This window comes from Thamnophis elegans, chromosome 4 (genome assembly GCF_009769535.1).
Source record: "Thamnophis elegans isolate rThaEle1 chromosome 4, rThaEle1.pri, whole genome shotgun sequence".
Taxonomy (NCBI): Eukaryota; Metazoa; Chordata; class Lepidosauria; order Squamata; family Colubridae; genus Thamnophis; species Thamnophis elegans.
Window position 1 is genome coordinate 66,625,246 of NC_045544.1, and position 72,089 is coordinate 66,697,334.

The following is a 72,089-nucleotide window of genomic DNA, read 5'->3' on the forward strand; positions in this document are numbered from 1 at the left end:
TCTCAGGTGCCCTATGGTGAGATGGGTAAGGGCTAATACTATCATGTCTTAATTCCATCACCCTGGAGCTGAAGGGGGAGAACTTTGTTATGTAGAATAGACTGGCTCAAGCATTTTAATGCCCCATTGACAAAGGTGGGGGCTATTAAGAGTGAGTCTGTTTCCGACCTAAAAACATGATTCTCCATTTCTTATCCAGGGAAATATAATATTCCGCCTTTTCAATATTTCCCAGGATATTTCATTTTTCTAGAAGAGGGGTGGGTTTTAACTTCCTACAGTTTCCTTCACTCTACCTGTAGAGGAATTAATTATTCCTGCTTTAGGAAGGAACAAATGGCCTATCCAGGCACACCTTCAATAACCAGATAAATGGTCACCATGGCATCCTTATCCAGCATAGCCTCAGATACGGGGTATTCTCTGTACACATTTCCATTCATCTATAGTTGTAAAAACAGCCAAATTTCATAATACAGTTTCATAGATTTAGTGTGCAATATACAATTCCCCTATTATTAGTAAATGTCATTGAACCCAAGGGGAGTTTTCTTTTCCAAGTGGACATAAGTAGGATTGCAATATTCATCTTCCTTTGGAACCAACTGAGTGTTTAATTAATTAAGTACACAGAGGAGGTATACATATATTTGTGTGGTTTTTTTAAACACATAATTTAAAATTAAATCATTTATTCATTACCCTGTCTCAGTATAGAGATACAATTTTTTGATATTGCAGAAAGTGTTTAGTTTACTTAAAATGTTTGCTGTTAAAGGAAAATTTGTTCTTAATAAATTCAGTTTTAGTAATATACAAGAAAAAACCTCGCCTCAAAATAATAATAATAAAAATAATCAAGTTTTGCTCTGGTACTGCTTTGAGATTCAGTTCTTAGCCCCCAGAGATCAGTGCACTACAGCTGATTCATCTCCCAATTACAGCAACTAAAGCCTGCAGCTCCAACACTAACGAAAGAAATGCATTTTTAAAAAGCTGCTTGCAAACTCTGTAACACAGCAACCTTCTGCCTACTACGCAACACCTTCAACAGGAAACATTTATTGAGCTCAGCCATTTTACATTTTAGGGGGAGAGGAGGGGAGGGGGACACGCCACACTTCATCTAATGCGCTGCTCTGGGAAACTTGTAGGAGTGAGAAGCTTGTAATCAGAAAAAAAAAAATCTACATCAGTAGGCTGACGACCAGTTTTTATTGCAATCAAAATTCATGAGCCATGTCTTCTATTGCAACTCAGCCAATGAGACTTCCTCCTGAGACTACAACACCGCGGTCATAGATGTATTGTTATTAAAAAAAAATATTGCCTTTAAATTCAGTGGTAGCTAGGTGAACATTCAAGGGCAACGTGCTGAGACTTGGAGTCAGCTACATCCAATGCTTAGCTAGCATCTTTTCTTTGATTATCTACCTTGCTCATACCAATCTATTGACAACTTAGGAAAGAAGCTGTTTCCTACCAGCCATTCTAATTCTATTTTTGAAACTACTCTCTAACCTAACAGAGCTCAGTGTTCTGACCTAGCCTTCCCCAAACCACAAAGCAGACTCCTTGTTCTGACAAAAAACCCTTTTTATTAACTTACTGTGAATTCCTCTCATTCATATCCAGCAACGTCTTTCAAGGGAGGATTTACAGTCACAGACCTTATCTGGCTTGGAGAGCTGCCAGGCTGATATCTGCAAAACTGGGCAAGGAGTCTTGGAGAGTCACGAGCCAATTAAGTGAACTAATTGTCTTCTGTAAACTCCACTTCCCTTTCGCTCCTCTTTTATTTCCTATGGGAGGGGCCATTCACTATCCACCTGTGGTCTTACTCCCAAGTCGACCCTTGTTTCTTAGCTGTTCCCTTTGTCTGTGCACACTGGGAACAGGCTCCAGCTGTTCATCTGCCTCACTGATGTCTGACTCTGAAGGCAGCCAATAACTGTCAGATGGCCTGTCCCCTCTCTGCCTCTGACACAGAGCCCTCATCGGAGCTTTCCCCAGACTCCAGGACTGGCCCATGTTCCTCCCCAACCTCCTCACTATCCGAATCTGCTGCCAGCTCCGCTGGTGGGCCACAACATTCAGAGAGCTTTAATAATGACAAGGCATGCTCGCTTCGGCAGCAATACTAAAATTGGAACGATACAATAATGACAAGGCCTGCTATTCTTTCCTCAGCATTGCTTTTTTTTGGATGTTTGTTGAAAATATGGCCTATCTAATTGTCAACATTAAGTTACCACTCAATTTTAAAGGAATGATTGGAAACCCCAAAACCCCAGGTTTTAATGTTATATAGCTGCACAATGTTATGGATTGGGTAGGAAGACTTTTAAACCTCATTTAAATATAGTTCGCAAAGCAGTTGTTTTTCTATTTTTAGAGCTTTGCATTTTCAGATACAGTGTACTTCTGCTCAAACGACACATCAAAAACGCATATAAAACTCATTCAATGTTAATGAATGATAATGTTCAAAACATGATCAGAAACAGTATTTTCAGATCAAATGTGCACCATGTTGTAAAAGTAAGGTGCAAAAATACATATTATAAATGCAAAAATGGTTATGGTTTTAGGTTTTTCAGATGTTGCATTTAGTTGTAAACATGGAATGTAATGATAGAGGTTTCTTTTTTTTCAAAAAAGGAAAAGGCTGGTAATAACCAAGCATCTTTCATTCCTTTAAGGTAGTTGAGACTGTATTTCAAAAAGAAAAAGGAACATTAAATGCACTACCTCACTGTCACTATCTCACATAGAGTCACTGTTAAGCAGTTTTTAACAGTTCATGCTAAAGAAACTCTTGGTGATATTTATTAATGCTGGAAAAGAAGTGCTGGAGTATTATTTATAGTTTCACAATATCTGATGGAAATTCTCAGATGCTGCAGTGCACAGGGACACATTATGTACACAAACACAGGGTAGATATTAATCTATTGAGATGAAACATGCATTATACGTATATCTCAGCCTAGGCCTCCTCCATCTGCATCCTCCATATTCATTAGTCTGCAACCCTCAGTTGTCACAGATGCCTTTTGTCTTTGCTGACAGGCAATTGTGAGACTGTACTTCAGCAAATAGGGAGACTGCCCTAGAGAAACATTTTCTCTAGGAGTGTATCTTCTCTTGCATTTGACCTTTTGGTTCATTGTACCAAATTATAAATCTCCAAATTAGTCTCAAATATTAGTGTATATTACCACTGACTGAAGGATCAGCCCTTTTAGAAAGGTTGCAGACCCTTCCACAAGAAATTGAAGGGGGCTCACCTGGGCAGATGATAATTGTATGTCTTGTCTGGATGTATGGATCTTCAGTTAATTAGACTTCAAACAGTCCATTACTACAGCCAGCTATTGATAGTTTCCATCAACTCACTTACATCTGATGAAAAGACTTCATACCACAGATAACCTTTATTGACATATGAAGAATGGTTTCAGGAACTGGGTATGTCTAGTTTAATAGAAAGAAGGATGAGGGGAGACATGATAGCAGTGTTCCAATATCTCAGGGGTTGCCACAAAGAAGAGGGAGTCAAACTATTCTCCAAAGCACCTGAGGGTAGAACAAGAAGTAATGAGTGGAAACTAATCAAGGAAAGAAGCAACTTAGAACTGAGGAGAAATTTCCTGACAGTTAGAACAATTAATCAGTGGAACAGCTTTCCTCCAGAAGTTGTGAATGCCCCAACACTGGAAGTCTTTAAGAAGATGTTAGATAGCCATTTGTCTGAAACGGTATAGGGTTTCCTGCCTAGGCAGGGGTTGGACTAGAAGATCTCCAAGGTCCCTTCCAACTTTGCTATTTATTGTATTGTATTGTATTGTATTGTATTGTATTGTATTGCATTGCATTGCATTGCATTGCATTGCATTGCATTGCATTGCATTGCATTGCATTGCATTGCATTGCATTGCATTGCATTGCATTGCATTGCATTGCATTGCATTCAGAGGTGGGTACCTACCAGTTCGCACCTATTTGGTAAAACCAGTTTGTCAAATCTACCAAACCAGTTAGAAGAGGTTCCACCAGTGGACCCGGAGAGCAGGCCACACCTACAGAAGAGGTTCCAAAAATTTTTGAAACCCACCACTGATTGTTTTGTATTGTATTGTATTGTATTGTCATTTTTCTACCGTGGGCACACTGGCACACATTAAAAATGAAATTTTGTTTCCTGCTCTCAAAGGTTTACACATATATAACACACATATACACATGTCACACACACACACATACCACTGTCCATCTTGAATACATATTGGAAAGAGGAAGCTTGAGAATTTACAAGATTGATACTATACGGAACAAACTGTGGCTGAATCTGGATATTTTGCTTCAGATACTATGAAGCCTCCTCCCAGAAGGTAACAAGGAAAACGGGATGTGAAGAGGTTGTGTAGTGTCCCAGACAATACTGCAGACCCTGGTCAAACATTGCTTATATCCCATCCTAGATAGACGGAAGTGAACTGCCAATAATATTCTTTGCCATTCTCACCACTCTCTGCACCGCCTTCCTATCTGAAATCTTTACTCTTTATTTCCAAATCTTTACTCTAAATCTTTGAATGAATTTACCCAGTTGATAATTGTAGTGGATAGCAGAGATATGCAATGACATTTGATAAAGACTTTGGGAGTCTGGGCAAAGGGATATTGCCAAAGGAATGGTAAAATAAGAGATAGCATAGCCCACAACTGGATAATGGGTGGAGAGGAAGCTCAGAAGAGATTCCTCAAATTTTGGGTTGTACTGGAGATAGAGTGGGAGGGAGAATTATATTTTCAGACTTGTAAAATTCTATTAATGTAGCTTTACTTTTCTTTACTATCCACAACAATGCAAAACTTCTTTCCCTTTCCCTTTATTTTTACATTTAAAAATCCTTTAATTGTAAGAGTGGAATCTAAATTGTTATTTTTTCCTTGCTATAAATTTTCTGGAGGTATAAATGAGAACTAGACTTAAAGAACAATCATTACCTTGTTGTTTTGTTTATGGTAACACCATGAGAGCAAGAATAAAATCATATGGTGGGGGTGGGGGGAGACAAGAAACTGCTTTAGTGTCAAATGAATAATTGTGGGGAAGGGGCGTGAAGGCATCCATGTGTGCAATCATCTGGGAAAGGAAAGGAAAGATACAGAGATTAGTAAGAACAAACAATGGCAGACCAGTTCACACATGAGCCAGTCAGCAAGGCTTGCCTTCCATATGCCAATGAGAAGACAAGAAGTAGATGAATGACCAGTAAGGCCGTAAAGGGACCGTAGTTCAGAATGAGCTCTAGCCCAGATCTTTTGCCAACCCATTACACTTAAGACTTCAAATGGTTTAAGAATAATCAGGAGCAGGATAGGAAATATTTAGCTAGCTTAGACTGCAGTGTGCAATTTGCCTCAGTGCCCAAACCAGCCTAAATCCTGACTGAAAATGAATCTAGAAAAACAATTATTTTCCAGAATAGTTCCATTTGATTTCTCCCTGCTCACTTGAGCACCATGCCTAGGAATGGGAAGTTTGTCGTGTACTATCATATTCAATTATTCAGCATCCAATGATTTTCCCTCTCCCATCTTTATGGGAAGAGTAGTGTCATCATGTGTAGGAGAAGGAGTGACAGCGTTAAAAGAGGGAATCAACCTAGAATCTCTGTGTAGCCATAAATGAATAAGTCCAACCTCTCCTGAATCCCTTTGACCCTTATTTAATTCCCAAAAGATGCTCACCAAACATTTGAGAAGATGGCTGTGCATAGACATGATTAGCCATAAATCAGTTCAATTGGACCTTTACATGTGGACCTGATCTTTTATGCCTGACATTAAGATATCTTTTAATGTGGGTTCTCATAAAAATGAATTTAATGTACAAATCCTGGACCCAATGACTTGGTAAAAAGCAGAGAAGGCCAACAAATGGAATTAGACTGGATTCTATTAAATTCCATATTCATCTCATCAAACCTTAAAATGGGAAGACAGCCAAACAGATCTGATCAGAAAGTGCCCTGGACATTGCATTGTATGTGACAGTGAACAATTAGGAATTCTGCATGTATGTATTCCTTCTGAAAAGTAATAACAATAATATGGTATTGATTTCACGTTAAGATGAATTCAATAAATATCATTTTTATTAGTTTTCACATTACTGGACACCCCAGAGAATATTTTTTTTAAAAAAAAAAAACAAAGATTGACTGGTAACATTATTATACTGGAGGCATAAAATGAGTGGGTCATCAAGTGATTAGAAAGGTGCAGATCAGCAAATCTCAAACCAATTTTATAGAATATGCAATGGCATTTTTTGTACCTCTGGTGGATTTATATGATCCTTTAGGCATAATTACTTAGCTAGCAGTCTTGGAGCTATTATGACTGATAAAATTACTGTTTCAGAACCTCATCAGAAGCAACCTTATCCATCCATCCTAGAGATTATTGGAGCATGGATCCATAAACCCCGATAATGATCAAACCGATAAAGCAGCTTAATATGTCTAAAGGTTCTTTGTAGTTACAGCAGAGTATATGCCATGTAAAGACGGATGTACTCATCCAGATTAATAAATCACACATTATTAAAAAGTCCATCCTTGACTGACTCTCAGTTTATTAGTCCTCCTCTAGTGTGTTACTTTGCATAGATGCCAATTTAATATTTCCTCTGTCTTGGTTGAATTAGATAGAAGGAAAAATACAGCCGAATGTCATCTTTATACTGATGGTCCTTCAGTTCTCCAAACTGAATGATGTTACTCAGTGTTTTTGTGTCATTGAGCGGAAAGCATAGAGGACGAAACAGAATCCTATGAAAACCAAGAATATAAATACTCAAGAGATGAGCAATGGCCCTCTGTCCCAGTTGCTGGAACTCATCCTTCAGTAGAGGTGCCTCTGTCCCAAGGCCAAACCGCATGGAACTGGAGAAACAAAGGGTCATACCTCCCCTTTAGTTTCGTCCTGGCAACTTAAAGATGTCAAAAGCATGATTGTGAAATAAGAATCTTCTCTGATCTTGATCTCAGTGTATTTACTCAAGACATAATAACTCCAAGGGTGCTGTTTTCTCAGTTTCTGACATGTTATTATCACAGACAAATTAGTGTCTGGAATGAAAGGCATGCCAGATTCATAACTCTCTCCCAACCCACCTAAGCCCTCCAATTACCAACCTTCTATTTTTGGATCTCTGATGAAGAGACTGCCCTCCTTTGGCCTACTTAAAGAATTCCTGCTGGCAAGAGGGAAAAAAGGAACGGATCCCTTCCCCCACTTCTCTCTCTAAACTGCATTTTTACAGAGGCCTCCATTTCTAATCGCAAAACCTATCTTGAGCGCTGCCAGCCAGGACTGTGGCTAACAGGAGGAGCAAGTGGATGGGGTTACAAGATTTGTGAAAGCATTCACTTGCTTATTCTGAAGATTTATGCCCTGCCTGCTATCTGCAGATCTCGGTTGCTTATCCATTAAATACAGAAAATGAAAGAAGGAAATCATTTCTAAGAAAGCTAGCCCTTGGCTCAATCTCACAGTCCAATAAAAATTGCTCTGGGGGCAGGTAGAGTTGTAAAACAGACTGTGAAAGAGAAGTGATGGTGGTTCAGGCTAAGACACTGAGTTTGTCTATCAGAAAGGTCAGCAGTCTGACAGTTTGACTCCCTAGTACAGGACTCCTGTGTGAACAGGGGATTGGACTAGATGACTTCCAAGGACCCTTCCATCTCTGTTACTGTTATATGTTAAAATGCTCAGTTTGGAATAAATGAATGAAAGAATGACCAGCATTCAGAAGCAGGACAACTATTTTGATAATGGGGAATAGACAAAAAGTGCCATTTGTATTGCTACTACCAAGCCATTCTTTAGATCAGTGTTTCTCAATCCTGACAACCTGTAGATATGTGGACTTCAATTCCCAGAATTCTCCAACCAGCATGCTGAGAGAATTCTGGGAATTGACTTCTGGTGGTATGTGTGTATGGTTGTATCATGATTGATAGATTGGTGCTGATTGGTGCTGGCTGTGTGTCCGTTGTTGTTTCGTGTTGTAATGGCCTAAGTGGTGGGTGGGGCTCGTTTGTTGACTAGGGCTGGTTTCTAGATGTCTGTTAGGGGGGAGGAATCGTCACATTTATTCATGTTGTGGGGGTGTTTCTCTATTTCGATGTATATGTATTGTGTCACAACCCCTGGTATGCCCAAATATGGGAGGGAGCACACTGCTTCCCTTTTCTGTCTTTCGGATCACCCTAGGAGCCATCTAGGCAGAAAGCCATTTTCTGCATACACATACACACACACACACACACACAAAATCTCAAGTTTGAAGTTCCTTCTTTGTAATTTTAACCTATTGGTTCTGGCCCTGCTCTCTGAGGCTACAGAAAATAAGTCGAACCCCTTTCTGCAAGACAACATTTCAAATATTTGAAGATTACTATCCTAGCTCCCATCACTTCCCTTTCCTGCAGGCTTAGCAGTGGTGCCACCATTTCTGGAATTGGTGCTGGCAGCAGCCACAGGCTTTTGATGTCCTCTAACAAAGCTATTTGGGCTTGTGTGTGTTTTGTATTTTTCATTTGTTAAAATGTGTTGCTATATTTTATTTCCATATTTTGTATGGTCTTCATTAACATTCTAAATATTTTAAAAGAATACATTAATCAAATACTTTGATTAAATCTACATGAAACCGCTGGGCGAGATCATTCGGCGGCACGGGATAAAATACCACCAGTATGCGGACGATACCCAGCTGTATCTGTCCACCCCGTGCCAACTCAATGAAGCGGTGGACGTGATGAACCAGGGACTTGAAGCTGTTAGGGACTGGATGAGGGCTAACAAACTTGTGCTCAACCCGGATAAGACCGAATGGCTGTTGTGTTTCCCTCCCACCAATTTGGCAAATATTCCATCTCTCAGGCTGGGGGGTCAAACATTATACCCCTCAGACAGGGTCCGCAACTTGGGAGTCCTCCTGGAACCACAGCTGACCTTCGAACACCATTTGTCAGCTGTGACCAGGGGGGCATTTGCCCAGGTTCGCCTGGTGCACCAGTTGCGCCCCTACCTGAACCGGGAGGCTCTCACAACAGTCACTCGTGCCCTTGTGACCTCTAGGCTGGAGTACTGCAATGTGCTCTACATGGGGCTGCCCTTGAGGAGTATTCGGCGACTTCAGCTAGTCCAGAATGCAGCCGCGCGAGCGATTGTGGGTGCACCTCGCTTCACCCACGTAACACCTATCCTCCGCAAGCTGCGCTGGCTACCTGTCGATCTCCAGATACGCTTCAAGGTGCTACTTGCCACCTATAAAGCCCTTCATGGTAGTGGATCTGGGTACTTGAGAGACCGCCTACTGCCGATCACCTCCACACGACCCATTAGATCTCATCGTTTAGGCCCCCTCCGAGTTCCATCTGCTGGCCAATGCCGACTGGCCACCACGCGGAGGAGAGCCTTCTCGGTGGTAGCCCCAACCCAATGGAACGATCTCCCCGTGGAGCTTCGTACCCTCACCACCCTCCAGACCTTCCGCACAGCCCTTAGAACCTGGCTATCCCGTCAGGCCTGGGGCTAAATATTGTAACCCGCCCGAATGGTATGAATGTTGCGTTTTAATCATGTACTGTCTTATATGTAAAAGTCTGTCCCCCCCTTCCTTTTGATTGTGAGCCGCCCTGAGTCCCCCCAGGGAAAAGGGCGGCATACAAATAAATAAACTATAAACTATAAATCAAATAAATATCCATATTTATCTGTGAATCTTTTTTGAAATAGTCACTCTTAATTAGATATATCAGAATGGAAATAAAGATTTGTATGCTTTTTTTCCCAAAACATTTTCTCCTTTTCCCAGAGGAACTGAGGAAGTAAAATGACTTCTGCAAAGTCACTCTTCATTGGCTTTTGGTACAATAATGACATACAAAAGTTACTGTTGAAAATGAATATTTTACCTAATTTTTTATTTCTTTTCCAAATGATACCTATACTTTAAAAAGATGTGAACCTGTTAGAATGGCAGGAGGGTATTAATAAATTTGTATGGGCAGGGAAGAAGCCGAGAGTAAAACTAAAAATAATGCAAGATGTGCGTGAGAGGGGAGGTTTGAAATTACCCAATTTAAAACTATACTATGATGCAGTAGCTTTATCTGTAATTAGTGATTGGATTAATTTAACAGATTATAGAATATTTAATATCGAGGGGCATGATCTGGTATATGGTTGGCATACTTACCTGCTATATAACAAAAAGTGGACAAGAATTTTAAAAGTCATATTTTAAGGAATGCTTTATTAAATGATAAGATACCCATGTGGGCAATTCCTAGACATGCAATAGAAAATATGAACATAGTACAAAAACAGGATATAATTACTTACAGACAGCTTCTTACCCTAGAAAGGGGTGTATTACAACTAAAATCCTTGGATGAATTAAAAGAGGAAAAGGTAATTCAAACATGGTTCCAGTATGGACAGCTACAGGCCAGATGGAAAACAGATTTAAAAAAATGGTTTTATGCAAGTCGAGGGAGGGAGGGATGCATATTAGGCTTGACGAGGAGTGTTAGATTTTAAAGTAATATGATTGCACATGTATACTGTCTTCTCTTATTTTTTCTTTAAAACAAAGATATGTTAAGTATATTGATATGGAAGCATAAATACCATCAACATAGAATGGAGTTTGCTCAGAAGCTGTAATACACCAAGTGAATGACAGGAAGAGTGGGAAGCAGAGGAGAGAAGAATGATAGGAAGAGAGGGACAGGAGAGAGGATAAGTGGGGAAGATGAGAATAAGGAGGAGTGGAATGAGGAGAGAGGAGAAGGAGAAAGGAGGGGGAAGAGAGTAGAAAAGGATGATGGAGGGAAGAAAGGAGGTAGGAGAGAGGTAGAAGAAAGAGGTGTATGGAGAGCAGAAGAGCTAATAATGGGTTTTTATCTTTCTGGGAGTTGATGGCAAGAGGAACTGATGTAATTACTACTTAATGCAATATGATATTGGCTATGTAATAGTATACATATGATTATATTGAGCCGAGGTGGCGCAGTGGTTAGGGTGCAGTACTGCAGGCCACTTCAGCTGACTGTGATCTGCAGTTCAGCAGTTCAAATCTCACCAGCTCAAGGTCGACTCAGCCTTCCATCCTTCCGAGGTGGGTGAAATGAGGATCCAGACTGTGGGGGCAAGTTGCTGACTCAATTTGCTAAAAAATCTGTAAACTGCTTAGAGAGGGCTGAAAGCCCTATGAAGCGCTATATAAATCTAATAAATAAATAAATAAGTAAATAAATAAATAAATAAATATGTTATGAAAATGGAAAATAAAAAAAGTATTTTGAAAAAAAAAAAGAATTCTGGGAATTGAAACCCACCTATCTTCAAATCGCCAAAGTTGAAAAGCACAGCTTTAAATGGTCTTGGAATGTTAGATGATAAACATGACTGCTTCCCTCTTTATACATTTGAAGATAATCAGGGGAAAGACCCAAATGACTTATGCAACTCAGAATCTCTTCCAGGTATATTCTGCAGTCCATAGGATCTATTCTGTGTCATGTAAGAGATCTATTTAAAGGAAGAGCTTTTAAAAAGGAGGAGCTGAACTGCTTCCTTTTACTGCAGATGTGAACTGAGCTGATCCTCTGGAAGAATTTCCATCAAGAAACCTTCAGCCAGAAAATAATGTGTGGTGCAGCTCTAGCACAATGTTATAGGGCAGTGTTTCTCAACCTTGGCGACTTTAAGTCCTGTGAACTTCAACTCCCAGAATCCCCCAGCTAGCATAGCTGGCTGGGGAATTCTGGGAGTTGAAGTCCACAGGACTTAAAGTCGCCAAGGTTGAGAAACACTGTTATAGGGTGAGAAGCTGTTCAGCCCAGACTGTAATCCAAGCAAGCATAAGTGCCAGTGATCTGAGAGAATGGTTCATCTCACCCTCCAAACGCTTGCTTAGAGCAAGTCCTTAGTGCCTCTTCTAACCCAAGATCAGAAAGAGTTGGGGTGGTGGACAGAGAGGAAGGGAGTGACATCTTTGACATCTTTCAAAAACCTACCGTGTTTCCCCGAAAATAAGACAGGGTCTTATTTTCTTTTGACCCCCAAAATAAGCACTTGGCTTTATTTTTGGGGAGGTCTTATTATTTTTGAGGTGCAGGAGGCAGCAAGCATGGTTACCTCATGGCTGCTGCTGTGTTGGAATATTTTTTGGGGAGGGTTTATTTTAGCGCATGTGCTCAAAACACTAATTAGGCTTATTATTCGGGGAGGTCTTATTTTGGAGGAAACAGGGAAACAGAAAAAAACAATCTTCACACTGGTCTAATGAGTGTTGGCAACTCACTGGAGTAGAGAGTCTTCTATTATTTGACCACACCTCCATATATAGATAGTTTGTCATACTTGGAAAAACAAAAGACATGACTTTTAAATCCTGTCAATATGTGCTTAAAGCGGAAGGGTTGCATCCAAAATGTGACCCAGAGAACGTTTTCTCAGTGTGATGACAGTGTTGCTGTCTGTTTTATAGGAAGTGCAAGAAGAGGCTTTCTCACTTTGTTTGTACACTCAAATCAACACATTGATTTGAAGCTTTGGAGCAAATTCTCTCCCCCCCCCCCCACCTATGCAAGGCAATAGAAGAATAGAAGAGTGATGATCTGACTTTGCGAAGCACAGAAAAAAGCTCACCAAAAATAACAGTAGAAAAAGGAATAAAAGTCACCCTGGAGGCTCTAACTAAAAGCCTGCTTGGGTTATAGTCTGTGAATAAAAAATAAACCAACACAGCCAAACAAAATCTCAGAAGTCTGCTGAGCTGCTTCTAGCACACTCCTGAACTGAATTCTGGGAGGAAAGATATACGTTCAGGCTCTTTTTATTTCCTGCTCAGTTCTGAAAACAAGCCGGCTAATCCTCGGGAGGCTGTCTTGGCAATCTTTCTTGATACAATAGCTCATCATTCACAGGTGCAAGAGCAAAAATGCTCAGAAAAATAAGTGTCATGCAGTGTCCCAGATCTGTCTAATTAGAAGATTGAATCTAGATAGCATCAGCAGAGTAATCCTCCCAGTGTCTTCAACAAACAAACACACAAATAAACGAATAACAACCTTGGAGGCCTGAGCAAAACCCATTGCTTCCCAAGTTAGTCCAGGCAAACAATTTCAAAAGTTGAAATACTTCATTCTGGATAGCAGCAGCAACACTGCAATCGAAGAAGAAGAAGAAAGAGGAGGAGGAGGAGGAGGAGGAGGAGGAGGAGGAGGAGGAGGAGGAGAAGAAGAAGAAGAAGAAGAAGAAGAAGAAGAAGAAGAAGAAGAAGAAGAAGAAGAAGAAGAAGAAGAAGAAGAAGAAGAAGAAGAAGAAGAAGAAAGTCTCCTTCAGATGAACTGACCTCCTGGTGTCACCTTGTTCACGGCAGTCACAGGGAAGCGGTTTGCAGATACTTACTTCTAGAACTTTTTGTCAGTTTTCCAGGCTAGCCTAAATTTCTAATATTCCCTGGTGGCTTCTCATCAAATATTAACCCAGCATATCCCTGCTTAGTTGACCAAGAGCCACCAAAATCAGGTAGGCAAAAATTGTGAACATTGAAGTCTGAAAGTTAGTTCCTCAAGCCCCCATATATTTAACCTTAAACTGTCCACTGTGGACCTCACACGTTTCCGAAGAGGTCCTTAAGTGGGCATCCATAAGCGCACCAGTGTGCCTACCATCCCTGTCCTACTGTCCCCATTGATATGTACTCATTTAATGTGTTCATGGCCATGTTACACTTATGGAATTTGTTTGTACCAATCCCATGCAAAAATGTCCATGTCTGTGCTAATACCTGTTACCTTGTACATGTTGACAAAATAAATAAACAAAATAAAAAAAAATTAATTCTGAATATGATCAACATTGTTGTTTCTTCTTCTCCTTCTTCTGCTTCTCTTCTTCTATTTCTCCTGCTTCTCCTGCTTCTGCTTCTTCTACTTCTTCTGCTTCTCCTCTTTCTGCTTCTGCTTCTTCTACTTCTTCTGCTCCTCTTGCTCTTCCTTCTCCTCCTGCTCCTGCTTCTCCTATTTCCTCCCCAGGTCCCCCCTACTTTTGATGTTCAAATTCAGAGCAACAGAATGCTTTCCAACTGTGTTCTCTATAAAGCATGAGAATTGGCCACTTACAAGTTTGCAACCTGCACTCCAAGCTCATTATTCCTGTGGCTTTTGTCCAGGAAAGTGATCAACCCTATTTCATTTATTTTCGTTGGGCAACTCTATTGCATCCTCTTCCTCTTAGAGAAAATAATTCTCAAAACTGGGCATTCATATACATAGGGAGCACCCACATTACAGATTACATGAGTTTATGAACTGCACATAAATCTTTTGACGCCTCATGGTTTGGCTGAAAAGTCCTACGAAGTTGTGCAAAAATATTATATTAATGTTTGACCTTTGAGGTTTCACTTAATATTGTAGCCATCAACAACTGAAAGTGCATCTCTGATTCAGCCCTTGTGTCAAGATTAATGAAAGGCCCCATTGAGCTTTGATAGGCATTTTTCATCAAGATACTTCAAAGATTCCAGTTCTGACATGAGAATGGAAAGCAAAGCAATAAAGCAAGTTTCCAAACCCCATTTTTGAAAGAAAAAACTAAATATCCAAATGATTAAATCAATCTTCTGAATCAGAATAACTTTACATCTTTTTTAAAAAAAAATATTTTGTCATAGGACTGTTGCAGATCATTTCAAAAAAATCATCTCCAGTCTTGCACAGGAATCTCAATTTTAATGGAGTATATGTACTTCAGGTTCTTTCTCATGCATTTGTCTGAAATAAAGTATTGGAAAGGATAGATGTGACCCAAAAAAATTATTGATTTTCTCTTTCAAATGGTAGGTACACAGCAATAGGAGCTCATATTTGCTCTCAGTTACAATACATGCAATCTTTGAATTGAAACCATTTGCTTAATGACCATTAAATGACCAATTGAGAAAAGTGACTTATGACCGTTTTTCACACATGACCATTGCAGCATCCCCATGGTCGCCTAATTAAAATCCAGACCCTTGGCAACTGGCATGTATTTATAATGGTTGCAGTGTCCCGTGTCACCTTTTGTAACCTTCTCACAAGCAAAGTTAATGGGAAAGCCAGATTCACTTAACAGCTGCAGTGATTCACTTAGCAACAGTCAAGAAGGACATAAAATGGAGCAAGTCAAGTCAATGTTTATAACAAAGACCAGAGCTAGTTTAAAAAAAATCTCAAGGAATATCCAGTTAAAAATTCTAGAATACAATAATAAATAACAAATAAAATCTTGATTTGACTTGAGCAAAACTCACTTAACAATTGTCCAGCTTAAAAACAGAAATGTTGGGTTCAATTATGGTCGTAAGTGAAGGACTACCTGCAATCATGGAAGAAACTCAGATTGGGAGATGTACCAGTTTTCACAGTTTTCATTAGGTATGCATTTGCATTTTAATACGGATATATTTCCTTTATCTCATCATTACAAAAGTTTCTAACAATGATATAATCAAACACATAAAAATAACATATAAAATGCATGATGCATAATTAAGGACTGATTTAAGACAATGCATTTAGATAAACAGCTAACGTATTCATCCAATCGCAAAATAAAATTAAACCTATGTTTAATCATGATGATTGTGGAAATTAGAGTAATTAGCCATCTTCTTCGCAATGGTGGGGATGATGCAATCATGTGGAGGTTTTTTTTTAATGTGAACATCTTTGAGCTACTGACTGTATAAAGCAACCTGTACTCATTACAACGATTCAAGAGCACCGCTGCACTTAGTGAAGTATTCTTTGGATCTGATCAAAATTGCTTTTACAGGATTACAAGAGATTTTGGCATAAAGGATTTTATTTTAAAAGGATGGTAAAATAAAGCAAATCAGCCATTTCTTTCCTTGGAAATTTCCCTGGTTAAAATATTGGCATAAATACATAGGTAATAGGTGAAAGGGAATCCTCTTTCTAAATGTTTACATTAGCAGGAGAATATCTAAAAGATATCCAGATGGTAAGCAGTTTTATGATCATTTAGTGCTGATTAATGAGGAAGCTAGTGGGTAGTTCCCTAGAATGGCTGACGAGGTGAATTATAAATGGGAAAGAAAGGGAGACAGGTACTAAGTCTTTGTTTAATGGCAACAAAGTAGTAACATCCAGTTTCGAAAGATCTCATTTCAGATAGCGCATTACAAATTTCCTAGCCCCTTTGGAAATTGGTGTGTTGGCTAATTAAGGAGAGAAGCAACCTGGAATTAAGGAGAAATTTCCTAACAGTGAGGGCAATTAACCAGTCGAACACCTTACCTTCAAAAGTTGTGGGTGCTTTATCACTGGAGGTTCTTAAGAGGAGACTGGACAGTTACTTGTCTGAAATAGGACCGTGATGGCGAACCTATGGCAAGCATGCCTAAAGTGGAGCCATGTCGCCAGACACAAGCGACATCACCTGTTCCTTTTCCGTGTTTCTGGCATGCATGCGCGCACAACAATTAGCTAGTCTTTGTTCGTGTGGCAGTGCTGGAAACCAGAAGAGCTGCTCTTCCATTTTCCGGCATGAGCATATGTGCTGGCCAGCTGATTGCCATGTTCGCATCCACAACAGTAACAGAGGTGGGTTCCTACCAGTTCGCACCTATTCGGTAGAACCAGTTCGTCAAATCTACCAAACCAGTTAGAAGAGGTTCCACCAGTGAACTTAGAGAAGAGGTTCCAAAAATTTTTGAAACCCACCACTGAACCAAAAGACTTGCTGGTTGGTGTGCATCTACACACCAGAAACCAGAAGTTCATTTTCCAGTGCTTGCATGCCCACTGGGCAGCTCCTCTTCTTGGTCCCGGATGAGCACACCCATGCACGAAGCAGCCATGCATGTGTGAAGTGCTCCCTTTTTGGCACTCAGTGTTCTGAGTGCACGCATCTGCACTCCCTTTTCGGCACTCAATGCCAAAAAGGTTCTCCATCACTGGTATAGGATCTTCTGCTTGAGCAGGGGACTGGACTACAACACCTGCAAGGTCCCTTCTAGCTCTATTCTGACACTGAAGTTTAAAAATTGGTTCGTATTCTCATTCCAAAATGCCATTATTATACTGAATCTGAGAGGCTACTCTCTAAAGCATTTTAGATATCTCCTATTTTTTTTGAGCTGGAGACCAAGATGCATTTGTGGAGGTTTTTAAGAAGAAATTGGATAATCATTTGTCTGAAATGGTATAGAGTTTCCTGGTTGAGCAAGGGGCTGGACTAGAAGACCTCCATAATCCCTTCCAACTCTGTTATTCTGTTATATAGCAGCTAATCGTCTGCAGCTATTAAGCCAATTTTCTTTCTAGTCTTTAAACCATATGATTATAAGATCCAACTTCATTTTTATTGGTAGGCATATAAATATATTTAGGACCAATACATTTAAGATGCCTCTTGATTCCCTTTCATGATCACAGCAGTTATAATATTTAGGGAATCCAAATAGTTTTCAGGCATTATAGCAAGCTTTCCTCCAATGTAATTTCACTTGAGTCTGAAGATATCATCATGCTGTCTCTGTTCTGTCCATTGTGACCTGCCATTAGCACAAATTTAACAAAGCTGCTTCAGAAGCGCCCATAGGGTAGGATCCAGTGGTATTGCCTGATATTTTGCTGCAGTTCTTTGGGCCATAAGTGGCCCATTAGAGCTGAGGTGTCGCAGTAGTTAGAGTGCAGTACTGCAAGCTACTTCAGCTGACTGCTAGCTGCAGTTTGGCAGTTCAAATCTCACCAGCTTAAGGTAGACTCAGCCTTCCATCCTTCTGAGGTGGGTAAAATGAGGACTCAGATTGTTGGGGCAATAGGCTGACTCTGTAAACCACTTAGAGAGAGCTGTAAAAACACTATGAAGTGGTATATGTCTAAGTGCTATTGAGATTAAGTTTGATTTGTTTAAATGCATTTCCTATTATTAGAGAATAGAACAAAAGCCATTGGCTGCTTTTGTCTCAGGCAATGCCAGTTTGGTGTGCATGTAACTATTTGTTGAAAATTAATAATTAGCTTTCATGTGCATGCTCAGTGTTTCAGAGTCTATTATTTTCAAACTTGCAAAGTTCTATTAATATAACATTTTAATAAAGATAAAGTTAGTATTCATTGTTGAGCTCCTTGCCTGGATTACCTTGAAGGGCTAAGAAAAATCATGCAATCTGAAAATACTTACTTTTACTCTTCTGAAAATTAGGATGGGCCCCTTCTGAGATGCTTTCTCCACTCCCCCTCTTTTGGACTCAAATTTTGTTTATCAGACTTGTCTTGGCTAGAATAGGAGAATCCTCTGGTCGCCACAGCCAACTCACCACAGTCAACTCATCATAGCCATCTAGTCATGGCCACTCACTGGGACAATTTCACGTGAGATAACTCAGCATGGTGCATGTTATCTGCCACTATTTCTTCAACATTGTTTCCATTGACAAAAATGGCAATAATATCGAAGAAACAGTAGAGGATAATGTTCATTGCATTGAGTTATCCTGTGTGGAATTGTCCATGGCAACTTGTTCCATAGTGAGTTGTCTTGTGGCATGTTAGCCGGGTGAAATGTCTATGGTAGTTTCGCTGTGGTGAAATGGTTATGGCAAATTGGCCATGGCAAGATGACCCTGGTGAATTGGCCACAGCAAGATTGCTGCAGTGAACTGGTCATGGTGTGGTGAGTTGTCTTACACTGCATCTAGGCTGTGGCTCTTCCTCCTGGTTCCCAAGATCATTCCGATACATGTATACCATTACACTCTACTTGAGATACCTTTGTTCAGCCTTGGATTCTGAGGGTTGCCAAACTTTTCCTCCAATAATAAATTGAGAATAAATTCCAGGAAATGTCTTGTTCAATTCTAAAGTCAAGTGCCAGGATAAACAATCACTTGCTATTACTTGAGATGAGTGACTGATGAAGGAAATTGTACTCAGTTTCTTTTCTGTGCATTATAGCTATCTAAAGGTAATGCAGAAAGAAACCTACTGTTTTCTTAAATCCTGAAGATCCTACTAAAGTTGATGACATTTTTGAAATTGTGCTGGAATTTCCCAAGACATGAGCTTGAGCAGAAGAAATTGGTTGAAGTACATATCTTGAGTTATGATGAATAGCAAGCCTGTTATAGGATTTCATATGTCAGTCTGAACATTTTCTCTAGTGGACATGCATCCTTCTTTCTTTAATGCCATTCTTCTTTTTACATCTTTTAATGTTACATGTCTCCCAGAGACATGTCACAGAGTTGGGCAGCCTTCCAAATCTGACATCTAAATAAACAAATAATGATGCTGGACTCAGAAGCAAGGTTGTTGACAACGTATTCAAATATCTCATTTGAGTCTCATGAGAGTCATTCACTATCGAGCCCTAGCTTCCAAAAGCTCTGCCAAGCAATTCATGAGAAGACTCCAGTCTTGCCATCAAGGTACTTAATTACATAAAAATAGTAGAATAAACTTCAGTATGTTTGTCTAGCATTGTAAAATCTTGAGAACCAATCACAAAGTTCTTTTGTTCAACATTGAATTTTGAAAGTGTACTTGATTGGAGCTAGGAGTTAAAGGAAGATGTCTCCATATTTTTAGAATGTCACATTAAAGACCAATGACCTGAAGCTTTAAAAAATGACAGTTTTCAGCTAATATTGACATATCTGACATTTATGTCTAAACTCATGAACATGCTGAATCTGAAGCTTCAAAGGAAACATCATTGTTCGTTATGTTATAATTCAAGAGTACTTATGGGCAAACTCCTGCTCTCGATACAATGAATGAATGCTAAAAAAAATTCTTAACGTTTTCTCAGTTTGATAGCAAGAATAGTTTCTTGAAAATGATTTCAAGTGGGAAACATCACATTTTATCTAATCTGCCTACAAAATAAACTAAGGCCATATTTTCCAATCCTTGTAGATAAAAATCAATTTGGAATCTTGTGAGGATCCCTTTTACCATCAATGTTGAGGATTTTCAAGAAAAAAAATTCTGGAATTCAGTTTTTTATTCACAAGCTGAAATTAACTTTTATTAATTTGTTGCAACAAAGTATATCACTTTGGAGATATCTGTTTACTTCTGAACAAGTTAGCAGGTTACATGTCATTATCTCATTTTTACCAATGTAGCTTTTTGAAATTGATCTTTTAACTATAAAACCAAGGAACATGTCAAGCTTGGCATTGAGTGTAATACTCTATATCTTCCAAGACCCAGAGTTAAGCAAGCAGCCTGGATGCCCTTATTTATAACAATTGAAAGAAATAATAAAAAAATACAGATACTTTGTCTAAATTTACATTTGTTTTTAGTGGCAGTATTACATTCATTTCTAAATTTCAAACAAGCAGGCTTAACTAGAAGGATCTGAGATTTTTATATTTTCAAAAGAAGTGATAAATTCTGAAAAAGCTGCAAAACATTCAATAGCATTGGCAAGATGATGCCTAAATCATTATATTCTTTGAGGTAACAAAATGTGGCTTTTCTTGCCCATTCCACACTCAAATGACAATAGCAAGGATAGATAGGTAGGTAGGTAGGTAGGTAGGTAGGTAGGTAGGTAGGTAGGTAGGTAGGTAGATAGATAGATAGATAGATAGATAGATAGATAGATAGATAGATATAGACAGGCACACAGACAAGATAGAAAGGTAGATAGATAGAGATAAATAGAAATGATAGACAGAAAAAAGATAAAATAGATATATAAGAGAGAGAGAGAGAGAATGATAGATGATAGACAGATAGGTGATAGGTGATAGAGACCGATAGATAGGTGGAAAGACAGACACAGAAAGACACAGAATATTCAGAAAAGATAAAACTAATGCAAACTAATATCAAGTAAGAAGAAAATAAAAATAAAAAACCCTAAAAGTACAATAAAGGAAAGTAAAAGAAAAATTCAATAGAAAAAAAAGCACAAAGAAGTGACTTCCAAGCTTCTTTACAGGAGTTGTAAGTCCAACTATATACTTTGATCCACAGAGAATTTAGGTTTTAGCCCTGTGTGGTGAACTACCTGACTAAGATTTCTAGTAGGGTTGATGTTGATAGAACTGGATTAATATGAAAAACTCAGAGAAATTTACAAAGTCTAGATAGTCTGTTATCTGGGCAACCCTGCTCCCCAACTGAAAAAAAGCTAAAGGGACATGTCCAAACAACATTTCAGCAGCTAACAGAAAATTGTATTTAGGAAGATCTATTATTATCTTAGCTGGGAGAAGGAAACTGGGGAAATAGTATTAAAAAGGATCATCTGGAGGGAATATATGTGGTTTTAACTTGGATGAAATGTTTTTACAACATTTTCAGTCCTCAAAACTCCTAAAGTTTAAATATTCTGAAATCTTTTCAAAGGTTTGGAGTTTATTTATTAGCTTAGATAAAGCAGAATTGCAGTTTTTTGCACCTTGTTTCAGGATTCCCCCCCCCCCCCCCCCCGAAACAGCTCCTCTGGAAGTCTGCCATGGTTATTGCATAAAGGGTTATGGCTTTCTATAAACTATTTCCACTTCAATACTAACTCTTTAACAATACATCTGTGATTTATTCCTCATTTATATTGCAACAATTACCTAGTCCTTTAGCTAACAGAGAAGGCTCTACTGAACCATTAATTACATTTAATGTAGGAATCAAACCCCTGGCTTTGTTAATTTACTTATAGGAGGTAACATTTTTTCTTTTCTTTACATACCTAAAACTGTGAGGCACCATTATCAGTTGAATTGAATATCATTGTAATAATGTGGATTGGCTTGCATTAATGATACCATCCTAACTGTATTTATTGGATATGGATAAATACAATTTTAAACCCCAATGACAGGGAGCCCTAGAAAAATACTAGAAAATTATTTTTCCCAGGCAGTGTTGTGGCCCAACAGTGGCCAGCTGAGCTGTTGGTGGAATCTGACAGAGATGAACACTATGGAACTGCCCTGGAGGCTGAGGAAGACTGGGTGGTATTCAGAGTCAGAGCAGGGACTAGAGAGGCCTGTTGGCCCCCAGGTGGTGTCTGAGTCAGGGAGCAGTGAGGAAGAACAGAGGGAGGCTGTCCCTGACGTACGTATGCGTAGGGCTGCGAGGAGGAGGGAGCAGCTTTGGAAAAAGAGTCACAGAAGAAAATAGGAACAGGTGGCTACTGATTGGCCCCTCCCAGAGAGCTTATAGGTTGGGCGACAGGAGGGGAATTTTGCAGGAAACAACAATTTACTGATCCAGCCGTAGAGATAGCTTTCTGGGCTCCCAGACAAGGGGTTGCTTATCTCCCTCCTTAGTTGTGGCAGACAGCCAAGTCTGCGTTCGTATATATTGTAGAGGCTTGGGACAGAACAGGCAGTCAGATGGGATTGCTGTGGAAGACAGAACCAATAGGGTTGTGAAGGTGTGTAGGCATGCATGCATACATATAGATAAATGGAAATGGGGTTATATACCGCTTTACAGTGCTTTACAGCCTCTCTAAGTGGTTTCAGAGTCAGCCTATTGCCCCCAACTATCTGGATCCTCGTTTTAACCACCTTGGAAGAATGAAAGGCTGAGTCAACCTTGAACCTGGTGAGATTTGAACAGTGAAATTGCAGGCAGCCGGCAGGCAGCAGAAGTATTCTGTAGTACTGCACTCTAACCACTGCATGGCTCATGATAGAGTTTAAAACTTAAAATAGCTCCGTCTTCAGTGTGTTTTAGGATATTGTTTGAGCCTAGTCATTTGTGATTCATTCTGCAGATCCTGGTTTATTTATTGATGCCTTTTTTAAAAGCTTCTTTTATTTAAACCAGTATCTCTCAACCTCAGCAATTTTAAGCTGGATGGATTTCAACTCCCAGAAACCATACTTGCTGGGGAATTCTGAACTTGAAGTCCTCATAGCTTAAAATTGCTGAGATTGAGAAACACTGATTTAAACAAACCACAAACCATGGTTCAAGCTCTTTTATTAGAACTTAAAGGATTTTTATGGTACCTTAGTCTTTCTGAAGCAGGATTACCTTCCTTGTATTAAACAAAGTTGAGCTAAGAATTCTGGAATATACCTTGGTCCTTATAGCAAAATACAAGTTGTTTATTTATTGAGTAGTTATTTCCTCCTGAAAAATCCCAGAGCTGTTTATTACGCTCTCATGTTTTTCAGCATACCACATCTGCACTGCAAGAATCTGTACGTATACTAGGTGTCAGCAAACACCTAGTTAGCATTTTTCATGATCTTATGTGGCCCAGGCCTGGTATGCCTATCCATTTTGAAATATGTTTAAAGAGGAATCTTTGCTCTTCTGATAAGTGCTGTTATCTAGCACCAGAGCTGGCCCCAAGATATGTTGACTTGAAGAAGTAGTAAAAGATTGTGTGGAGTCTGAGAAAGAAAGAGCAGAATCTGTAAACACAAAAAATACAAGTATATGAAATAAATGGACAGATAATGTGTTAGAGCAGACATTCCAGAAAAGAAGTGATTTAAATAGAATTCTTCCTAATGAACTCAACTAATCAAGGAGTGCTGGAGGTCTCCTATCTTAGTTGAACTCCTAAAGTTATTCAAAAAACTTTGGATGGATCTTGGTTCCTTGTTCATGCTGTGAAGTTAAAGGGCTTGATAGAAGTACTTTTCAGTTCTTTATTATGCTTTGGCAATTAAGCAGACTAGTTGTGTCCATTCTGGCAGCCCTGGGTGAGGAAGGGTATAGGATGCCTTCTTGGATGCCATGGGTGTGTGTGTATTTGACCATACACACTGGCACCAGTGGAACCATTCTCTGCCACTTCTCTCTTTCCTGCCACATCTCTTCCCTGCTGTTCCTTCCATCCAAGGCAAGGAAAGTGGAAAATGGATTCCCCCCATCTTTCTCCCTGCTTTTATTGGCTTGGAAGATAGAAGAATTTGGGAAGAGAATGAGGTGAAGCAATGGTCTCATGCACCACAATCCATGCATACTCTCCCATGCACATATACAAGGAGCCTCAGATAGTCTACTAGGAAGTCAAACTCTTCCTTAAGTTTCTCTCAGAATGGTCAGACTGACCACTCAGCATGATTTTGGCTGGCAGAAATAGAAAGCACTGTTGCAGCAGAAAAAGAAATGTCAGTGGAGGCTTTGGTCCAAGGGCATATGAAAATAATCAGAGATCTCTGCCATAAGTGTACTATATTTCAGAAATAAAAATGACACGTTGGAAGAACAATTATTGGACCACATTGTTAGAGATTAGACATCCTTACTCTAAAAAGAGGAAGTGACAAAATGTAGTACATAGCAAATAGAAAAGTTCCACTAGCCAGTTTTATTCAGCTGGGGACTTTCTTCAGTGGCATTTCAACTGCTAATAGGAGATGTACAATCAGAAAGAAAGATAAAGCAATCCAGACTTTACAAAGGTCATACCAATTATGGACAACTTGCTTTAGGGATAATGAAGTAGGTTCTAGCCCACAATATCTTGCAACCTGTATGTTTTAAAGAGTCTGTAAGACTCTCACTTGATCTTGTTAACTGAGAATTTAAAGGCTAATTAACAATATGCTGGAAAACCTCTTTCCTGCTTTATGTTTTTCTCCCTTCATAGCAATTTAACTGAATGTCTCTAGAAGGTAAAAATCAGGAGGAGGGAAAAAAGTTGGTAAATAAAAAAAAATATGAAAAGTTAACTGAATATGAGTTTTTCTGCAGCATATCTAGCTCTCTCCAGGATATTCTGAAAGCAATTTGTGAAAGTCGTGCCCAGCTGTTCAAAGCCAGAGGGTCTGTCTAGAACAAGTATTACTGGTAAAATATTTGAAAGCTAAAATGAAGGAATGGAGCTGAGGTTATCCTGAAATATAATTCGAATATTGCTTGGGCCCTAAACATTTCGAATGTGTGGGAAGAAAGAATCCAGACTTTGAAAAAGAATCATAAAATATTTTTTGATTCCTCTTGTACTTAAGTTATTTCATCCATAGGAAACTGAATCTATGCTGCACTGAGCTTCTGGCAGTAAACCTTGGCAATGTTGGGAATAGCTGGTGTGCTCGTTCAGAGAGTTCAGCTCTTCAAGAAACAAACCAGTTTTTTTTTATTGGATTCTTATGGGGAAAGACCCATTCATTACTCGGTGTTCAAACTTCACTGATGCACAGAGTTAGAGATAGATTAAGACTAAGCAGGGTTTTCTCATACTGTTCTTTTACTCTAGTCCACCTAGCTCTGTGTCTTGTTCGCACTGCATCTCTTGTTATGCTATTCTTTTCCCCGAAGACCAATCTTCATGTCAAATGGCAGATGGTGAAGGATGTGGTCAAAGATGGAAAAGACATACCCAACTCTTTGTAAATGAGGTCTGAGTTGGTTATCCATGCAAGATCTTCAATGGACCAGGAGTTGGGGCATCAAAAGAGAGAGAGAGAGAAAGAAAAGAGATGCTATGATTTCAAATTGTATGTTTTAAGCTGGACGCAAAAAATAAAATAAAATAAAGAAAGCCTTTCAAAGGGACATAAAAAGCAATTAAAGCCACGCTGATTCATCAGGAGATTATCATGGATCAAAAAAAAAAGGCAAGCTATCTTTATCCAGATTAATTATACTGGTGTCAATGGTGTTCAGAGACAGATAACAATCCTGACCTCTAATGATAAAAATAGATCTAGAAGTACTTGAAGCTGCAAAATTGGTTCCTTAGGGGAAAAACGATTTATTTAGAACAGATGGAACGGCTCATCCAGATACACAAACCATCCATTAGCAGCACCTTTATCTTGTCTGGAATGAGAATATGCTGATGGTGCACAGTATTCTCTCTGTTTCATCAGATTCACTTAGCATCTGGTTGTAGTATCAAGATTTGAAGGCGTATTAGGGAAAGTATCACTTGAGCCATTTGGGCTTGCTGTCTGAAGTGAAGATAGTGTTGATTTCATGAACAGATGCCACAACCAGTCCATAATCCTCCTGATTTTGCAACAAGATATAAACACTAAAGCCCACAATGAACATAGACTGAACTCCTTATCCTATGATTGCAATGCAACTTAGACTCCTTGCCCATCGGCTTGCATTTGCTACTTGCTGCAAGATGAAAACTTTAGTACGCTTTGACAACCCACAGACTGAGTAAAGTGTAAGCCTGGCATTTCAGCAGAATTCTCAACGGAGACCCACATCCTCTTCTCATTTATAATCCGCTGCCCACTGAGTGTAAGCCGAAGAGTTACCAAGCAGAAGTGGGAGGCAGAAAGTCACCGTGAAATGCCTCCCCTCCATGACTGGGTAATCAAAACCACTGTCATCACAGCAGAAAGGTTTAGTCAGGTTCGGCTGGCTCAGTCCCAGGCCTGAGATCATTGATCTCTAGCTATGCAGAGATTGCAACCTACAACTGAGCAGCTCACCAGATGGGGCAGCTGCATTGCAAACATAACACATCCAATTTCAAGCCTCAATAGCTGCTGGCGGTTTGAGGCATCTGAGGTCCATGGTTTTCATAGAAACTTGCTCAATTAATTACTATAGCAAGAAGACAGAATCAAGAGAAAATGAAGTTTGCTTGCACTGATACGTTTCCAAGTATTGGGGAATCAGATGACGTGCTCCATCAGTGTGTGGAGACTTGATGGAGTAGATTAAAAGGAAGAAGAAAAAGAAGGAGAAGAAGGAGAAGAAGGAGAAGGAGAAGGAGGAGGAGAGGAGAAGGAGAAGAAGAAGAAGACGAAGAAGAAGAAGAAGACGAAGAAGAAGAAGAAGACGAAGAAGAAGAAGAAGAAGAAGAAGAAGAAGCTGTCTTTAGCAGTTTCCTTCCTCTTCAAAGTAATTTCTGATTTTTTTATCCTATATAGCTATCCTATGGAAATGGGAAATGGGGAAAATACTTTTTTTTTCTTGGAACATTAGTATACCATTTTGATGGATCCTGCTGTCAGATCAAATTTTGCCTGATATTTAGCCTAAATCTTCTATCTTATCTTTTAATATGTTAATTGGCTGTTACCACTTTAATTAGCCTAAAGCCTCCTTAACAGCTTAAGAAAAAGATATGTTGCTTTTTATTACTATGTTTAGCCTGTTCTTAAAGATTTAGCTCACTGTCCATGACTGGTCTTCCTTAGTTCTGCATATTATTTTTCAGTTCTGCAGAGACTCATTACTGTGAGAGCCAATAGCAGAAACCTGTGTGTGGTGTTTCCTGTAATTAGTGATTGTTTGCTTCATTCTATCTTTGATGAGTCTTCCTTAGCCTTTTGCCCTCTGACAGCAAATCCCTGGGATATGGGCTTCCTGTAAACAAAATCACACCTACTATGTCCCAGCGCAGGAGGATATCAGAATGCTGTGGGAAGATCTGATCACACAGATCCTTTAATCAGAATTATCTTCAGCAGACTGAACTTTTAACGGCTAGCCTCCACCTGGTCATAACTAGACCAATCCAGCCTTTGCATATGAGAGAAACAAAAAAGAAATGTGTGTGTGAACACATAGTTATAAAAACAGAATTGTACATAAAGAAATTACTCATGGCATGACTGAGATGGAAGGCCCATCTTTGAACATGGGCTTTGGATTTTAAGAAGAACTCAAACTCCTTTTTTTTAATGCTCTACTGTGTGCAGATCAGGAGTGGGTTCCTGCCACAAATTCCACAAATCTACAGTGCTGTTTAGAACCGGTTCCAGCTCCCTCCCCCAGCCTGTCCGCACATCATCAAGATGAAGAGCGAGAGGAGGAATTCTGGGAGTTGAAGTCCACAAGTCTTAAAGCTGTCAAGTTTGAACAACCCTGGTTTTTTTTCCCCTAAAGGGTAGGGGTTGCAAGGGTCTTGTATCTTGACAGTTTTAAGACTTGCGTACTTCAAATGCCAGAGTTCTGAGCCAACATTTTGGTTGCTAAGCAAGAGCGTTGTTAAGTGAGTTTCACCACATTTTACAAGTTGGCCACGCCCACCCAGTCACATGGCCGGCAAGCCACTCCCCCCAGTTACATGGCCAGCAAGCCACTCCCACAAAGCAGGCCCACCTACCAGAAGAGGTTCTAAAAAATTTTGAAACCCACCACTGGTTGCAGATTCTTGTTTATACATACATCCAAATTGCTGCATCTGCACAGAGACTAGGTATCTTTTCCTCTTCTCAGTGACTGTAGTGAATCTGTTGGCTTAACACTTGCAGCAGAAAGAGAAGTTGGAAGCCTAATTGGTTTTCAGGCTATTTTTGTTTTGTTCTCTTTGGTGGTGAAGAGAAAGTAGTTAGCATGGTCAATTAATCAGACAATTCATTAACAATGGTCAGCCCTGCTTTAAAAATAAGACTGTAAGATCATGTTCATATGCAAAAACACCAACTATTATCTGAGATATCAGGAAAGAAAAAATTACACTGCTGCAAAATTTGTCACTGATAAATCATTGAATACACACAGACACACACCTTACTGTTTTTGCATACTTTTTAATCCAGTCATTAGTTTAGGGATGCAAAGGTCTTCAGGGAATGTTCAAACCCACACAGAATTACCACATGTTCTGTCTTGCGTAAGGAACTCTGACTTAGATGACAGATGGATACCATCATAGGTAACAGCCAGAGAAGTCCCTGCTGAGTTCACATTTGAGAAGTCTCTGAAGGGCAAACGATTCCAGCTAAGGATGGCATTAAGCTCAAAATAGTCCACATCCACCTGTTTCTGACAAAAGCACTTGTCAGAAGAAAAAAAAACGTGGAAGAAGAGTTTGCGCCTTGATTAAATTCCTCCTCCTCCTCCCTTGGCTTCTCCCTTCTGGGTTTCCAGCCATCGCAGCTGTAAATTTCAGTTCAACTCTTTGCCGCTATTGAAAAAACTGTAGTAACACAGGGAGGAAGACATTATAAGTACAACATTGAAATGCCACTGTCAACCTCCTGCCAGAGCGCAGTTATGAAGTCAATAAGTGGACCATTAAAAACAAGTAGAATTTATCTGTGGAGATTCTCAGTCTATCCGGTCATAGTTGTCTCAAAGGTGCTTTCTCCCCCCCCCCCCCAAAAAAAAAAAGGCAACTGGACTGTATTTTCCCTTGAGGAAGAAGAACAAAACATTTCACTTCTTATCCAAAAAACTTCATCAGTTGTGATGGTGGAGAAGGGTGGGGGGGGGGAGAGAAATGGAAGGATAAGTACTGACAGTTGAAGGGAGATGATGGGGAGATGGAAGGATAGGTTCTCACCAGATGGTGGTGGGAAGGATTGTTGTTGTTGTTGTTTCCGCAGTTTGTTGTTTGCAGTTGTCTCACTCTCCCTGAGAGTTCTTGAGGCCACTTGAGGGTTTATCTTTGTCCTCAGGGTCACCTGAATCAGAGTTCCATTGGTTGTGAAATCTACTTGGAACAATTGCAAGGGTTATATTCAGGGGTGGGTTCCGGCCACCATTACTACCGGTTCGGTAGTAAAAAAACATTGTGCATTTGCGCTTTTCATTTAAAACAATCTGCACATGCCCACAATAAAAAAAAACACGAATAAAATACATTTTTTAAATGAAGATTGTTCTGCACACTTGCAGAACAGAAAATCAAGATGGCACTGCCGATCTCCTCCTCCTCCGATCATAGAACCGGTATGGTCACATGTTCATCGGAATTACTACCTATTCAGCCAAACCGACCGAATAGGTAGGAACCCACCTTTGGTTATGTTGTAGACTGGAGATAGGTGGCATCTTATCTCTTCTCCTCTGTTGAGAGCGGGCTGCTCAATGTTAATGAAAGAGGGGTAAAAGATGCCATTATGTTAACATTGAGCAGATTCAAGGGTTGAATGTTTTACTCCAGAGTCATGGCCCCTTTTTGTGGCAGGAAACAAGACCATTGGGAGGGGAAGGTATTCTCTTCATTGTAATGCCATCTCAGTGTAGGAAACTCCAAGTCATGCTTTTAGTGCAGCTGTTAAAAGCACAAGAATTATTGTTGGGAAGGGGAGTTGTCAATCTGTTTAAACAATGAAATTTATACTTATTTCCAAAGCAAGAGTAACTTATATACTATAGCCCATGCCTTCAATTCTTCGCCAGGATAAGAGTACTGGTTTTAGGAGAAGGTGCAAGTTGTTTATCCCATAGATTAAGGGTAAAGAGCTAATTGAGAGTGGAAATCAATGGGAGAAAGAAGAAAATACCAGAATCCTGCAGACTTTAATTTAGAGCTAATTCTCCAAGAAGGGAAGACACACATACACCCAAAACAAGTACAACACCAGACCAAGGATACCAAGAAAACAGCTCAGATCAATCTGTAATATAAATGAAGAAAAATGATCCTAATCCAACCCAGTTTATTTCCCCAGATGGCTCTTGTCTTTTGATTCTCCAGCTGACTGGAATGCTTTTTTTTTTTTAATCTGGTGAAAGCCAGTTTGAGAAGAGGAAAGAACAAAGGCAAATTGAGGTTTTCTCATCCTCTTTTTTAAAGCTCACTTGAGAGGGGTGGGATGGGATCCGTGCTTGAGTTGGTCAAAGCATGAGTTTCTCAGGCTTTGCTAGTCATCCGCCTGCTGTCCTGATCGGCAGGTTTAAATTAGATCAACCTGTCATATCTGACACTCTTGTGCTGTTCTTCTCCCCCTTCAATATGGGAAACAAACATATTAGGGTTCTTTTTGTTCTTTTCGATTTGTTATTTACCTTTTATTACTGCACTTAGCTGAGTAAAACACTGCACCAGCTACAGCCTGTTTTACAAAACTTCTGGGCCCAGTCTCTTGCTAGTGACTACTAATAAAGTCCTATACAGCTTGAGTCCTTGTCACCATTTTCTTCATGTGAAACCTTCCCATCTTACACAGTTAGTAGGAGAGGGAGAGTTTGTTCTAAGTCCCTCTTCTGAAAGAATGAAGTCAGGTGGGTATGGGGGTTTAGAACCAAGAGAATATTTTGTGCAATAACTTACTCTCTCTGGAATAACTTGTACCCCCAGGTTAGATGGGCCCCCACTTTTCTTCTTTACATAAAGTGATGAAGCAATCTTTTTCAGGAGGACATCTGTATAGAAATATATTCCTAATGATAACAATTTTATTAACATTTTATTGGCTTTGCTTTTTTGCGGGGGAGGCAGTTTTTATAAGTATTTTATGGATTTTAAAATTTTAAAATAATGCCACCATCTAGAGTGGCATATGAGTGGATGCAAAATAAAATAAGAGCAAAACCACTCTCTCCTTTCTCTTCTATTATGAACAGTGGTACAATCAAGGCAAGACTTGGGGGTAGACTCCACTCAAGATAATTGGCAGTAGGAATGCTTTACTAGTAAGGCTTACTTATTAAACTAACCACAGAAAGATTAATTAAAGTTCTTTTCATCATCTATGTTTATGTGAACAAATTTACATGCTGGTCCCAATCTTATAATCATTGTGTTGAGCAACAAAAGCTGAGGAGCAATAATGGCAGTTGGTCTTACCTGAACTGCATGTTTAGAAGAAGGCGTGGGAGAAGTAACATAGCCCTTTTGACCTGGAGACTGAGGTAAATCTTAAGGCCACACCTCCGTTCCTCCTTCTGACCTCCCAGATTAACTGATAGTTCATAGCAGAGCACCTGGAAAGAAGGGATAGAGACAGCACAAGCACACATCCTTCCTGCCTGGCCTGACTGACCACTGGATTAACTCAGGCCCCTGGCGCAGGGCGCCCTAAACAGGGGGGAAGTGACTCCTCCCACGCCTTCTTCTAAACATGCAGTTCAGGTAAAACCAACTGCCAGTTTCCAAAGTGAGATTGGGAGGAGTACACATGGGTCATACCAAAGCTAGATGTCCTGGGAGGGATCAATGGGCCTGAGCCCCTCTCTAGGACTCCCTGCAGAACCCTCCTACCGAAGGCTGCTTCCGCGGAGGCATAAGCGTCTAGCCGGTAATGCCTGATGAAAGGCGAGGGAGAAGACCAGGCAGCAGCCCTGCAAATCTCCTCTATGGGAGCCTGGGTGACCCAGGCTGCTGAGGTGGCGCACTTCAGGTGGATGTGCGCTGTGATGCCCTTTGGACCTGAAGTCCCCATGCCTCATAGGCCTGAAAGATGGCCGCTCTGATCCACCTGCTAATGGTGGCCAGGGAAACCTTAGCTCCCCGGGTGGATGGCTGAAAAGACACAAAGAGAGCCTCTGAATGCCTAAAGGGTGCTGTGAGCTTCAGATATATGCACAAGGTTCTTCTGATGTCCAATCTGTGCCAAGATCTTTCCCTATCCCTGGAGGGCTGCGGACAGAAGTCCGGCAGAACTATCTCTAAAGCCCTGTGGAAGGGAGAATTGACCTTGGGCATGAACACGGGGTCCAGTCTGAGGATGACCTGGTTCTCCAGAAAGGTGCAGAGGTCTGGTCTGCTGGAGAGAGCCTTGAGCTCGGACACTCTCCTGGCTGAGGTGATGGCAACCAGGAAGACGACCTTAAGGGTCAGTAATTGAAGGGAAACCTCCCTCAGGGTTCGAACGGTGCCTAAGTCAGTGCCTGGAGGACCATGGGTAAGTCCCAGGTAGGGAATCAATGGACCACTGGGGGTTTCAGATTTGCCGCTTCCTTAAGGAAGCGCCTTAGGACCGGATGTTGGGACAAAAGTGGGGATCCCCATCCCCAGGACCATGGAGAGGGCAGAGACTGGTCTCCTAAGGGTGCTGGGGGCTAGGGCCCTTCTCTTGCAGAAAGTCCAGGACCTGGGGTATGGAGGTCGAAGCTGGGACGATGTCCCTTGCTTGGCACCAGTCCACGAAAGCGACCCAGGAGCTGTTGTAGATGCGAATGGTGGACTGCCTCCTGGACGCTTTGACAGTCTGAATGACATTCGGGGAAAAGTTATGCCCCTCTCAAGCTGTTCCTGCTCAGTCACCAGGCAGTCAGATGGAGCCACTCTGGATCCGGATGGTCCCAGGGACCCCTTTGAAGAGACACCTCCCCCGGGGGAATCCTCCAGTGAGGAGCTGAGGACAGCTCCACAAAGTCTGCTAGGCCAGGGATGGCGTGGCCAGAAGGGAGCAACTAGGATCATCTCTGCTCCCTCCGACACCAACCTCCTCAGAACCCCGGGAATGAGGGGAAGGGGTAGAGGCGTAGAGTAGACTGGTGGCCATCTGCAGCAAAGGGAGTCCATGTCCATGGCTCCTCTGGACGGGAACCTCAAGACAAAGCTCGGAATCTGGGCATTCGCTGTGGTTGCGAAGATATCCACCGTCAGGCACCCGAATCTCTCGCAGATCTGCCAGAAGATGCTGGGATGGAGCTGCCACTCTCTGTTGTTGACCGTGTCCCTGCTGAGCCAATCCGCTTGCTGATTCTCTGCTCCTGGAGATATGTTCCGCTCTGATGGACTGGAGATGCCTCTATGCCCAGTTCCCCAATCGGAGGGTCTCGTCGCGAAGAGCCTTGGAAGGGGTGCCCCCTTGTCTGTTCATGTGGACCTTGGCTGCCATGTTGTCCATCAGGACCAAGACATGGTGACCAGTCACCGTGGTCTTGAAGTGATGTAGGGCCAGATGGATGGCCCTGAGCTCCAACCAGTTTATGTTGTGCAAGTCTGTTGGAGTCCAGAGGCCCTGGGCTATCTGGGCTTTCAGGTGTACACTCCAGCCAAACAGGCTGTGCGTCCGTTGTGAGTACCTTCCTTGCTGGTTCCTTGAAGAGGGATCCTTTGTCTAATGCTGGGGTCAGCCACCAAGAGAGCGAGAGTAGCACCTGGGTTGACACTCGAACTTTGAAGCTGGCGTCACTCGTCCCAGCTCTCTGGTATGGAAGCAGAACCACTGAAGCTCCCTGGCATGTAGGGAAGCCCCACGGCATGATCCCTATACAAGAAATGAATTTCCCAAGGAGCCTGGAAAGAAGAAACTACAGGGACAGAGTGTAATTTGCAAATTTCAAGGATGAGCTGCACAATGCTGTCCTTTCGGTCCTGGGAAAGGAAAACCTCCCCAGACACCGAATCTATAATGGATCCTAGGTGCTGGAGACTGGTAGATGGGACCAATTGGCTTTTCTCTAGGTTGATAGAAAATCCCAGGGACCTGAGAGTGTTGATGGTGAGCCCCAGGTCCTGCTTGGCATTGTCTGGGGACCTGGATAGGATGAGAATGTCAGCCAGGTAATAAAAGAGTCCGGACTGGGAAGGAACGCAGGTGGTCCGCGGCCACGGCCAGCACCTTGGTAAAGGTCCTGGGGGCTGAAGCCAGCCCAAAGGGAAGAGCTCTATATTTGAAAATGATTGCCCTCATGTGAAAATCTGAGGATCTACAATTGTTCCGGGGTGAGTCTGATGTCAAGGTAGGCCTCCATGAGGTCGATGGAGGCTAAGAAATTGCCCTGTCGGATTCCTTCTAAGATGGATTTCAGGGAGGCCATCTTGAACCTACGGTAGACCACCCTGGAATTGAGCAGTTTAAGATCCAGGATGGCTCTCCACCGCCCTGAACTCTTGGGAACCAGGAACAGGTTTGAGTAGAATCCGGAGCCCTTCTCCCCCTCTTGGACCATCTCAATGGCCTTGATATCTAACAGGTGTTTGATGGCCTTGGCCTTAAGGGCCCATTTGGTCGGATCTGTGGAGGAGGAGAAGGTACGGAATCTATTTGGGGGTTGCGAGCGGAACTCCAGCTGTAACCCGAGCTTAACAGTCTGGAGGACCACTCTTCCGAAGTGATGCGCTCCGAGGCATCTGCAAAAAGGGAGAGGTGACCGCCGATGGGGTGATCCGCGAACAGATCACCTGAACCTGCGGAATGGGCGGCCACCCTCTCCTCGAAAGGGCCGCTTGCTCTGCTGCTGGCCCCTGAACCTATCCCTAGGGAACTGCCTATCCCCCTGTCGATGAAACCTGGGGGTCTGCTACCTCTGGTTCTGGACGTCCGGTTCAGGCGGGCGTAAGATGTTCTCCTGGGATACGGAGCATGCCGGTGATCTGACTGTCTGGTCGTAGCCGGGAAGACCTTCCGCTTATTCTTGTCCTCCACCAGGATAGGATCCAGCAAAGTACCAAAAAGTTTGTCCCCGGCATAGTCTGCTCCTGCCAGGTGCCACTTAGCCCGGGACTCCACCTGCCAGTGGGGCAACCACAGCAAGTGCCTGGATGCTACAGAGGATGGCACGGCTCGAGAAGCATACTTAACTGCATCCAAGGTGGCATCTGCTGAGAACTGCGTGGCTGCCAGCACCTTAGAGATGTCCTGCAGCAGTCGTACCTCCGTGGCTGGGGTCCTATCTCTCAGCTGTTCCAGCCACAGCCTAGAGACCTATTGAAAAAGGATGCAGAAGCGGCTGCCCTAATGGCCCAGGTTATTGCTTGGAATGACTTACGCAGAACTATGTCTGCCTTCTTATCCTCTGCTTTAAGGCAGTTGGCGATGTCTCCAGTGACCACGGTTGAAGCTGAAGCTAGGGTGGCGACCGGGGTGTCACCTTGGGAATCTGAAGAGCTTGGGCAAAGGTAGAATTAAGATTATAGAACCCTCCGCTCATTGCCCCCCGGGTTGGAAAATGATCCTGGCTTAACCCACTGGGATTTAATGTTCTGCTCTGCTAGAACCCTGCTTATTGGAAGACCACTGCAACTTGTGTTGGGTTCCAACCTCTTAATCTGTCATCCCCAATTTCTAGTTCTTTGAACTTCAGTGTCTACAATTTGGCATTCAGAAATCTAAGCTATGTATTATTGTACCTCACGAGGAATAGCCAAGAGGATAAAAGTTCTTAGTATAACAAACTCCAACATAGTCCTTATAATGGCTTAAAGTCATTTTATACAGTACATGTTGAAAGCCTAACTCTTTTGATTGAGATGTCTGATAATTCATATATTCTGGGAAATGAGCCTTTCTTCTGCACTCATCCTTCAAACATCCTAAAGTAGAGTATACTCTATGTATCAGTATAAATCTAATCTGTGTCAGTGTCTCATATAGCCCTTTAATCTTCCGTTCAAATTCTCTATGAATTATTTTAATAAAAGAAAATTAGCAGATTTTTCATACAGGATATGAGCCAAGGTGGCGCAGTGGTTAAATGCAGCACTGCAGGCTACTGCTAGATCAGCAGGTCAGCGGTTCAAATCTCACCGGCTCAGGGTTGACTCAGCCTTCCATCCTTCCGAGGTGGGTAAAATGAGGACCCAGATTGTTGGGGGCAATATGCTGACTCTCTGTAAACCGCTTAGAGAGGCCTGAAAGGCCTATGAAGCGGTATATAAGTCTACTGCTATTGCTATTGCTATTGCTATTGCTATTGCTATTGCTATAATTTATGCATTGTTGCTGTCAATGCCATGATAGATATTGGGAGATGCTGGTAGAACATACCTTTTGGTTAAAAAGGAAATCCAGAGCAATTTTCTTCATATTATTCACTAAGCCAATGCATGAATACTTCAGAGTGATGAAAGTGTGAACTGACTTACCAGAGATTGAACATATAGTTTAACCAATGAACCATCTGCTTGTGTCAACTTTGATTTCTTTATCAATTTCTCAGTTAATCTGCTCATAGAATCTTGCATTCTGTGTGAAAATCTCCATGTATTATGAAGTTCATGAATCTTATTCTAGGCCAGGTTGTCCAACCTTGGCAACTTTAAGACCTATGGACTTGAATGGGTGTCCAGGGAATTCTGGAAGTTGAAGTTCACAGCTCTTAAAGTTGCCAAGGTTGGACACCCCCCTCTAGGCCAAACTTTCCCATCTGGGTGTCCTCTAGAGCTAGTTGCCTGGCAACAAAATGACTCCAATATTGCATCAGATAAAACAGACGGGGGAAAAGTAACAAAACACCTTAACCAGATGTCTATTTTCTAACCTCTATCTTCAAAAGCTGAATATTACTGTCAGGGGGAGCTATTGGACATGGGGGTGGAAGAGAAATTGAAAACTTAAACACCAAAGTCTGAATCAGAATGAAGCTGTGCCAAATCTAGAGAATGCAGCAGAGAGTTTGTGCTTCAGGTTGCTAAGCAGAGGTGTGAAATTAGTAAAAGAAAAAGAGGGGGAAAGAAAGGAAATCCCCATAGGACCCAAGGAATAAAAGTAGAACAGTGGGAAGTAGATTGGATACCTGTTATATATAATTATGTCTGAGTCTCTTGTGGTGTAATACCATTACATTTTGCCATCAGTGCTAAACACACAAGCTCACGCAATGTATTTTCTAGTCCTTTTTATTTTGCAGTACATTGGAGATTTAATGGAAACTCTTTAAATGCTTAATGCTTCCCTCCACTTTTAATTTTGTATCCAAGGTTTTAGAATTGCAGGGTGGGTGGGTGGTGGGAGAAATCCCTTTAGTTTCTTTGTGAAATGCCACTTTTTTGACCCAGAAGAACAATAAGAAGTCCCATACCACAGAAAAGAGACAGTAGCAAGAATATTAAGGTTGCTTGTGGAAAGCTTTTGCAATTATTTTAAAAGATACCCTCTTGAAATTTTCCCCATTCAATCACTTTCAACAATCCAGGCAACACAATTTTGTATGTTGCTTAGAGCAGTGGTCCCCAACCCCCGGTCCGCGGACCGGTGCCGGGCCGTGGAGTACCTGGCACCGGGCCGCGGAAGCCGGGTGTTAGCTGTCCCAGGCGGCCGCGCTGCGGGGAACGGAAGCCCCGAGAACAAAACAGGCGTCAACGCAGAGAACGGGAGCCTCGCAGAAACAGCCCTTCGGGCGCTTCCTCTGCAGCCGGAAGCTTCAGCGGCCAAGGCGGCTCCGCTTGAAGAGGCTCTTCGAAGCTTTTTCCGGCGCCGAGAGGAGGGCTAACCCGCCCTCCCTAGCCAGGGCTCCGGCTTCGCCACATGCGATGCTCGGCGCATCCCCCGCTGCTGCATGGCCTGCGAACCCCGGCAGCTCCGCTTTCCGGCTGCAGCGAAAGCGACAAGGCACCTGCGAGCGGCCCCAGCCCAGTTGGCAGCGGGCATACGGTCCCAGCCCAGCCAGCCTCATCGCAGCGAGGGGCTCTTAGGGAAGCCGCCTTGCTCGCCCCCCGACCGGCTAATTTGCAGGGCGAGGCTTCCCCGGATGCAGTCCCGGTGACTTCCTTCGGCTCGTCGGAGCTGCCCCGCGGCCAAGAAGTAGCCGGGAGGGCGGCCGCGGCTCCCCTGGGTGAGGCCTGACTGTGTCTCAGGAGGCGCCCATGCGAGCATGGCTCAGCCAGCAGCCGGGCGGGCCTCCGGAAGCACTGGCGTTCCTCTTCAGTGGGATCGCCGAGAGGCCGAGGGCAGAGCCACTCCCTTCCTCCCCATGGAGCCCACCTGGGGAGGGGGCGAGGAGGGAACCGCCGCCCGTCCCGGCAGGTGGGGGTGGCGGTTCACCGGGGAGATGATCCGGAGGTAAGCACGGCTGACGACCACGCCCGCCCACCCACCTCCTTGCGGGCCACTTTGGCCTCGGCGTGCCGGAACTTGGACACCCTGAACAGGCTCATGCACCTTTCCCCGCACCTCTGAAGGACGCCGACCAATGACCGCCCTCTGGGCTAGTGCCCAGAAACCGCTTCGCGGGAGCCCTGTGGGCGGAGGTGGTGGGCAGGCAGGGGCGCAGGGTCGCGAACAACATCCCCCCACCCCTGCGCGCGCTCAGCGGGCCACGGTAAAATTATCAAAGGCTGACTGGTCCGCGGCGATAAAAAGGTTGGGGACCACTGGCTTAGAGCAGTGGTCCCCAACCTTTTTATCGCCGCGGACCAGTCAGCCTTTGATAATTTTACCGTGGCCCGCTGAGCGCGCGCAGGGGTGGGGGGATGTTGTTCGCGACCCTGCGCCCCTGCCTGCCCACCACCTCCGCCCACAGGGCTCCCGCGAAGCGGTTCTGGGCACTAGCCCAGAGGGCGGTCATTGGTCGGCGTCCTTCAGAGGTGCGGGGAAAGGTGCATGAGCCTGTTCAGGGTGTCCAAGTTCCGGCACGCCGAGGCCAAAGTGGCCCGCAAGGAGGTGGGTGGGCGGGCGTGGTCGTCAGCCGTGCTTACCTCCGGATCATCTCCCCGGTGAACCGCCACCCCCACCTGCCGGGACGGGCGGCGGTTCCCTCCTCGCCCCCTCCCCAGGTGGGCTCCATGGGGAGGAAGGGAGTGGCTCTGCCCTCGGCCTCTCGGCGATCCCACTGAAGAGGAACGCCAGTGCTTCCGGAGGCCCGCCCGGCTGCTGGCTGAGCCATGCTCGCATGGGCGCCTCCTGAGACACAGTCAGGCCTCACCCAGGGGAGCCGCGGCCGCCCTCCCGGCTACTTCTTGGCCGCGGGGCAGCTCCGACGAGCCGAAGGGAAGTCACCGGGACTGCATCCGGGGAAGCCTCGCCCTGCAAATTAGCCGGTCGGGGGGCGAGCAAGGCGGCTTCCCTAAGAGCCCCTCGCTGCGATGAGGCTGGCTGGGCTGGGACCGTATGCCCGCTGCCAACTGGGCTGGGGCCGCTCGGCAGGTGCCTTGTCGCTTTCGCTGCAGCCGGAAAGCGGAGCTGCCGGGGTTCGCAGGCCATGCAGCAGCGGGGGATGCGCCGAGCATCGCATGTGGCGAAGCCGGAGCCCTGGCTAGGGAGGGCGGGTTAGCCCTCCTCTCGGCGCCGGAAAAAGCTTCGAAGAGCCTCTTCAAGCGGAGCCGCCTTGGCCGCTGAAGCTTCCGGCTGCAGAGGAAGCGCCCGAAGGGCTGTTTCTGCGAGGCTCCCGTTCTCTGCGTTGACGCCTGTTTTGTTCTCGGGGCTTCCGTTTCCCCGCAACGCGGCCGCCTGGGACAGCTAACACCCGGCTTCCGCGGCCCGGTGCCAGGTACTCCACGGCCCGGCACCGGTCCGCGGACCGGGGGTTGGGGACCACTGGCTTAGAGGATCTTAACCTGTCTTATCTTGAAATGTTGTTTAGATAATCTGTCCTCCTGCTTGTGTGAGGAAAACTTGATGACTCCTCCTTAAGTAGGCCAAAACCTAGGGCCATTGCCAGGGAATAATTAATTATGGTAATTCCCACTCCAGTTTGTGACATGACTAACCCACTCTTGTTTTTTAAGTAAGTTTCTGTGCCCAGGCAAAATTAACATAAGGGAACTCTTAAAAACAACATTTTTTTAAACCTTGGCAGCTTGAAGAGGTGTGGACTTCAACTCCCAGAATTCTTAGCTGGCTGGGGAATATCTAATGTTGAAGTCCACAGATCTTCAAGCTGTCAAGGTTGAAAAATCCAATTTAAGAGTGAGGGAAGGTGGGTAATCTAAGTCCCCGACTATTCAGATGCCAATCAGCACCCTCATTATATACACACTGTGTAGACCACTAATATTTAACAAGCTGCTTAAATACTTGGGATATCAAGAAGAATTAAGACAAGTCTCACAACGCCAGCAGGATGCAAGAGTTACACTACAATTGGCTTTTGAAAAAAGATTGAGAGTGTCATAACAACATATTCTGTGGTTTGTGACTTTATTTCATCCCCAGCTATGCAGCTTTCAAGATCAAAATGTCAAAGTTCCAAGTCTGAAGACAAAACATTAACCCATAATTCATTAGTGTGAAGAATGGGAGGAGAACATGGAACAGAAGAGGAATCAGAACATGGGACTTGAAGGAAATAATGGGGATCTTATCTCCCTGGAAACTCAAATATTGTTTCAATCATCAAACGTTCTCCAGATTCTTTCCAATTTAAAGTTTTCTCACCCTGCTGCCATTTTTCATTCCCCAATCTTTTACAAGCAGTTTGAAACTGACCAATGGATTTCTTGGCTGCTGCAATTCTTTAGATGTTGAAAATTAGTGAGTCACTACTCATTCCATCTGCCCAACTGAAGAATGTAAAAATTGCCCTCTGTCAGGACCTGGACTTTCCCACCTCTCTGCTTCACCCATACATCTTTATATTTCATGATAGGTGCATGAAATGTACCCTCAAAAAACCATTATTGCAATGGGAGGGTATGTGTTGGGGAAGGCATAATAAAACCAAAATATTTCTTCCTTGCCTTTTAAAGAAGTTTAAAATCATGGGAAATTGGAGTGCTCTTACTGATGGAAAACCAGTCCATCCACAACCTCTTCAGAGAAAGCCTTTTTAAGTTTGATTTTCAGGTGCACACATCTCAAAATAGCCAGAGGTAGGTAGCTAGGCTCTTAAAAGCTGTTGACTTAGTCAAATCACAGACATTCAAGGCTGGTTTTAAATGAATGCAGACTCCACATCAGTGGTGGGTTTCTGCCGGTTCGCACTGGATCGTGAAATTTACCGATCCGGTGGGAGGAGGTTCAACCGGTGGACCCGGAAGTAACTTCCAGAACGCCTGCCCCTGCTCCTCACTCATCCTCGCCTGTCTGGAAGCCACTCCATCATTTGCTCCCCCGCCCATCCGCACTATCCTAGTCCAATTCGGTGTCAAGTCCCATACCTGGGAGGAGAGATGGTGAATGGAGAAGCATGGAGAGGTCCAGAGGCACAATCCACCAGACAGCAGCGGCAAGCTCAGGAGTTTTCAGCTGGATTCCTCTCTGTCATGCCTCCTCCGATCTCCCAAAGTTCTTTCCCTAGCATGTGATAGCTTTCTACTGGATTCCCCTCTGTCTTGCCTCTACCGATCTCCCAAAGTTCTTTTCCCAACATGTGATAGCTTTGTCCTGGATTCCCCTCTGTTCTTTCCCCAGAGTGTGGTAGCTTTGTCCTGGATTCCCCTCTGTTCTTTCCCCAGAGTGTGGTAGCTTTGTCCTGGATTCCCCTCTGTCGTGCCGACTCCGTTTTCCCAAAGTTCTTTCCCCAGAGTCTGATAGCTTTCTACTGGATTCCCCTCTGTCTTGCTTCCTCCATTCTCCCAAAGTTCTTTTACCAGCATGTGATAGCTTTCTACTGGATTCCTCTCTGTCCTGCCTCCTCCAATCTCCCTAATTTTGACCCTTAATCCTCCAGTTGTCTATTTTTGGGAGGTTTTCCCCTCTCTTCCTCCCTTTATAGGAGTGCCAAATTTCTTTGCCACATGGCTTGGGGGTGGTGGTCATGTGACTGAGTGTGCATGAGTGATGTCAAGTTGGCCATACCTGCCTGGTCACATGACTGCCAAGCCATGCCCTCAAAATAGGCCACACCCACAGAATAGGTTCTATAAAAATTTGAAACCCACCACTGCTCCACATGTACAGGTATCTTTAGCCATCAGTACACATGAAGGTTTTTAAATTCTGGAAAGAATTGCTAATGGTGGATTTTGCTAACTCTGGTTAAATGTACTGATTTCATTATTCGGAAAATCAAAGCATAGAAAAAGCTGAGTTAGAAAATGGCTTCCAAGTTCCATTCATCCCTCTCACACTTTTCTCCTGAAAAGTTGTCAACAGAACCTTTGTTGTAATGGGAGAAAAAAAAAGGAAGCGCATATTGTCCTTGGCAGTTTCTATTGGTACAGAAATAATAGCATCCTGTTTCACATAATGTACTGACTCAAGAGGAACTAGGAGTCTCTTCGGGCAGAATAAACAGGCAGCTGAAACATCAACAGCAAGATACTCTTAATGCATTTTCTGCGCTGGACCCTGGCCATTTCAGCTAAGGGCAAAAGAGACTTCATTGCATGTGTAAAGAAGAGACTTGGAACATTTTAAGAAAGTGGACTGTGGCATAAATAGCCAAAGGGATCTTTTGTGACTTACATCAGCCTTTCCAATCTGGCTCTCTCCTGTTGTGATGGGACTAATTCTCCCTCAAGCTAAGTTCAACTCCTTGAGTTTTTGTGACAATAGTACAGAGGTGGTGGTCCTTTTCCTTCTTTGGGGTTATTTTTCCTTCCCAGTCTATATATTACTGAAACTCTCATGTGTGAAAGCATGAACAGTGTATCCTAGGGCAAAACTTTTTCAACCAAGATACTTCAAATGGACTAATTTATAGAATGCTGGGACTCATGACTTTGAGGAATGAAATTTGAGGAAGTTGTCACTGTTTCACAGTTCCCAGGCTGCTTCAGTCCTACAACTGCACTGCCACAGTCAGCCATAGTCACGTGATCCTCTTTTTCAGCATTCCCTAACAGCTTCCCACAAATCTATGGAGCATGGAGTCCTCTGTGCTCACAATCCATTCCCCTGCTCCCTCTCCCACCTGGTAGCAGTCTTTTCCCTCAAGGGGAAGGAAGAGGGAGAGAGAGGGGGAAAGAGAGAGAGAGAGAGAGAGGAGGAGGAGGAGGAGGAGGAACAGGGAGGAGGAAAGAAAGCACAAAGAAGAGGGAGGGAGGGAGCAGCAGGGAGAGAAGGAGGAAGTGAAGTAGGGAGAAAAGAAGGAAAAGACAAAGGAAGAGAGGAAGGAAGGAACAGAGAGGAAGAAAAGAAGTTTTCTGACACTTACTGCCAAAGAGGAAAGCTGACAGGAAGTTGGAAGTTTCTCCTGCTCCCACTGACTTTTTTGCCTTCCCTGACCATTCTGTTTTTCTGGTTGGATAAGAAAATATTTATTTATTAAACAGATTTTTATAGCCTCCCAATTCACACACAACAGCAATGTTTTTGAAATGATGACCCAGCAGGGCACATATTGTCTAGTCAAGTCAAATACCCTGAGATTTCCTGGTAGATGATTACAGTTAATAATCCTAGGTATACATTTATACCTGGTCCAAAGTAAAGTGAAAAACATTCGTCAAAGTGACACAGAATGCAAGAGAGGCCAATTAGGCAGATCCTAAACAAATACAACCTTTAGTGAAGCAAAAACAAGGTTCATTCTGGATTCATTAAGACTCTTCTTCTCAGTGACCTAGATTTGAATAATCTACATTTTACTACTCATCGGATCTTTATCCATTGTGAAACATTCAGCTGTTTACTCTTTTATAATAATCCTGTTTGTGTCAACTCAAAGACTCGATAAAGGATGCTAAGTGAAAACAGATCTTTGCAAAACTGTGAGTGTCCCTAAGGCATTTCTTTTGCTTTTGTGCTACAGAAAATTATCATAGCAATGGTAGAGATTCAAGAGAACAAACAAAATCCATTTACAATAACATTGATTTGGCCAAAAAGAAAAACCCCACCACCTCATGAGGATTATTATCATAAATTCAATAAAAGTTAGTTTCTTGGAAGGAGCATCAGAAAGATCATGGTACATCTCTTGTTTGTGGGATATTTGCTATGAAGTCCTAACACTTTGTGGAACTAGATTGTTTGAATCCATTTGTTACTATCTTATTTCCTGGTTTTTATGAAGAATAATTGAAAGGAAATGCAGCAACTAAGAAAACATATGACACATTGAATTATTCTCTGAAGCATTGGTGATGCAAGAAAATTGGTATCCTTCACAACAGCAAGTGTTCAATATTTGGAAAAATATTGCCCAAGACTAAAAATAGAAAGGATTTCCTGTACAATAATTCTCTTCCCCATTCTCCAGTCTGCGATGACTACAATTTACGTGTGAGTGTGCGTGAGAAAAAGAAAAGATATTCATACTGCCTATCTCTGCAAGCAGGCATGCATTTTAAATATTCTGGTAGTTTGCCCTTCTCCAACAAGCTGCTGTGGATATCCTATCTCAGTGTGCAAGCTATTGGAGACTGGATGAGGGTCAAACAGACTCAACTCTAGCAAGATGGAGTGGCTGTGGGTATTTGGATCTCCCAGAGACACGTTTTTCCCATCTCTAATTCTGGATGGGGTTGCACTGCCACAAATAGACCTGGTATACAATCTGGGAGTCCTCCTGGACTTGGGGCTCTTGCTCAAAGAGCAGGTGGAAGGCGTGGCTAGGAGGGCCTTTGCACATCTTTAGATGGTGCGCCAGTTGCACCCACACCTGGACCGGGAGACCCTGCTTACAGTAACTCATGGCCTTGTAACTAGGTAAGACTATTCTAACATGGTCTACATAGGGCTGCCCCTGAAGACCATTCAGAAATTTCAACTGGTGCAGAAACTGGTAGTAAATGGTGCCAGATACAAGGCACATGTAACACCTCTTCTGTTTGAGTTGCACTGATTACTGATGCCTTGGGATTGGAGTATCTGAAACGTCACTTTTTTCTAAGAGTCTCTATCCATCCAATTAGATCCAGCAGAATTGTATGTTGCAGATCCTATCACCCAAAGATGGTGGAGACCAGAAGATGAGTTTTTCCCACAGTGGCCCCTGCTCTATGGAACATCTTCTTTAGGAACATCAGAATGGCTCCAACCCTGTTAGCCTTTCATATTGCCCTAAAAATCTGGCTCTGTTCCTAATGTGACACTGAATGTGTCCTGGCTATATTGCTAATTGTCCATTATCTTGCTCCTATGTTTATTTAATCTAGATGTTTTTAGTGTTTTAAAATGTTTTTAGTATTTTAAATGTAAAATATTTTGTTTAATTATAAGCTGCCCAGACTCATTAATTGAGATGTGCAGGTATAGAACTGGAATTAGAAAGAAAGAAAGAAAGAAAGAAAGAAAGAAAGAAAGAAAGAAAGAAAGAAAGAAAGAAAGAAAGAAAGACCAGATCAACTCTCAAAAGATACAACACAGCTTAAATGCACTTTTCAAGATGTTTGGGTCTATTCTACCAAGAGTTTTCAAAATCATTCTGTATATCACTCTTGGAAAGAGTGAAAATAATCTACTTCTTTCTATATATTTATACTCTTCTCTCAACATGTCTCTACACATACAACCCAACAAAGAAATTACACATATCCAAGTATATTTATAGAGATATAAATATTACAAACATGGTGGCCAAAATCACACACATACAAAAATCAGATGGCAACTTTGGATTCATGGAAAGTTTCAGATGAGGGGAAAACTGGGAGCAATATTTTTGCCTATACAAATAATCTTGTTATATTTTATGGGTCTGCTGATTTTTAACTTTCAGCAGTCCTGATTTCTGAAAACTGTGCACAGCTGTTCCAAATTCATTTATAATATTTGAAGCTAGTTGGTCCTGGCTAAAACTTTGGAAACAGACTTTGAATTTAAGAGGTTGGCCTAACTTTAGTCTATTTGATATATAAAACATATTTCTACAGAAAATTCTCATAGTGATGTTGCTATATACACATATGCACACACAAACAATTTCCAACAAATTCCTTCAGATCTTGTTATGGTATATTGAATTGAATGAGTCAAGCAAAGTTACACATAAATATGGAAGACAAAATAAGAAAACCCATTAAAAGAATCATATTTACATTGAAGGAAGCTTTGAAAGTTTATTGTAGACCTCACACCAAGACCTAATTCTTTCTCTGTGGTTTTATCATTTGAAGATGCCAATGGAACAGTTTTATTATTAGATGATTTATGGCTGTGTGTTTAAAAGCTTATTCCTTAACAAGTGGGCACTTTAAGGAAAAAGTCGGTATTTTTATTTGTTTTCTGCATCTGTGCTAGTAAATATTAATAAGCATTGCATGTGGAAACATTACAGATGTGTACCCAGTGACAACAATCAGGGGGGGAAAGCCATAATTTGAAGAACCTTAAGAGGAAAGGCGCTAACCTCACTTTGGGGCATGAGGAGATTCCCTAAGGTGGTGTTAAGATATTTAAAAATGTAATAGCTGGAGCAGTGAAGAGTTATACATTGAATAAGAATACAGACTTATAGCTAATTGGTTGAAGAGAGGTGGCCACTACATGAGGCAACCTAAGCTATGATTGGTTGCTGTGAGTATAAAGTGGGAGTTTCCTTGTTTCCAACATTTTTCCTCTGCTTCACTTGTGTGATCTCTGTGATTTATTTCCTGATATCTTCCCCAACACTGGAAGTCTTTAAGAAGATGTTGGATAGCCATTTGTCTGAAACGGTGTAGGGTTTCCTGCCTAGGCAGGGGGTTGGACTAGAAGACCTCCAAGGTCCCTGCTATTATATTGTATTGTATGTTCCTGCTCTGTTGATTTACCTGACGATACTCCTGCTTGCCTATCTTATTTACTGTAAATATATTTATTTATATAAAACTGGTTTGTGTCAGCATCTCTGACTCCCTTTGGACACCGGCTTCACAATTCCCTGACAGGTGGGCTGGTTGAGTAATGAAATGTTCAAACAACCAAGCTAATAGACACCAAGGACTCCACAATTCAACCCTGAACTCTCTGTTCTTCTATTGAATGTTCACTAAAAGAGCAATATGTAAAATCCCCTGTCATTCAATTTATAATCTAGAATACATATCCTCCAGCTGCCACCCCCTTCCCTCCTCCTTCTATACGTTTGGACTTTATTTTCCCAAATCTGTCTCAATTGGGGCGGGTGGGGCAATGAATTAGAACAGGGGTGTCAAACCCTCATCGTCACAGTGGAGTCACATGCTGTATTGTGACTTTTTTTTGCCCTTTGCTAAATCGGGTGTGGGTGTGGCCAGCGTGTGATGCGTCTGGCCTGTTGGCCATGAGTTTGACAGCCCTGAATTAGAAAGATGAGAAAAATTAACATTCAGCTGGGTTTCAGCAAAGGGAGGCAACCCCTCTCCTGCTTGCAAGCACTCCAAAGACATCTGGCTGAGCATTATGAGGTGGTAAAAAAAACGACTGAATTGAGATGGTCCTTAGCTTGATCCAGCAGGCCAATTCTAACTAAATGCCTTGTCGTGCCAAACATTTGAAACCCATTGAGAATGTCAACCTTGTATATGCAGGCTAATATATACTGTAGCTTGATATGTAATGCTCATTCGAAACCCTTTGGAAATTTTTTCATCATATTCTCTTTTTAAAATCTTGCCAGGTGGGGAATGAGAGGCTGAATCGTATGCCTGTGCTCATTCTCATACACTAGTAGCCCTGTTGTGCGCAGTGAGAATTTCTTCTTCTGAATAAGCATGCTACACGGGAAGATATTCTCCTGATAGAGGGGAGCAAACACTACATTCTCCTAAGGATCTTCACTGAAGCTGACACTGCTTAACCTAACACATAAATGAAATGAAGCTGGAGGCCCTAAATCAGAGAGATAAGCCTACAGATGACACTGGATGATTTAGGATGGTGAAACACAGATTATGCATATCAGGGTGAGGTCAATGAGGCTACAATTGCATTATCCTGTAATATTTTGCTTGAATTTACTTTGCCTCCCACACTAAGCTAACCTGATCCTGAACCCTACCATATAGGACTAATTCATACCCCACACACAATCCCATAATGTTAATATATTCACACTGCAGATATATTTCAAACATTTAAGACAGTGTTTCTCAACCTTGGCGACTTTAAGTCCTGTGGACTTCAACTCCCAGAATTCCCCAGCCAGCTATGCTTTTTGCCAACTTCTGATAAGGAAAATCAATGGGGAAGTCAGATTATCTTAACAACCATGTTACTAACTTAACAAGTACATTGATTCACTGAATAACTGTGGCAAGAAAAGTTGTAAAATGGGGCAAAACTCACTTAACAAATGTCTCACTTAGCAACAGAAATTTTGGCCTCAATTTTGGTCATAAGTCAAGGATTACCTATATTGCTTAGAAAAACTATTGGGCAGAAAATTCTCATAGCTTTGTTACTTTTTGCAGCATTTAGTAAAAGAAAAAACGCATCTATGTCAGATTTTTTTTTTTTACAAAGCACAGAACAGCTGTGTGTCTGATCAAAACACCAGCCAAAACTTTGGAACAAATTTGCAAGTATCTTGTATTGCATTGCCCAAGATGAGCAGTAAATGAACTATGAAGAATATATTTTTAAAATATCATTTATTGAGCCACATGAGATTGAACAGTGAATGAAGCAACAGTTGTTTTCCCCAACATGACTGAGGAACAGACACTGAATCAGCTCCAGAAGAATGAGGTGGGGAGGGAACAATGATAATCATGTAGCCCATTCTACAAGTCAACCAAGTTGGAGGATGGGTAAAATGTGTAAGGAGTGGAATGTGAATCAGAATGAAGATCAAAAGCAAAAAATCTGAGTCATAATTCAAGTCTGGGGAGGCACAGACTCTTTCCCTAACCTTTCTCAGTCTCTCCTTGACAGTCAAGTTTGAAAGCAGACATTCAGCTTTTGGAATCAAGCTTAAGATTTTGCTGCCTGACTCGCAGAACAAATGGCAACCCCATCTATCCAGGTTAAGGTTAGATTGAGTAACACTGCCCAGAGTCACTTGAAATAGGTAGCTATAGAAATAAAATAAACACATAAACAAAAATAAGAGAGAGAAAACCCCACAAATGCCTTTCATCCCTGAGGAAAAAACAGAGTAAACATTCAGTAACTCCAAATTGGCTTTCCTTTTATGATGTGGTGCTTTAGTTGTTTTGAGATTCCACCAAAGGTGCCTATTACTATTGGCACTTTCTTTTGCCACAGTTATTCTACTGCTATTTGCAGATAGCACTTAGCAATAACACTTAAACTTATATACTGCTTCATAGTGCTTTACAGCCCTCTCTAAGTAGTTTACAGAGTTAGCATAATGTCCCCAACAATCTATGTCCTCATTTTACCCACCTTGGAAGGATGGAAGGCTGAGTCAACCATGAGCCGGTGAGAATTGAACTGCCAAACTGCTGGCAATTGGGAGTCAGCAAGATTAGCCTGTAATATTGCATTCTAACCACTGTGCCATGGTGGATCTTTGCATGTTGCGATTTTCTCCACTTTATCTTCTGTTCTGTTGTCTCCAGGTCCTGTGACATTATTATGGTTATTAGAAAATCTTATCAACGTAAAACACGGGTATAAAGTACCCGTGTTTTTAAGATTACAGTGAACTACAAGAATGATATAGCAAAATGCTGCAAGAGTTTTGCAACACTGCTGATTTAGCAGAATATTGTAAAGCAATAGTAGGCTCTTCTGCTCTAGCTTCCCTTTCCTATTCTGGAGAGAAAAAAGAGGTGCAGAATAGACAGGGCAAATAAGATTATACAAAGGTTAGAGTAGAACACTTTTAGTTTTTATGGCTCTTATTTTTAATATTTATGGCTATATTTTATTAAAACCAGGAACTAAACTTCCTACTTTTCATTGGGACTGTCGTCCAGCAGCTCAAGAAATAGAAGTCATGACATATACATGACTTAAGACTATTTGTTTAGCAGCCATTCCACATTACACCAGTGCTGAGGGAGAAAAACCTGACCTACCTTGAACCTTATGACTGTTGCAGCGTCTCCATGGGATCAAAGTTTGGGATCTTGGCAACAGGCAAGTATTTGCAATGGTTGCAGTGTCCTGGGGTCATGTTATTTGTGAATAACAATGCCCTTTTTTGAATTTCCCAGTTGACCTCTGATGAGCAGAGTCGCTCTGTGAGGAAGAAGAAAAGTTTCTAAATTTGATTGATGAATAGAACAGAACAGAATAGAATAACAGAGTTGGAAGGAACCTTGGAGGTCTTCTAGTCCAACCCCATTCTTAGGAAGGAAACCATATAGCATGCAATAAATAAATAAATAAAGTCAACAGGAAAATCTTAACAACTGTGTGATTCACTTAACAACTGTGAATTAACAGAGATTCTCTTAACAACCATAAGTCATAAAACTGGGAGCAACTCACTTAACACCTTCCTTGCTTAGCAACAGATATTTTGAAGCTGTGAGTCAAAACCTACCTAGAGTTCTGGTGTTCAGAAAAATGGCTCCATCTGCTGTAATTATCACTTAGCAATGACCCATCATCACTGTGGTTGCCCCCATATGGTTAAATGAATGTGTGAACCTGCTCTTAGAGAACATACTGCCACAAAGGGCTTAGCTTGAACATTTATATTCAAATGTGTTGATGATCCCCTTTTGCTGATAGGTATATTTTTATTCTGCCTTTCAACAGAAAGTTTTTTTTGTTGTTGATGGAAAGGCTGATAACTTGTGTCTATTTTTCCTTTATTGTGTTTGTCAATCTCTTACAAAATATTTTATGTATCTTTACAAGAGAACAATATTAAAAGAAGTAAACCACCTACAAGAAAGTCTGCAGTCCTTGGCAAGCTTAGAAATGTCAGGTTTCTGATTTCTTTCCTGCTCACATCATACAGAACTACAATCAACCATACTCCTACAGTCTATAACAAAGAAAAAAACCCGGGGGGGGGGGGGGACATGCTTTTCTTCTTGACGTAGCTTTGGGTCTTCCTTACCTAGCGGTGCCTGACTATGAACTAGAGGCCTGTGGATTGAAAAATCATCCCCTCTAAACAAAGTATAATAGTGTGACAAAAACCCATCATCTAATTTTCCAAGAGTTTTCTTCTCCTGTCAAAGAGACATCTGTGTCTCCCTTTAGAATTCTTCAGAATATGTTTTAGAGGGTTTGTTTTCTCTTGTTTTTCTGGTTGCAAAGGGATCACAGATGCTGTTTCTGTAATTCTGCAGCTTCCCTGCCTGCCCTGCTTACTGGAGAAAAGCTAGCGGGTTCCCAAGTCATGACATGAAAGCAAAGAGTTAAGAGTTTTCTGTATCTCTTTGATGCTACGTAGTGATCAGGTGGGTTTTTGCTCTCAAAGTTTGGTAATCCAGCCTACAAAAAGGATTTTCCTGGTGATTTTTTCTTTCTTTCAGGTTTAATCTATCCACTGAAGTAGAAAATGCCAGGTGAGCAACATTATGTTGCCAGAGTCCCTACTTTTATTTTGATTTTCATTTTTATCTATGAAGACAGCATTACAGCAATATCACTAGAGAGAGACCAGATCTTTCTTTAAAAAAAAATTATTAACAAACATGTAAAGTACACACACATACACAACTTAGACATACATCACATTTACACAATACAATACGAACAGGAGCTTCCTGTTCTTTCTAATAGCAATTATCAATCAATACCGCTCACCTTATATTATTTCCTTCTATTGTATTTCATTTGGATTTCACCATTCTTAACCCTCTTATTTTACTCATAACTATTATTTTTTGAGTTTTGTTATATTCCTTCATTGATTCTTGTTTCTTTCCTCCATCCACCTATACCGTTTATCCCATATCTGGTAAAATTCTGGTTCTTCTTTTTCCTGGATTTCTTTAGTTAGTTTGTCCATTTCAGCACAATCCATAACCTTTCTTATTATTTCATCTTCACTTGGAATTAATTTGTTTTTCCATTTCTGGGCAAAGGCAATCCTTGCCACTGTAATTATATGTAGTATTAAATACTAGATTTCTTTTTTGTATTTCGCAGACATTATTCCTAATAAACAAATTCAGGTTTCCATTCTATTTTAACCCCTGTTATTGCCTCCAGCCAATTTTTGATCCTTTTCCAAATCTTTCCAAATCTCCAGACCAGATCTTTCATGTCTTACTTTATTGGAGGGAATTAGTATAATTTGTTGTGCTTTACCTAATAAGACAACTGGTTTTCTTTACACACACACACACACACACACACACACACACACACAATGCTTCTAGAGCAGGGATGTCAAACTGGCGGCCCATGGGCCAGATACATCACACGCAGACCACACCCACCCCTGCTCCATGAATGGGGAAAACATCACAAAACATCACGTGACAACAACGTCATATTGTGAGTTTGTTCTAGAGCCATGATGGCAAACTTATGGCATGGGTGCCAGAGGTGGCACACAGAGCCCTCTCTGTGGACATGTGCACCATTGCCTGCTGGTCTTTGCGCATGTCAGAGTGCTTGAAACCCAAAGACCAGCTGTCCAGTGCACATGCATGCAACAGCCAGGTGGTCTTCAGGTTTCTAGCACTGTGTTGTGCATTCCAATTTGGGCACTTGGTGCCGAAAAGGTTTGCCATCACTCTTCTAGAGAAAACCCATTATTTTCCTGGCAGTTTTTTGTAGCGCAACGATTGACTGAAGTGGAACTCTGTCAGTGGCATATGAAGATAGTAGAGAAAAAAATTACACAGCACTAATTGACAACTGCCCTAAAAAGTAAGAATGTAATACTAACTTGTAAATAAGTCACTGTGGCACTGCGGTGGTTAGAATGCAGTATTGCAGGATGCCGACTGACAGCAGTTCAATCCTGACTGGCTCAAGGTTGACTCAGCCTTCCATCCTTCTGAGGTCGGTAAAATGAGGACCCAGATTGTTGGGGGCAATATATTGTAAACTGCTCTGTAAACTGCTTGGAGCACAGATCACAATCTCATGGCATCACATTGCCATCACGTGATGTTTCGATATGTTTTTCCCATTTGCAGAGCTGTGGTGGGTGTGGCCTGCGTGTGATGCATCCAGCCTGCGAGCTGCATGTTTGACACTCCTGGCTTGCAGAGTGCTGTAAAACACTGTGAAGTGGTATAGAAGTCTAAGCGTTATTGCTATTGCAATTGACAACAGAGGCAATTGTATTTTATTTGTCTTTATGTACACTGAGAGCTTATGCACCAAAGGCAAATTCCTTGTGTGTCCAATCACACTTGGCCAATAAAGAATTCTATTCTATTCTGTTCCGTTCCATTCCGTTCTGCCCATCCCATCCCATTCCATCCCATCCCATCCCATCCCATCCCATCCTATCCTATCCTATTCTAATTTAAAAATGAATATAGCTAATCTTATATCCCATTTCCCTCAGTATCCATGGTTTTCCTTTATTTGTCCCTGCCCCCTTTCTCCAGCCTTTGCCAAAAATTCAGCTATCTTTATAAATTGAGCAAGCAAATAAGTAAAACTCAGTGATCCTCTATCCTCTTATCAGGTTTCTTCTGATCTGTGGCTCCAATTTGAAATGACACAGCTTTTCTGATACAACTCCTAAATATATTTTGTATTTCATCACTGGCTTAGGACATGGGAATGTTTGGGAGTTGGGATTCCTCATGATCAAAATATTCAATTGTATCTGTCTCATGTTCATTATCTTATGAGGGTGTTGTCCTTTGAAGTTTATGAAAAACCTTCATAGTTTCCCCCCCATAGTTTCTTTTCATTAACTATGAAAAGAAAGAGGAAAGAAATGTGGTGGTGTCTGCACGATAAACGCAACCTAGACAGCAAAAGAAGAAAGATTGTGGTTATTAAGTTGTTCTAACTCATTCTGATTGCCTCTTTGAAAAAAATGGCATTTATGAATATAGTATAAAAATATGAGTCCCCAGTCAGTGTATAAATTAAATACTAGAGTAAAAACAACTTTGTGGAGAACAGCTTTCTAGCATCAAGCAGATAATCTTGTCCCCAGTGAATAATGAGATAATTTTCTGTCAGGATAAACAGTTATTCATAATCCAAATATCACTGTAAAAAAAGAGATTCCAACAGTACATCTGAAGAAATGTCTATTTCAAAATTCACTAATGTTCTGAAATACAATAATCACTTAGAAAAGGCTGGGGAAAGATTATTCTTTACAAATGTTAATAGTGAGTTCTGTCTAAATACAGTCACTCAGTCTGTCTGTCTATCTATCTATCTATCTATCCATCCATCCATCCATCCATCCATCCATCCATCCATCCATCCATCCATCCATCCATCCATATTTATCCTTGAAGTATTCATGCTAATATGTGTGTGTGTGTGTGTGTGTGTGTGTATCAGTGTATGTATCTTTTTCTTTAAAAATGATGTTTCAATATCACATGCATATTGAGTGCATTCTGATTACATCATGCCAAGCATTTTCACTTTCAGAAATTCTTTTAAAAATGAAATTCTTTTGGAAATCTGAATTCTTTTGGACTCCTCTGATTGTTGAATGATCTTAAAGTTATATTAAAAAATAGTCAAGGAACTTGATGAAAAAAATGGAAATAAGATTAATTATAAAGAAGGCCAAGTTAATGACAACAGTTACAGCAATCAGGCTTACAAGTGACAACAAAGATGGTGGACAGCTTCTTCCCTTTAGGATTGACTATCAACAAATGCTTGCTATGCTAGGGTAGCAATGAATGCCTTGGAAAAAATACTCTGTGGAAAAGATGCCATGATGTGTTTCTACCAGTGGTGGGATTCAGACAGTTCGCACCTATTCGGGAGAACTGAATGGTAACTTTCTAACCAGTTCGGAGAACCAGTTTTTGGAAAAAATCTTTTGGTTTTTTTCCACTTTACAGGGCTAATCCTGTAAGGAAGGCAGGAAGGAAACATTCTGGTGTTGTTTCTAGCTTAATATTTACTGCCCTGCTTACAGAAACTGCCTCTCCAATTAATCCTTATTACCATTGTAACAACTAAGGCGAAGTTCCCCATTGACCTGAGTGACATTGACTTGGCCACGCCCTCATGATCACATGACCACTGAGCCCTGCCTACCCAGCTAGTCATTAGAGCAGAGAACTGGTTGATAAATTATTTGAATCCCACCACTGGTTTCTACTTATAAGAACCAGGATTGTGCAGGCAATGGCTGAACCTATGTTGCACTTGAAAGAAGCAGGATAGAAAGAGTATTGACCTTTTTGAACCTTGGTGTTGGAAAAGACTCCTGAGACTACCACAAATAGCCAAGGAAAACAAATGGGTTGTAAAACAAATTAATTCAATGTCCTCTCTTGAGACACAATGAGCAGGCTCAAATGATCATACTTTGGACACAGCACATGGAAAGACACGGCTCCCTTGAGTGGTCTATAAAGTTGGGGAAAATGGGAAGAAAGAGAAGAAGAGGACAGCCAGTATCAAGATAGATGGATTTGATTATAGCAGTGAAGAGTGTAATCTTGGGATACTTTGAAAGGTCAAATTGAGGACAGATCATTTTTAAATCTATCTATGTGATCACTAAGAAGTGATATCAACTTAATGGCATATAAATAGTGAGCCATTCTTGGATTTATGGCTGCAGGTGGAACAGCAAGTGTGTGCCTTGCTATGTCCCCCCCCCCCCCGACATTGAGATTGGGTTTTTCTGTTGTAGCACAATCTGGACCAGGATAATTTATTGACAGTAATTCTTGCTCTTATCACCATGTAATTAGATTGTGGAAACATACTATATGTGGGACTAGCTCTGAAAACAATACAGAAACTTCCATATAAAATGTGGCAGCTGGACTGTTAGCAAGCAAGTGTTGCTAAGAAAGTATGACCACGTTGGTTGACAATAGATGTGTAAATCTAATTCAAAGTCTGTTTTTCAACCGATAGGGCCCTATATCACTTGGATCCAGATAGAATCTGCCTTGGCCCTTGCATGGATGCAGGAGGAGGATAGCAATAGCACTTAGATTTATACACTGCTTCACGGTGCTTTACAGCCCTCTCTAAGTGCTTTACAGAGTCAGCATATTGCCCCCAACAATCTGGGTTCTTATTTTACCAACCTTGGAAGGATGGAAGACTGAGGCAACCTTGAGCCTGGTAAGATTCGAACTGCCAAATTGCAGACAGCCGGCAGTCAGCAGAAGTAGCCTGCAGTATTGTATTTTAACCACTGTACTACCTCGGCTCTTGGATGCTTTGATCTCAAGAGTTCAAGGTGATGTGCACCTGAAAGTAGTCCATTTTTCTACAGTCCTCATTCCTATTTATTTATTTATTTATTTTTATTTATTTTATTTATTTATTTATTATTAGATTTATATACCGCTTCATAGGGCTTTCAGCCCTCTCTAAGCGGTTTACAAATTTTTTAGCAAATTGTGTCAGCAACTTGCCCCCACAATCCAGGTCCTCATTTCACCCACCTCGGAAGGATGGAAGGCTGAGTCGACCTTGAGCCGGTGAGATTTGAACCGCTGAACTGCAGATCACAGTCAGCTGAAGTGGCCTGCAGTACTGCACCCTAACCACTGCGCCACCTCGGCTCTTTAGGATTCCTAGGATTCTTTGATCCCAGATCTGAACTTGATACTCCCCCTACCTCCTTATCCTTCTACAAAGGACTCAGTATTGGTAGTAGACAGCATTTGAGATTTGTGATTGATAGTTGGGCGAGCATTTGAATTAATTATGCTTCTTTAACATTTTGTACTTCATCCTTAGCATGAGCCTCAAGCTTACATGGCATAAAATATGTGTAATAAATACATTCAATATAATTTTAATGTATAGTAGGGAGAAGCATCGCCCCATGATAAACATACTGTGAGTAAACCTCTCCTGCTTGGGCTTTGAAGTACAGATATCATGAACTCAGCTTGCTACAAGAGTACAATTATATAACAGAAAGTTAATATACTCCAGGCTATTTCTTTGTCCAAAGACATCAAGAAGCTTCCCAGCTGCTTTGGGAACTCACAAAGATCATAGTTGGAGACAGTGATTAAAAGCCCAACTATCCATCATGGAATTAGTTTTCAACTTGTGGCTGCATGAACAGTACACTACAATGTTTGTCATTTGAATATATGTGGGTGGGAAGATAATGGTAAATCTACTGCTCTTGTCAGCTTAGAACTTTTTCATTCTTCTACTTCAGAAGAAGCTACTACTTCTTAGGAACACAAACTATACAACATGTTCCTAAGAAGAATTAAGATTGTTTATGTTTGTTTGTGTGTGTAGTGATGGTGGGGATTGTATTTGTTTCTAGATCTGAGATGCATAATCTTTTAGAGAGTGAGGAGTCTTGAGGGACCACACCTCAAAGTGGGTGAGGCCAATGAAAAATGTAGGTCAGACCAATACATAAATTAAATGCGACTTAAATAAAATTTCATTATATCACATACTTTAATTTACATATATTATATCACATTAATCATTATAAGTTAGCAATGGTTTTTGGAGAAGCACTGGGAGTTGCACCCTTGAGACTGTTGGCCTGCGCTGGGTAGACTGGGTTAGAGTGGATTCCTGTGTGTTGTTTGTGAATTAGCCTCAAAGAGTGAAAAGGATTCTTATTCTTTCCAAAAGCATGATATGATGGCAAGAGTGATAAATGCACATAAGAATAACCCTGATAGATCAGATCAAAAGCATTCTAGTCTAGCATTTTGTTTCTCACTGTAACAATTGGTCACCTCTGGGGTTTCTGAAAAAAGAATATGGGAACACATTTCTCTCACCCATTGTTCAAATATTTAGAGGCCTGATACCCCCCAACCCAGAGTTAACAATTCTTCAAGAATATTAGCCCTCAATGAATCTACTCTTCATAAATTTATATGCTCCCTTTTGTGGATAGTGGCCATGACTACATCCATATGAATGAACTCCACCATTTAATTATTTGTTCTGTGAAAACTACTTTGTTTCACCTGTTTTAAATCAAATTTCACTCAATTCCATTGGATAACCCATTATCCTAATTTTGAAAGAGGAGAAATGCTTTCCCCACTTCACTTTCTCCATCTGTGAATCATGCCCCATCTCAGTTGCCTTGTTTCCAAGATAATAAATTCTATTTCGATCTTATAAGGAAAATATTTTAGCTCCCTGGTCATTTTGGTTGCACTCTTCTAAACCTTTCCCAACTCTATGATATCTTTTTCCAAATGTGAACACCAATTCTTTACATAGTATTTCAGAAGTAAAGATGTATAATGTCATTATATTGTTTGCAATTTTTTTAGCCTCTTTCCTAATAATCCCTAGCATGGAATTTACTTTTTTTCATAGTGCCACATGCCTATCCTCTCTGAAACAATGGTCTTTTCCTAGTTGGTAATGGATGGCTCAAATCCCACCGGTGTATATGGGGTTTTGTGCCAATGTACATCATTTTATATTCATTTTAAAATAAACTCCATTTGCCATCTAGCTAACCATTGACCTAATTTAAGGAAATCCATCTTCAACTTTTCACATTTCATTTTATTTTTCACTAATCTAAGTCATTTGATATTGACCACAAATTTAGTCCGCTTACTGCTGATCCCTAAGCAAAGATAAATGTATGAACAAATGTAAAAGAGATTCTTGAAGGACTCTACTGAGAAAAGTATGCATTTATTAGTATGATTGGTTTCCTAATTAAGGGCAGGCATCTTTGGAGCCATGCCTGCCTTCTGCTGTTGTTTAGAGGAGCCATGAAGACCTGGCTCTTCACTCAAGCCTTTGGGAGGGAGAGGGAGACTCCCTCACTTCATTGCATTTGCATTTTTTATGTTTCATTGACTTTATTGTGATTTATTTTATTGTTGTGAGATGCCCAGAGTCATTGAGAATTAGGTGGCATAGAAATTTAATAAACCTATTATTTTATAGTTGAACACAAAGTTTAGACTGGATTTGGCATTTTTATCCCCACCTAACTGAGTTCTCCCCAAGGACCTGGGATAGGTAAATATTAGTGGTTCATAGTTTTAAAGGTATTGTCACAGGATGTAAACTGTTCCAAGCAAGGCTGCACTTGGCAATTGACTGGTTGCAATTTTGTCATTGCCAATAGTATTGAAGTGGTGCTCCAGATGTTTTAGGATTGTACCCAAGATGCATATCTCTATTAGTACCAGGTTTGTTTTCTTTTGAAATAATCACTGTGTTATTTGCAGGTTTTTATATTTTGTAATTCCCCTCCCCCCAAGTTCTATCTTTTTTATTCTGTTATCTGCAGGTACTACCATCTCCATTATCCAGGGTTTTTTGTGTTTCTTAATAAACATTGTTACATCTAGGCTGTTATGGATCTAAGCAGGGTGGCTTTATGTAACTGACAGATGGAAATTTCGTCAATGTGCAGATTTTCTAAGCACTGGCCAAGAGTTTTTGGCATGCATCCAATATGCCAATAACTACTAGGGACACCACAGCTGGTTTATGCCATCATCTTTGATTTTTGATTTTCAGGTCTTGACACTTTATGATCTTCACTTATTCTTTTTCTTCTATTCTATTATCCCCCAGGTATTTTCACATCAATTATCCACACTTTCTTCTTTTCAAATATTATTATAGTCTGTCGCAAATGTTCAGACTGGATTTGGCATTTTGGTCTACCTATCAAGTTCTTTTCCAGGACCTGGGATAGGCAGGCTATTATTATTTGAAAAGCCTTTGGTGAGGAACTTTGTCAAAGATTTTTGAACATCCACATATACAATGTTAAGATGATAATGTTGTTGATACTCTGAACAAATTCTAAAAGGATGGTGAGACAGTACAATTTACATTCGTACCATACAATGCATGCCAATTTTCCTCCAGCAACATTTGTTTCTTCATATGCTTCGTTATTTTAGTTTTTAAATTTGATTACCATATCAGTTGCTGGAACAATATATTGAGCTAACCATTCCATGATTGCCTGAATAGTCCCTAGCCCTATTTTAAAAATTGGTACCAACTATGATACTCAGCTTGAGTTCAGGGACAAGCTACATTTTTTTGTTATGTACACTTGGAGTTGTTTGAGTTTGGATGTCATGCTTGAATTATTTAATAACTCTCAGATAATGGCCTTAGGATCTTGTGATTTGTAACTATGTAGTCTCTTAAAAGGCATTCCATGCACCTTTGGCATATAGCCAAGCAAGACACATGACCATGGAAACAACACTGGCTCCCTCGGCCAAGAAACAAAGATGAGCTTCATACCCTGGAGTTGGATGCTACTGGACAAGGAAAAATTTACCTTTACTAGTCTCTTACTATGTTGTCTTTTCTGGTTATCTCCATTTGTTTTAGCTCTTCTGATTCTCTCCTGGAGAAAGTCAATATAAGATCAAGTCTCTTCCCTCCAATCTTTGTAATAAAGATGCAAAACATTCATTACAGTTCTCATCAATTTTTATGCCTTCCTTGAGTATATATTTCACTTTTTTTACCCTCTAATGCAGGGATGTCAATCTCACAGCCCACGAGCCAGATGCATCACACACTGGTCACCCCACCCCCATTTTAGGAGAGGAGTTGTGATATGTCACATGACAACAATGTGGCGCTGCAAGATTGATACCTCTGCTCTGATGGGTCAACTGCTTCCATTATATACTTAAAAGAAATTCTCTTTTCTTTCCTTCCTTCCTTCCTTCCTTCCTTCCTTCCTTCCTTCCTTCTTTCTTTTCTTTCTTTCTTTTCTTTCTCTTACTCTATTTTCTTTCTTTCCTTCCTTTCTCTTTTGCAATCTTTGTTATCATCTACCCTTTTCTGTTAGAACCTGTGCTCCTTTTTAATGTTTATTATGACAGGATTTCCATTTTCTGAGTATATTACTATAACAATATCTAATAGGGAAGGGTTCCTCTGATGAATCCATTCACAAACACAAATGGACATAAAACTTTCTTAATTGTTAAATACTATTAACATAAAAAAGAAGCCCAGACTCTAATATGTTTGCAATTATTTCAAAGATCAACAAGAATATGTAGCGGCTAGATAAGAGGAAATATTTTTCCAGTACAGAAAAGCAACAGTAAAAATTGTTTGAAGTTCCTAGATTGAAGTACCTATTAATTGATATCTAGTATTGCTGAATATTGATAAGATCCTTTGACTCAATAAAAAATAGAGGAAAAAATGACAGTGTTTCCAGTGTCAGCTGTGTAAAATTTAACATCTGGTGCCACTTACCTTAATCGATGGACTATTCCCAGAAAGTGCCTAAGTAGAATGAATGAGTTAATTAGTAGATAAAAAGTCTTACAATCTTTAAGTCTGCCCCAGTTATGAAAACATATCTTTTTTCTTAGAATTGCTACGATAGATTCTTAATTAAAAATAAAGAAAAGTTATGAACATCAAGAAATGAACCGTCCAAATAATTTGACTAACAAAGCGACAGGATACAATGAAACAACTATTAAACATCCTGCAAAAGTTCATTACTTTTGACATTAGTGACTTTTTGTCTGCTATCTCCATCGATTCTATGCTCTGTGGAGATTCCGCCTTTCAATTTTTTCCTTTGGATAGTAGTCCTAATGTGGAAATTCTAAGAAATGGAAAAAGAGCCAGTTCTACAAGGCAACTGCACAGGATATCAGTCACAAAGGCTTAGAGCCATCAAAATATGAATCTCATTTTATATAAATAGCTAAATTTCCTTTATTTATTTATTTTTTATTTTATTTATAAAATTTATATGCTGCCCAATCCCGAAGGACTCCGGGCGGCTATAGTGTTTATAGTGTTACTTAGACTTATTTACAAAGTTTAAGATAAGATGGGAATTCAGTGGAATCAAGGATCCCTTAGCCCAGGGGTGTCCAAACTTGGGAACTTTAAGACTTCAATTCAATTATCAATTTACTTTATTTGTATGCCGCCCTTTTCCCTGAAAGGGACTCAGGGCGGCTCACAATTCATGGACTTTAACTCCCAGAATTCCCCAGTTGGCTCCCAAAGTTCCCAAGTTTGGACATCCCTGCCTTAGCCAAAATGAACAGCATCTATTTGATATAGTGTAGGCAGTAAATCCAGATATTATTTTATATACAGTATTTAGGAAAAACTGCATCCAACATTAGGCTAGTGTGCTTCTATTTATGCAAGAAGATTTCTCTTTCTCTCATCTCTCCTCCTATGGTTTTTCAGAAACACTGCAATTCTTCAGAAATGGCACCATTGAATTTTGGCAAAACAGTAAAAAAAATACCAAGGGCCACAAGAGTTTAGAGTTCAAGAAGGTTGACTGAAATCTTTTTTAAAGAGGCTAATAAAGCTAACAGCAACTCTGAATGTCTCGTACCAAGTTACTCCTTGTAATCTAGGTTACAATGTACAAAACATTCTTAACAATATTTATGATTCCCATACCTCTGTTCTTTTATGATTTGCATTATCTTTTTCCAACTTGTGGCCTTTAGGATATTGTGGAATTAATCCATAGTTAGGAATTGTGGACTTTAGAAACTTAATGCATCTGGTGGGATCCAGCTTTGAGGAGGCAGACTTAAATGTCATGTTCAATCAGACTCTCAACATAACAGGAAAAATACATGAATGCTGAGACACATGGAATGTTCTTAATCTATAAGAAAGTAATACTTATGTAAATATTAGGTGCGTTGTAATAGCTCATGACATCAGTTGTTTGGATACAGTTGGCCATCATGAGAAAATCTAATCATAACCAAAACCCTTAAAAGTTATATAGTTGATGGTGATGTATGTTTTTTTTCTGAGTCATGTGAAGCCACGTATGCTCAATATTTGATTGGAATAATTGTATAATTATCGTCTCTGTTTTAAATAAAGAGAAATGTCCAAGAACTCTTGTGAGGCTTCAGAACGGATGCAAACAGCTGGCGATGACTGAACTATTTTATTAAGCAGATTTTGTACTCCCTTCTCTGTGCCTCCAAAAAAAGAGAGATTCACTTTTCAAAAAGATGTTCAAGGTCACTCTATTCTTCAATAGAATTTTTTTCCCCAATTCAGAGCAAAAGTCTAGTTATAACGTAGCTTTGGGGAAGAGACAGCTCCACAGAGATGCTATAGCTCAAAATAAGCCTCATTTATACGCGGTACTATTATTCTGAGAACTGCTTCCTAATATGCCTTTTATGTGTCTTGATAATTCTTGAATCTCTTACCTTTTAATGTTCACAAAGAAGTAGGTTACAGAATACTGTAGATTATTTCTCAATGTTCTCTTTAACCCACTACTCTATGATGGAAGTTCCCATACACTGAGTGAGTATTCATCTGCTTTGCTCCATTTAATACAAAGTTATCTTTTTTGGAACGTGGGGGCTCAGTGGCTAAGATACTGAGCTTGTTGATCGGAAAGGTCAGCAGTTCAGCAGTTCAAGTCCCTAGTGCCGCATAATGGAGTGAGCGCCCGTTACTTGTTCCAGATTCTGTCAACATAGCAGTTTGAAAACGCATAAAAATGCAAGTAGAAACATAGGAACCACCTTTGATGGTAAGGTAACAGCATTCTGTGTGCCTTTGGCATTTAGTCATGCCAGCCACAAGACCATGGAGACGTCTTCGGACAGCGCTGGCTCTTCAGCTTTGAAATGGAAATGAGCCTTTGAAATGGAGGCAAACCTAGAGTTGAGAACAACTAACACATATGTGCAAGGGGAACCCTTACTTTTATCTTTTTCGTAATTTTTATTGTCCAGCAGAAAGAAAGCTAAAAGTTTCCCAAATCAGAAGGAGCTCAGAAAGTGGAGGCTTTTTTTAAGGCTATGTTCAATAGATTTTTCTTGATTAAAGTATTCACAGGATAAGGCTCCTGAATGGACTACTCTATTTATAATATATGCTAGATTATTATTTAAAAAGTGTTACAGCAGAAACTGAATCGTCCCTTACAATCCTGCTGACAATCTCCATAAATGAAATTCAAATTATTTTTTTAAATAATTTTTAAAAAAAGGCACTGCACAGACGTGGCTAAATGATGTGAGATTTCACTTGTGAAACTTCTCAAGTGCTTTCAGGTGAGAAGGGTGAAGGCTTCATGGAACGTCTTGCTAATTCTTCAGACTTAATATGCATTCTTGTATAACAGCTTATGTGATCTCAGAAAGACAAAACAGAAGCTACATTTAAACATCTTGTAAAAAAAAAAACCCAACATGTTCAGGTTTTGTCTTTGTGCATCCAGGGCAGAATGTGATTGTGTCTGTAGGATCAAGTCTATATGATCTGATTGTCATTATTTTATCCATTATCATTTTTTTTTAAAAGCCAGTTTCATAAGTACAGCTTTTGACAGCTGAATTTTGCAGCCATTCAACCATTTCACGAATTTAAGAAGTTTTATTGAACTGTCACCACCATTATTAATATTTTTTACTCTAAGGCCTTTTTTTTACTACCGTACTTTAATAATAAAATATAAATTACAATAAGCCATTTTTCTTGTCTGGAATAGCCAGCAATTATTTCCAGTAGGGTGAACTGAGTCCTGGCATACTGCCTTTTGATAAAGGATTTCAATATTTGCATTTTTCCCTAACTGCCTGCCACAACAAAGAAAATGGTACCTTCATACTATTTTTAAATATAAAACTGTCTTCTTTGTCATATTCACAGCTGAAAGCCATCTTTTCTTGATTGTGATGCACATATTTGCACGCACACACATACCCAATCTTCTTAAATAAGAGTGATGGTATTGGACTGTGTAATTGCTAAGTCAGTATAGTGAGAAATAGGATGCATTTATTACTGATATCAATGCACCAGAATATACAATTTCACTGTTTCAGTTCCATAGCAGTCATAACTTTCATCGCTCCTATGTAATTTATAACAGTTTACTCCAACCTCCAATAATCCATTGAAGGTCTTAGAACATCCAAGGTGCTCCTGTCTTTAAGCAGATAATAAAGCTGCAGATATAAAAGGCAGGAAGTGATTCTATGCCATTCTTCCTGAGCTCTTATGCCTTCCCATTTGGCATCCAAGGGGCAGAAAATGCTCACCTGTTGTTTGCTTCCTAAGTTGACTGGCTCAGAAATAAGAAACTAAGACTGCCAGTCTCTGTCTCCTGGTGATATGATGCTGAATTATCATATTTCTTTTAATAATAAATGTGATGACTCCAGTTTCAGAAATGAGTGAATGACACAACCCTGCCTTCCTCTTTATCTCCTCAAATAGTTTAGGTTGGAAGACAGGTATAGTATATTACCCAGCAACATCTAGGGTAAACCATGTTGACCAATAACAACAAAGATGATTAGGGGACTAAAAGCTAAAGCTTATGAAGAACAGTGGCAAGAATTGGGTATGTCTACTTTAATGAATAGAAGGACAAAGGATAATCTGAAAGCAGTTTTCCAATACCTAAAGTGCTTCCACAAAGAAGAAAGGGTCAACCTATTCTCTAAAGCACCTGAACAAGAAGAAATGGATGGAAACTAATCAAGGAGAAATGGAGAGTGGGACACTATCTTATCTTTTGCCTCAGGCAATAAAATTGAATGATTGCATAAACTGTACTTTGAAGGTGAGATTTTTTAGATTTCACCCATCCTGGGATTGATCAGTGCCCCACCACCTTCCCCACCCCCCTGCCAGAGTGATTTATTGATTTATAACTTTTTTAAAAATAAAAACCCAATAAACCATATGGTTCAGCTACTTTTCCTGGTTTAATATTTTCACAGCTTCAGAAACATCCCTTATTGTTATAGGTCTATTCATAATTTGTCTTTGTTTCTCTGTAATCCTTGGTAGATTTTGCTTTTTGTTTTGTTTTAAATTTATCTATTTTCTCCAAAGGAATATTATGTCTTTTATATAAATTAGAAGAATACTGTTGAAATGCTTTTTGCATAGCACATTATCTATTACTGTAGCATCTCCTTCTTGAAGTTTTAATATCATTTTCTTTTCTTAATTTATATGCTAACCATTTCTCTGGTTTATTTGCAAATTCAATTTTTTTGCATAGTTTATTTTTAATTCCATTTCTTTCTAGTGTTAACGTTGATAGCTGTTGCTGTAAGAAGTTTAATTTGATGAGAGATGTTTACATTCTCTGGAAATTTTTTCAATTCTTCTTTTCTTTTTATTTCATATAGAATAACCCATTTTCTTAAGTCTCTTCTTTTTGAGTTCAGCATTATATACAATAACTTCGAATAAAAGATTTATTGCACATGATTCTTAAATCAGTGCCAAATATTCTTAAATCTTCTTTTGGTTTTGTTATCCAGAAAATGATGAAATTTATCAAGTGAAATCTTATTCTGCCATAAAAGAAAATTTCTCTCAATCTGTTTTAGAAAAATTAATTCCCAAGTCAATAAAAATTGAAATTCAGCTGAGCTTATTGGCCGTAAAGACTACATCATGGCTGTGAACCTAGATGAAATTCCATGCTTCCCAGCGGCTCAGCTTGCAAGCCAACTGCAAAAACCTCTATTCCTGCAGTTGACTTATGCGGAACAGCTGCCCAGAGAACAAGTGGATTATACACAATCTCTCCTTCATCCATAGAGATTTCAGTATCCATTGTTGGCCTTTTGGGTGCTGATCACTACCATGATCTTCTTTGAAGAAGGCTAGTCTGTCATTAACCTAACTAGAAGCTTGATACCAAAGTGATTTAGATGGTAGAACTTAGTACTGCTTGAAGCTGTCATGGACCTCCTCACCTTCAATTTTTTTTCCAAACTGCACATACCGTACATTTCAGGATGATTTTGGACAACTTTGTTGAATTTTAAGGATAGAAATGAAGATGTTTGGTCTCCAAGAAGCCTCCCACTTGAATTTCCATCGAATTAAGGGGCTACAGAGTTGTAAGAAGAAACAACAACAACAATAATATAAAATTGTGCTACCCAAAATAAGCCATATTGGCAATAAAATTTAGTAACACATCCTGCAGAGGGATGTGAAGAGACTTCATATAGCCTATGATCCATAGACTGTCCATTTCTACTTTATTTAAACTAAATTAACACAAAAAAGCTATCTAGAATCTTCTATGGAAGTTCACCCAAACATGGTAAACTATTGATTTTTGTCCATGTTAGTACTTGATGTTTATGCTTGCAGCTTCCTGATTTTTATTTGGGGGTGGGGGTGGGGTGTTTACACTTATTCCTTATTTCCAATCAAACTTCTCCTGATTATATTTAGTAAATTCATTAAAACCAGCAAATCCCCCTGCTCCTTGGGAAAATATAAATCTTCCTCACAAATCTTCCTCTATTTTCCACAAATAGAATTGGCTGTATAAAATTGCTAGTTAAAAATATTATAAATTATTTTAAAAAGCTTTCTCCAGCTCCCAATTTTAGATAATAGGAGGATATAACAGGGCCTCCAAGTTTTATCTGAGTCAGTTGAATGGCGTTACACTTGATGTCATTTGATGTTCGTGGCTTGTATTGGATGCCTACGATGTCTGGCATAATATTGATTCAAGATAACCAACTTCCTATGAGTGCAACAGCAAGAATTGTTTTTCCACTGGAGGGTGCTATGCCTGAGCCAAACTTTGCAGCTCATTTTTGCCATTCTGATTCATTAAAGAATGCTGTACAAAACATACTGTTAATGAATCCTGATGAGCTCCTGTTTAGGACGTGTTGGGTAAGATTATTGTTTTATGTCAGAATGTTAACAAAGGGCATTTGAATCAACCCTCACAAATATTTTGTAATCTCCTGTTAGAGATGACAGTGAGGGAGAATGATGAATCAAGAGTGCAGGTGGAAACATGCTCATTCCTGTGAAATATACCTGTGTCCTTCTTGGCAGACATGTTTTACCTGTCCTAGGAGGACATGACTAACAGTAGCTGTTCTGTGTGTGCTGCCTCTCACAAATTCAGCATGCACAGGCCATGGGAACAGTGGGAAGGGGCAAAGCGCTTGTGTATACTGTATTTCATAATCATACACACTAGTTCTACTGTATCATTATAAGATGCCTCTTTCTCATCCTTTCTACTTCCTCTTGATAGTTTGTCATGTGGAATGGTGGAATGTAATCATGGTACATTGTTAAAATGGTTGATAGGAGGGCTATAATTGTTCAATACTTCCACAGGGTAACAGAAGTGATACTCTGGCTCACAAATTTCACACCAAAATGAATATATATTTAAAGAGAAATAGGAGTGAGTGGTGTTAGACTAGGCTCACTACCATAATATATAAGGTATCCAAAATAACATTTCATGGTGCCACTTTCTGAAATTCTGACAGGGCCTTCCATCCAGTTCTATGTTGGAGAATATTGAAAAGTTTGCTAATTATTTGAACAAATCATTGCTTACCTCTCATCCTTTGCAATCCTCCCCAGTAGGCAGCAGTCTGGAGGTAGCCTAAAGTCTAATCCTTGCCTGTTGCTCCTTTTGAAAAAAAAATTAACACACCCAGTCTAATCAGGTTGCAGAGCTACAATATCCTTCATTGGCACCAGGCTTTTGTCAACTCACTTTACTTGCAGGAAGGTTATTTTTTAAATTGTCCTTAACACCAGAATAAAAAGTAATTCTTCAAGCAGCCAGCTAAATGCAAGACAGATGAGACATGCCTACTGATAATCAGGTATTTGCATGAGAAAATCCTTGCAAACTGCAGGAAAGATCACGAGAGCTATGTCCCACCAAACATCCACCTGCAAACTTTACAGTGGTCTCCAAAATGTGAAGATTGGAAAGACACTGCTGTAGATCTGGGAAGCATGAAAAGATGAGGATTGGATGCAGCAACAGCTCATGTCAAAGTACAGAAAAATTCCAAATTACTTCAGCTACAATAAAAAAATCCCTCCTTCTGAAATTGGCAATAATGTGCAAAGATCTATAGCATTATGAGTTTTTCTCTCTCTTCTAGTCAGAGAAATTAGTCATGTGCAAAACTACTGGTAGGAGGCATATCATTCTAGTCTTGTATTCAGAAGACTTCCTGGAAACCGTGTCTGTCTGTCAGTCAGTCAGTGATTCTGATGTGACTGCAAGGCGTTTGCCCATCTAATTCTTGGAAGGGGCATTCCTCTATTTAGTTCTCAATTCATTACTCATTAAACAAAGAGCCAATCATCCAATAAGCACCCTCCTTCTGATAATATTATTTGACAGTGATGGAAACACATTTCTTTCCTGCCCTGAAGAATAAAAGTGGACATATATCAAATGATAACTGCTGCTGTTCTTGGCACCATTCCTATCTAACTGCAGCTGGATTCACATTTGTCATGGAGTTTGTTATTTTGGGCCAGTTGGATTAATAATCCTCACCCCAAAATGGAACTCTGACTAATGAGAAAAGGAACAAAGAGTAATTTCAAACCCATTAAAAACAAGAACTTTACATTATAACCTTAATATGAACATTCAATGCTATTTATACTATAATAAAACATTGCTAATCATTCAAAAGGCTGAATTTAAAGGGTTTGTCCTACTGCCCTTTTGGAAAACTGAAAACCCAGCTGTTTGTTTGTATGAACTACAAAGCAATCTTGATAAGCTTCTGAGCAATTTCCTCAACCAAGGCAGATGATACAATGTCAGTTCAGTTGCTATCAGATTTTGACGCATTTATATAATTTGATATTCCTTTTATGGTTGAGGATTCTGTCAATAAAGATAAGTGTGCAATAAAAAAAGAGTTGGTTTCTTAAATCTAAGGCTACCCCCAAGCATTCTTCATTCTTAGTCATGGCTTTTTCTAAACTCCATTTCATTTTCAGTCAAAAATTTAAGCCTTTTCAGTGGACATAAAGATTTGGCAGGGTCTTTTAGTTCTCAAATCTTTTATTTGCTTATGCCTGGATACTCAATTACCATATGGATGGCTGTGTTCTAGTTCATAGTAAGAAAATCTTTTTCTAGCCTTTGCTAGGTAATCTCTCCTTTCTGTATCAATTTTCACAGCATGATGCATCTCAAATAATGAAAATGAGCCTTCCCTTTTTTGTCTGTCCTTGAAAAGCATTCCAACAGTTGTTTTGATTGAAATGGACTTATCTGAGTCCCTCCTAGAATGAGGTCTTTGCAAGACACTCTTTTTTGCCACATTTAATTTTATAAATATTAATAAATAAACACAGGCAATATCACAAAAAGGTAGCAAGCCACATGCAGCATGTTAGGGGGAAATGAGACTGAATATTTTAAATGCAGAGTTTTCATGACATGGTAAGAATCCGAAACTGTGCATCCCAAACTAGCTCTTGACCATGGGTCCTCATACTATGGCCCATGGGCCACATGCGGCCCACCGAAGCCATTAATCTGGCTCGTGCAGGACCACAAGGCTGCCCTACCCACATCGACCCACCCACCCTTCGGCCAAGGACTTACCTTCATGAGCCCCATGGACTGGAACTGAAAGGTAAGGCCAACAATTTTGGACTGCAGAGACCTTCTGGAGGTGGGGGAGGTGAAGCACAGTTGCTTCAGGATGCCAAAATATGGACAAAAATGCCCCATTTTTCCTGTTTTGGGCCTGCAGGATGCTTCTGGAGGTGGGGGGGTGGAAATACGGGACACGCAGACATCCCAGGAGGCCAAAAAATGGATGCAAATGGCCCATTTTTCACCTCCCCTACCTCCAGAAGATAGAGAAAGAGAGATAGATAGACACACATACAGAGACAGACAGACAGACAGACAGACAGACAGACAGACAGACAGAGACAGAGACAGAGACAGAGACAGATTTCTCAAGCTCCTTGGAGCTGAGAAGAATTGCTGCAAAACTGAGTTTCCTGAAGTGGACCACTAGCCTCCTAAACAACTGAAAAAACTAGTAAAAAGAAAAGGCAACCAAAAGAGCAACCTGCAAACAAAAGCAAATAAAACACCCTCAGGAGAAAACAAATTAAAGTTTAATTTGTGTGCATTGTTCAATGGATTGTTAAATTGGTCATGCCCACCCAGTCACATGACCACCTAGTCACATCCACCCAGGCAGTTCAGCCCCCCCAACAGTCTGAGGGACCATGAATTACTCCAAGGGAAACATCTCTGATTAAGCAATCAGACAATAGTCTTCCATCAGCCAACCCCACTGCAGGAGAAGAGTGGTGCTGCCATTCACACATACAAAATCTTCTATTAAGCTAAGGTGTCATTTTATTCATGACATGGAATGATACAGGTTACAACAGAGTCAAAGTCACCTCTTGACTGATGTTTTCCCATAGACTTATTTTTGCTACTGAAAATAGAAGTATCCATTCTACAACTGTAGGGCATCTGAAGTAATTGCTTTACAGATAATTAGAGACCCGTGTTTTCCTAAGCACTTTGGTAAGGCAACCTCAAGCACCACAATTAAAACTTTTGTTAAAATGTGTATATTTACATAAATAATTAAGCTATAGCCTTCCAGGTGTATCATGTTTTTAAAAAATAAATGAATAAGTTTTATAATTTAAAAGTATTGTTAGCCTTAGGGGTATCCACACTGCTATTTATTTGTTTGAGTTTCTCTAAATTGTCAAACAAGGATGATGCATAGATTTCATTAAAAGTCTCATTGTTTGTGGGCAAAATCCACACGTGACAGCAGGAACATGAACTAAGATCATGTGGAGGTATAATTTAAAGAAAAACAAAGCAGACCTGAGGACCCACTGCCAATGTAACTCTTCTACCAGATTCCTGTAAAATATTAGGGTTTACTTCAGGGCAGGGAAATGTGGCTGAAAGTGGGGTAAGGACAAAAACAAATTGTGGCAAAGTTCCTCATATGGGGTTCAGGAATGTGCTTAGCACCTGTCAGCCTTTTGAGGTAGACAAGGTTAAGGGATAGGTGTGTCCCTTTCTCTGCCCTATCTTATAAAAAAGTAAATCAAGGCAGACGTATTTGTTTCTCATGATTTCCTATTTCGTAGCACTGAGACATCTTCTGAA